Source organism: Carcharodon carcharias, chromosome 3, assembly GCF_017639515.1.
Source record: "Carcharodon carcharias isolate sCarCar2 chromosome 3, sCarCar2.pri, whole genome shotgun sequence".
NCBI lineage: Eukaryota > Metazoa > Chordata > Chondrichthyes > Lamniformes > Lamnidae > Carcharodon > Carcharodon carcharias.
In genome coordinates this window covers 118065675-118137763 of record NC_054469.1, presented here as the reverse complement: position 1 = coordinate 118137763, position 72089 = coordinate 118065675, and positions in this window count along the sequence as shown.

Genomic DNA, 72089 nt, shown 5'->3' with positions numbered 1-72089 from the left:
CTCTCCCCACCATATGTATAACCTCCTCCTGGGTTGTTGTCTTTCCACCAGCATTCCCCCTTAACGGTGGCTGGGCTGTCACACCCTCCAATCAGGGAGCCACTCTAAAAACCAAAGCAGCTCACTGACAAAGGCTAATAAAGGTCCAAGTCTAAGTCAAAAACTCTGTCCCTAATTCCTGAATTCGGAAAATTACCTTGACTAAATTTATCTGTTGACATTCCCTTAGCTTCCGATGAAAGACCGGTTTAGCAGGTCCCAAAAGAAGAGCTTGTGCCAGTCTGCAAATCTGATTATATCCATTTTAAAAATTAAGAGGAAAGAAATTAATCTTCCTTCTTTACCATTGATCTTATGGTAAGCCACCCTTTTAATATTTTACTTACGAATGTCAGATGAATGTTTTGTCTTTGCAGTGATGGGTGGAATTATCCCCAGTCTGCACTAAGTGCAGTAGTGGGTGGGTAAAATGATGTTTTACCCGTCAGCCGCAATGGCAGCTTCTCACGCCGTATCGTCCCAAACCCGCCGCGTTAATTATGTATTCCCAGGAAACATGCCATTTCCATTGCGGGTGGGCTATCATTCACCCGCCAGCCCATCACCTCGTCACTTCATCATGCTGGGCGCCATATTTAAAGTGCAGCCAAGTGCAAAGCTCTCAGTGCTTCCAGCCCAGGACTGCTGCACAGAAGACATGGCCTCGAAAGACAAGAAGACTTCAACTCCCAGGTTCAATGATGTGTCCCTCAAGCACCTTTTGGATACAGTGGATGCTGTCCTCTGCTCATGCTCTGGCCGCAGGAGGGGCAGCAACATCATCAAGCTGGCTTGGGATGTGCTGGCAGCAGTGGTCAGTGCCAAAGCCCTGCAAAAGAGGACAGCCACCCAGTGTCGAAAGAAGATGAATTATCTCATCTGTTCCCCCAGAATAAGTCACTCTGCTCATCACTCTCAACTCACACACTCTTAAACCCATCACATATCCATAGGGCCCTCACTCGCTGCCAGTTCAAGGGACATCACCATTCTATCTCTCATACACACCGTCATTGTCCTCATCCCATCTGTGGTACCACTCACCACACACACATTCCAGGCATACTTATCATCTGACCTGGCAGGCATCCTGCTTACCCTCTCTCCATCTTTATTTATGCAGGACAAGCTGGCGCACAACATGAGGCAGAGGTCGCAGAATGGTAGACAAATGCCTGAAATCAAAGTCCTCACAGACTTTGAAAACAGACCCATCCAGCTGGCTGGTGAGGATCTGGACTGGTCCTGTGCTGACGGTGAGGTCGGCGATGCTCTACCAAGTGAGGGTCCAGCAGTGCAACATCCATCAGACAACCATGCTGAGAGTGATGTGTCCTGTTTCACAGGCCACTGCCATGCACTAATTATCTCCCCTTGCTTTCACAGGCACATCTAGGAAACAGCCAAGACAGTCCACAACCCAGGGCTTCCAATCAAGCTCCAAGGAAAGCTCAGAAGAGGAATCCATTGAAACCACCCCTGAAGTCCCATCACAGCGCTCACCCACACCCTCCTCCAGCGCAGAGATGAACACCTTGCCGGGACCTAACTTTAGAGTGACCTCGGGATCACAATCTGGTGAGCACATCACACTTTATGATCCACAGCAGGTGGCAGCAGGGACTTCCCAGGTGTCCAATATTGGAGGCCAGAAAATTGCTGAGTCCGAGTCAGATGATGAGCCTCTGGACTTGGTCATGTCGCTGTTGCTGGAGCTGCAAAGGCAAGCTAAAGAACATCAGGAAGGGATGTCCGCTGCACTCCTCAGATGGCATGAAGGAGGAGTCCATCTGCCATCAGGCTAATGTGATAGCGTCGGTATGCCAACACACTGGTCAACACGGTAGGATGGTGGCTGCCATGGAGACCTTGGTCCAGGACGTCGGCCCTGTGCTGCTGCATGGGCTGAACTCCATCGCCAACACCATAGTTGGCCTCAAACAGTGAGTACGCAAGAAAGGTGTGGGGTAGACTGATCTCACTCCAGCCACCTTTACTCCTCAAGGGGTCAGCCAAGGGCCCTCGGGTACCCATAGGGATAGAGGATCAGCAGGTCACACTCCGGACCCATCCATCCAGGTGACTGTTCCTGTGACCTCAGCAGCTCCAGCTCCACAGGCTGGGGAGGGTGCCACTGCCACACAGCAGGATCCTGAAAACAGGCTGGAGCCCTCCAGGTCTCTGCCCTCCAGAGGATGCTGGCCAAGGTCATCACAGACAGGGCATAGCAGTCAGCAGGCTGCCTCCACCTCTGCTGTGGATGTTTGGGGAGCACCAAGTCAGGGTTAGGAAGGTTGGTTAGGAAGGTTAAGAAGATGTAGTTGCACAGCCTGGGCACGGGTGTTAATCGCTTGTACATAATATTCATTATTGTCAATAAACTCCCAAGAACATCTCCATGCCTATTGCTCCTTGTTCTGATGAGCAGTGTTCGTGTCACTCAGATGTGAAACCTTCCTGCATAAGATAAAGGCAGGTGTCTCAGTCCAGGGCCTCTTCCCTGTGCTCTGTGCGGCCTTCAGACCAAAGTGATGGTCCAGCATCACACTCACTGGACACATTACTGATGCAAGTACCTCAATGGTGCTTGTCATTGCTGCCAGAATGTCATGGGCAGGTGTCAAAGAGTTCCATCATTCTCTCTGTGTGAGCTCAACAACTTGAAGGTGGGTCTGGCCTCCGATCTTCAACAGCTGTGAACAGCGATGCTGTGCACCTGAAGAGGTCAGGTGCTGAAGGTGGACAAAGGATCAGATGCTTTTAAAGTTCGCGGCTGCATCTCTATGATATGACACTGATCACAGAGCACAAGTGAGCTGCCCTCGGCCAGACAGGAGTCGAGTGTTCTCAGAGGCTATGTGAAGATCTACAGAGTGTCCTCACTGCATGTTGTCATTATCCTCCTGCAATCGAGTGAATATTATGGCCTCCACTGCGCCTCCATGACAGGAGCATTATCACAGAGGGTCTGTGCACTGCCATAAGCCAGAGTGGAGTCAAACATTCACAAATGCAATGTGAGGATCTATGGGGTCTCCTCACTGCAAGTCATCATCATCTTCAAATTCTAGCAGCTATGGTGGCCACCCGAGCACACCTGCCTCATCCAGCTAGTGCGAAGGCCACATCCCCATCATCTTCACCTTCGAGGACCTTCTCATCCTCATCACCTCATCAGAAGGGACCTCTGCATCTCCTCCTCAGCCAGTTCATTTCCCTGTTGCAGCGCCAGGTTGTAAAGGTCGTAGCAGGCGCCAACGATGTGTGACACCCTCTGCAGGCTGTATTGCAGGGCTTCACCAGACTGTCCAGGCACCAGAGCCTCATTTTCAGCATGCTGATGGTTTGTTCCAGCAAGGTGTGTGTTGCAGCATGAACCTCGTTATACTTTTGCTCTGTTGCAGTCTGAGGCCACCACACAAGTATAATCAGCCACGCCCTCTGCGGATAGCCTTTGTCCCCATCTGCAGCTTCTGTGGACCCTGGAAGATGTCAGGGATCTGTCACAAATTGAGAATGTAGGAGTCGTGGACATTCCCTGGAAACCGTGTGCAGACCTGTAGGATGCATTTGTGGTGGTGACACACCAGCTGCACATTCAGCGAATTGAGGCCCTTGTGTTTGACTTGGTTGATCTCTTGTTGTGACAGAGATCTGAGCACCACGTGAGTGCAGTCAATGGCACCTTGCACCTGTCGGATACCTGAGAACTGGGCAAATACAATCGCTCTTGCATCCCGGCTCTCTTGGTCCTTGGGAAATGCAGAAGGTTTTGCTCCCTCGCAAATATGGTATCTGTGACCTCATGGGTGCATTTGTGAGTGAAGGCTTGTGATATCCTACAGAGGTCACCTGTGGAGCCCTGAAAGGAGCCGCTGGCGTAAAAATTGAGCACAGTGGTTACTTTCACAACCACTGGCAGTGGATGCCCTCCATGTCCCCGTGGCAGCAAATCCTGCAGTAGCTGGCAGATGTTCCTGACCAGTTCCCTAGACATGTGCAGTCCTTGGCAATGCTGGTTGTTGGCCATCTGCAGGAATGAAAGGCAGCATCTATAGACCCTGGGTCTAGCCAGGTGCCAGCCAGCGCCAACTCGCTGTGGCTCTTCAGCAGTGCATGTGGGAACCCTAGTCACCCCTTCTTCCTGAGAGCGCTGCTCCTCCCTTTGTGCAGCCAGGCACCTCCATCACTTTCTTCTCTATTGTCTCTGCTCTCTGTAAGCCACAATTCATACAGTTAGTTCACCAGGCTCCATGGTCTTGATGTGCTCCTCCTGCAGGGTGAAAGAGAGAGATGGTGAGCTAGCATGGGTGTACTAAGAACCTCTCTTGGTTAAGTCTGAAGGCCCCTTAATGCATCCTGGAGAGTGCTGGCCAACACTTGGATGGCCAGAGATTAGTGCGCTGTCTGAAACCCCACTCACCCCCTTCCCACTCCATCTGACCAATTGGTGTCAGCTTTGCCCATTGCACTGCATGCTGTGCTCTCAACTCAGGCACTGGCATTCTCCTAACCCACACTGCAAGGCAGCACTGTTAGCTTGGACCATGGGATGCTGATATTGCAAGGGGCTGTGAACGCCTCCACCAGCGACTGCCCCACAGCCAGCTTTAGCAAGGAGATTGTACAATGTGCCCAGTCGTCCAACTCTTCAGCAATCCAAAAAAATGCTCATTAGTTTGCAGGCTTGGGCAGGCGATCCAGCTGGTGGCAGGGGGTGGGATGATTCCAGCAGGCTGGCCTTATAATGGTATGCTGATGTATCACAATGAGATTCCCAACGTCTGATGGCGGGAAACGTGGCCCGCCATCAATGGGCTAGGCGGACATTCACAAGTTGGTTTCACAACATCGTGAAACCGATTTCTGGCCTTCTTGCCATATTCGTTCACACTGCTGAGTATGCCCGATGCCAGTAGGCACGGAAAATTCCACGCGAAATTTGACCATAGATAAGACAAATAACAATATTAGGAGAGATGAAACTGGCCTATACCAACAGCGTGAAATAGGCTCCTCGCAAATGGGCAGCTAATTTTTCACCATGTCAGATCTTCTTTCTACTGAAGTTCACAGAATGATAGCTCAAAGTCTTTTTGGAGGCTCATTTCCTAGTCTCACTGTCGCTTTTACTAGGTTTGAAATTAAAAATCTTGGCAATATTTTCCAAATGAATGGAAAATAAAAACTGACATGGTGAAAAATTGATTGCTAGATCACTTTGTACTGCTGGCATAGTCCAATTTCATCCTCCCAGTGTTAATTCTTGCATCATGACAGTAGTTGACCTTTTTGATATCATATTCCTCTTTTGTCTATAGAATAGGACCTGTTTGCAATTCGCTTGAGAACTGATTCCTGGAATTACCCAAGCTTTCTGAATGATGGTGGCCTTTTTATGCATGCATATGAAGTACTTCACTTTGAGCCAATATAATTCAAAGAGCAGGTTCATAATGGATCAAGGGATTGATTAGATCACACAGTGGGTTTATCAGCCATCTTAGAGCATATCGAATCGGAGTGGAAGCAAATGATCCTCAATCCCGACCTAAGGCGATCTTAGGGACTGCCTAAGAAGAATGGATCAAGAAGAGCGTGACTCATCTCAGCATGTATTGCTATCTAAGTGAAGATCTGATCCTATCATCATCAATAGGACAAAATGACTGATGTTAGATGTAAGTACCAATTGCTATAATTAGCTTGTTAGATTCTTTACAAAAACAGAATTACCTGGAAAAACTCAGCAGGTCTGGCAGCATCGGCGGAGAAGAAAAGAGTTGACGTTTCGAGTCCTCATGACTCTTCGACAGAACTAGGTGAATCCAAGGAAGGGGTGAAATATAAGCTGGTTTAAGGTGGGGGGGAGGGTGGTAGGTGGGTTGGGTGGGGGGAGAGAAGTGGAAGGGGTGGTATGGTTGTAGGGACAAACAAGCAGTGATAGGAGCAGATCATCAAAAGATATCACAGACAACAGAACAAAAGAACACATAGGTGTCGAAGTTGGTGATATTATCTAAACGAATGTGCTAATTAAGAATGGATGGTAGGGCACTCAAGGAATAGCTCTAGTGGGGGTGGGGGGAGCATAAAAGATTTTAAAATATTTAAAAATAATGGAAATAGGTGGGAAAAAGAAAAATCTATATAATTTATTGGAAAAAACAAAAGGAAGGGGGAAGAAACAGAAAGGGGGTGAGGATGGAGGAGGGAAGTCAAGACCTAAAGTTGTTGAATTCAATATTCAGTCTGGAAGGCTGTAAAGTGCCTAGTCGGAAGATGATAATTCTGGTAATTCCAGGTAATTCTGTTTTTGTTTTGGATTTCCAGCATCCGCAGTTTTTTGTTTTTATTTTTGTTTTTATCTTTGTTAGATTCTTTGCTTGTCATCACTGAAAAGCAGCTGTTTCTCTGGGAGGAGATCAAATAAATAAGGAAGAGTTTGTGGGAGTGTGTTAAGGCCAAGTGAGAAGAGGTAGAATGGCTTTGTCTTTTCCCACTCCTTGTTTAACCACAACAGATTTATCAGCACACAATCTGAATGAAAATAACTTTTAAAACGCTGCAGTATACATTCATGCATACCTGGCATGCATATACATACATACGTTCTCTCTCTCTCCCCTCACCCCCCACCCACCCAGCCCTCCCCACCTCCCCCTCCCCCCTCCACCTCCTTCCCCGAATATAATTAACCATTATCTGCCCATACAGTGATATGTATTTCATACATCTGAAAAACCTCAAGGTTTTCACCTTTGTCACATTCAAAAAATGTCCCCAATGTCAAGTCTGTTACATTTGCACCTCGTTGGATCCACCATCAAATTCATAAAACAGGAACAACTCTCAATTTTAACATACTTTAACAATTACTGAAAAAGAAAATTGATATTTCCCTGCTGCTTCTATGTGTAGTAATTTCTTGGTAACCTTGATAACTTGGCTCATCTGCCTAAAAAAGGAGCCAGAGATTTACAAGCAGTCAAAGAAGTGGATTGCTGCCTCAAAGCAGCTTCCGCTACAGATAAACTTGCTTAAGCAACAACAATTAACCTTTAATTGACCCCACCGTGTGCCTATTTACAACACTTGCCCACAGGGAGTAGATGAACAGGTAGAAGATGAATCTTCTGTCCTGGTGGAGTTTGATTTTGAGCTATGCTTGTATAAGGACAATCAAATGTTATTGCTGTTCTACATTTGGGAGAATAGCAAATTCTTTCTCATATGCTATAACATTCCTCACATTATTGAACAATGACTTATAATAAGTATTGTCATGCGTAGTCCAAGGTATTTCAGAAAAAAAAGTCAACGGAACATTTTAATTTTACATCTCATGTCCCGGTCTGGATTTTAGCTTGTAGGTACATTCCATGTTGGGGATTGGGGGGTCCAGGGGCTGCCGTTTCAGGTCCAAGAAACCCAGAAGAATGCGTTGCTTTGATTTTTGTTTCTCTGTCGATTTTCCACTGCAGGCCCCCGATTGGCAGTTTGGAGGTCTGTTGGACAGGAAGCTGCTTCAAGAGGCCACAGTCAAGATGAGCATTAGGTCTAATGGGGGATGGAAGAGATCTTGTTTGGCGGGGGCGGGGTGATGTGGGTGATGAGGATTGCAGTTGCACAGGGGTCCCTACCGCAAGGTTTGATTGCAGGTTTGACCCAATACGGTCAGAGGGCACCAAGCTTATCGCCGGGGTGGGGGCTTCAGTTTTCTATAGTGATTGAGGGGTGTGTTGAAGGATAAGTAAGTCTGATAGTGGGAGGGGAGAGCATGTGGTTGAATGGGTCTATTGCTAGGGCCAGTCGATGGGGTGGGGGGGGGGGGTGGGGGAGAGAGCGGGGTGTGATAGCAAGCAGATCATGTAGCCTGTTGGGTATTGAGAAAACAGTCCTGCTCTTCCTAGTCCACAAGCAGTGCTGTAAAGGCACCTACCTCATGGATTCAGCCCTTTTCACCTCCTTTCGCTTGTTGGATTTGCCAAGGCCTGGGAAACCTGGTCAACAAGAATTAAATATAGAATAACAACTAAAATGAAGTGATGCAGCCTCATGTTGAAAAGTCCAGGTCCTCCTCCAAGCATATTGGTTACTGACCACTCATCCTACCTCTGTTAAAACTGGAAGTGGGGGGGTTTTGTTTTATTCATTCATGGGATGTGGGCTTTGCTGGCTGGATCAGCATTTATTGCCCATCCCTAATTGCCCTTGAGAATGTGGTGGTGAACTGCCTCCTTGAACTGCTGCAGTCCATGTGATGTAGGTACACCCACAGTGCTGTTAGGGAGGGAGTTCCAGGATTTTGACCCAGAGACAGTGAAGGAACAATGATATATTTCCAAGTCAGGATGGTGAGTGGCTTGGAGGGCAATTTCCAGGTGGTGGTGATCCCAGGGTGAGTTAGTTCCTGTTTCAAGTCTTTTTGATTTTTAACCTCTGACCAAAACCCCCACCCATTTTGGGAGTTGAGGTTCAACCGATGTCTAAGAACTCATAATTTTTTCAAACCCGGCTGAGAGCTAGAGTCGTGAGAATTGAGACATCTTCAGTTTTCACCCTAAATGGCTGTTGGGTATGAATTACACTTCTCCAAACGCACGTCTCCAAAAAAAATACCTGAAATGAGGCAATAGTTGCACTGAACCAAGGTACCTTCTCTCATTCTCTGTACCGAATTCTTGATCCAAACATAACAGTGGTGGGGTGTTGTCGTTGAGAGCAACACTTGCAGTGAGAGGGCATCAGGAAATCTGAGGTTCCACAGCAGCTAACTTTCCATCTGTCAATTTTACTGGCTGCCTTTCTACAATTTCCCAAACACAGACACTGGATAGTAGAATTGCTCTTAACATTTAAATACAAAATAATTCCCAACCATCTATCTTCAGTGCTCAACTCACTAAATTTGTAAAATCGTTATCAAATTTCACCGAAAGGTAGTGACTCATTTTGGAACTCCAGATGTAGTTCATATTGAGTTTTTTCTGCTCATTCTTTTGAGAATGAAGAGCAAAATGAATATAATTAAAGAATAGTAATTCAGTCATTTAGAAAACAGTTATTTTTTACTGGAGTTGAAAAAAATCCAAATTGAATATGATCTATTTGTTATATTGTTTACAGAAATAATTTTCTATATTATATGTAACAATATAGATTAAATTTCTGTTTAATGGGACCAAACCACAAGCTTGTACATATTTTTGGAACAAATGTAGGTGCTAATTGAAGGCAATGGAAATGAAACTTGGGAGCTGTAAAATGGGCTGCCAGTTTGCTATCATTTATTTCACACTGTTGTCCAAAATCATTAATTACCCCAGTGATCCTTTGGATTAAAATTTCTCTGATATTCGTGTCCAGCAGATTTTCTAAAAACCTTATTCTTAAATCATGAACAGGAGAATTTTATAAGAATGTTTTCTCCCCTTTGTTACAAATTTTACTGTAGTGTTTAATCAATTAGTTATGCTTGCAGCAAAACAATAGCTTTCATGTACAGGTAATTCTTTTCACTTGAGTAGTTTCCTGGATATCTAGCGGCCAAATTCAGGTACTGATTTTTTTCTTCCACATTTAGGGCAGAATTTTCCCAGAATTGCACTAAGTGCGGTAGTGGGCAGGTAAAATGGAGTCTTACCCGCCGAAGAAAAAGGCAGGTTTTGACGCTGTATCGCCCCGAACCTGCCTCATTATTTATTCACTGCTGCGAAACAAGCCATTTCCATGTCAAGGGGGCTCTCATTTGCCCACCAGCCATCACCCTGCTGTTGTATCATGCTGGCCACCATCTTTAAAAGGCAGTATCAGCAAAGCACTCATTGCCACCAGCTCACCGCTGCTGCCCAGGGCACAAAGCCAGCCAAGGGAAAATACTGCAGACCCCCGCTTCAACAACAGGTCCCTCAAGCGACTGCTGGAAGCCGTGGAGGCCCGCCGGGATGTGGTGTATCCCCCCCGCTCTGGCCACAGGATGGGCAGCAAAGTCACCAACCTGGCTTGGGAGGTGGTGGTAGCGGTGGTCAGCGCAAAGGCCCTGCAGAGGAGGACAGCCACCCAATGCCGCAAAAGGGTGAATGTTCACCTCCCGTTCCACCAGAGTAAGTCACTGTTTTCATCACTCCCAACTCACACACTCACAAACTCATCACAGATCCACAGTGCCCTCACTCACTGCCAGTGCAATAGACATCATCATTCACTCTTTCACACACAACGCCATTGTCCTCATCCTGTCCATGGGACCGCTCACCATCCACACAGGCCAGACATACTTATCATCTGGCTCGGCAGGCATCCTGATACACTCTCCCCATCTCTATGCATGCAGGACAAACTGGCTCACAAAAGGAGGGAAAGGTCACAGACAGATGGAGGGATGTCAGAGATCAAAGTTCTAACAGAATTCAAAAACAGCCATCCAGCTGGACAGCAATGATTGGGAATTGGTGGGCCCTGCCCTACTTTCAGGGTCCTGCAGTCTGGCAGTGGCACCCTCCTCGGCCTATGAAGCTGGAGCTGCGGTTGTCACAGGAAGAGGGGATTTGGATGGGCTGCCAGGGGGGACTTAGGGGATGATTGCGACCAGCCTTCATGCCGTCATGAAAAAGGTCGCGTCATATTTCCTGCGTACGCCATAGATAATGCCTGCTGCCAGCAGGCTCGGAAAACTCCGCCCTTATGGTCAGTCACTAGATGCACACTTAGACTATTTTCAACCTACCAGGTGAGACTAAGGCAGCGTATTATTACTTATTTTAAATGTTAAATTAATACAGGCTATTAGCAGTTTCTAAATCAATCTAACCATGTTGAAAATAAAAGTATACACGGGGTTTAAGGACAGTGATTTACAATGGTCCAATAGCCTTTCAAACATTTTGGAAATGCAATGGAAAATATAAATTGGGAAGATATTCCCTATTATCTGTGCTTTTTAATATACACTTTAATTCCATGATTTGAAGACAATTAAGTAATTTATTCATGATGGATGGTACAATGACATGTGTAACAAGACAATGATACCATCCGTGGATTAATTTTGCTTCAGTGTTCATTAAAATAAATTAAAAATAAAGAGACTGCCTTGTAACATTTCAGACTGCCCAAATTCAACAGCGGGTTGTGACACAAACTTGACATAATCATCTGCTACAGTGAAGATATCAGAAGGGACTCACTTCTGGTCCGTTTGAGGAAATGAAGCAATTTCCCCTTTTTATAAATATTTGTGTTATCACTCTTTAAAATTAGAAGTGATTGAAAAAGCAATATCAAAAACTAACCAAACTGTACCTTGACATTCCGTTCATTCAGGCTGCTGCCTGCAAGTGAAAACTCAGCTTACCTGCTAATGATTAACGTCAATTTATTTCTCCTGAATATCAGAAAATGTTGCCTTTTTAATAATGATTAACTGATCCATCCAGGGAAATATGACAACCAATGCTACAGGTATTGAGATGTACATGGTCAACATTAGACAAAAATCAGCCTGGTGACAAAGAATTGGGGGGCAGCCTCTACCCGTATCAACTAGGATCTTTAATGTAAGGAAGGATAGGGCTAGAGATAAGAACACCTACATCTTTTGGGCTTCCATTGGAATTGGGTATATGGTTGACACAGGTGAAATCAATCACACTTGCCACCCAGGGGATGATATGGGGACCATATGGGGTTGACCAGTGCTGAGATGTGCCATACTGTGGATTTTGGGGATCCATTGTTCTCTTAATGTTTCTGGTATTGTTGCTAGGGGGAGGTTTCATGGTGCACTATGTTGCGTCCCTACCTTTAAGCCAGAACCTCTGGGTTTGTGTCACACTCCAGTACTTAGTGGCCTTGGAAAGTGAGTTCATAATGTGGCCAAAAATATTGATTGTCAACCTGCAAATCCTTCCAACACCTTCCAAATCCACCTAGGGCGGGTGGTAAGAGTGGGAGAGATCCTTGGTCAGTTATGCTTGATGCAGTGTAACGTCCCTCAAGCTATAGCCTCTGGCTTCAGGCTAGTGACCTGTTCCAGGAAAAACAAGCTATGGAAAACAAACATGTGCTTTGTCTGCCTCATGCATCTCAAGATGTGGGAAGTCGTCTAAGTCTAAAAATGACTTAAGATCACAATTTTTTTTAGAGGTCATCTCTTCTTCAATCTTCAGCAATGATGGCATCCAAGATGAATTCATTTTACCTAAATGGATCATTAATGAACGTAATCTAGGATCTTCATCCTCAGCTGCTTGTATTGATTATTTAGATTCTAGCCATCTGAAGTTTGTTTCTAATTGAATCAGTTCCTTCATGCCATCATTAATCTGTTGCCTTCAAGCAGTCCTCTACAAAAACTGAAAATTGCCAAAGTGTATCTTTATAATTCAGGAAGCCTAGATAATGAAATTAGTTGTTATTCATCTACCAGGGCTCAAACTAAACATCAATTTTAAAATTTCAAGAAGTGTACATAGTCTATTTGCTGGACTGATGTTTGATTATCACCTATTTTTGGATGGCCATGTTTTCTGACATGCACCTACAGCAGCAATTATCCTGTGATTATGTTATGTAAATGTAGGGTTCAGCATCGGTAATCACAACTTCCTAACCATCACTGCCCATTCCAGTGCAGTTGAACAGTACTTCTTGCCAAGTAATCACAGAGCCAACTCAGTGGTGACCTTGTAAAAGTCAGCAGCACCAAAATTTCAGATACAAATACTCAGACCAGCATATCACAAAAAAAGAAATGATTGCATACAAACTGGTATAGAAAATAACCAGATCAATCGAAAGTATAAAAAGGATGGACTATGGGAGAAGATTTGAGGAGCTTAAGGTTAAGAAGGGGTGAAAAATGCATACACTGTTACATAGGTAACTTTTCAAAATTGCACCCCCAGGAGCCTCAATCATTGGAAGCTGGAATTCAGACAAAGCTCAATCCCTGGAGTACAATTTGATAAAATTATCCCTTAAAGGGTTTAGATAAATAGCTTGCATTATTATATTATAATTAAATGTTCAAAGCACTTTAAAGTAAACCAGGATCATAACACTTATGAGTAAAACCAGAAGATATAAATGGAAATCAGCTAAAATAAATATAGAATAGATATCAGAAAAAAAGTTTCAACTGAAAGTGTGATAAACATCCGGAATAATTTACCAAACAGGATGATAGAGGCAAAGGTTTTAGGACTATTCAAAATGTAAATACTTGCCAAGCAGGAACAGTTAATGTGATAGAGGGATGTGCTTTTGTGGGACAAATGGCCTTTTCTCAGCTTTACCCTTTCTTGCATTCTTATGAATTTATCCCATCATGTTGCTAGGAGAAAGTTTATATACCAAGTGTGAATAAATAACCGGGAGATTGGTTAGTGGCCAAAAATACAATCTGGAACCTGCAGGCATTATGCACATTCATTGGCAATGTTTTGTTGTTCAGGAGCAGGGTGAGATTATATAGCAAACAGCATTGGTTTACAAGAGAAATCCTTTTTCTGTCCACCAGCTACATTGCTTACATTAAAACATCTGTTGAAAAGTACACAAATCTGCTAAGTTGCAGCTGGGTTACTGTTAAATGCAGAAGTAGAGAATGATCAGTTATGTAGCAGATGGTCTAGACGGAGGTTAGGAAGTGGCATAGTTAATTCCACCAGATTGAGAGCTTTATTTGTGTGGCAGTAAGTATAGTCTGAAGTGAATAATGAAGTCCGGGTAATAATTGTGTAAGTCCCAACATTATTAAATTGATTCAGCTGGGGGATTTTAATATGTGGGAAGCAGTTGATGTTTTCTAAGTGGCACTCTTCTTTGCATGAACTGTGTTCATTAACTGTTATTACATTATTTCCTGTAACCCCCACACACCAGCTGAGTAACAAGTGACTCTAATGGAAAGAGTTTAAATTAGTTTTTGATGTACTCTTTTTATTTGTTTTTGAATTAAAATAATACAATTTTTAAAAATGCCAATTATTATTTACTTTAATGATATGGATTAATATGCTGAAGCAATAACTATTATAACAAAATGGGAATGTGTTCACTTAATAAGGCAGTGGTTAATTATGCAGCTTTAGACCCTGAATTAGAATTAATCAGAGCTTCCTTGTAACTCTTCTCTTCTGCAGAACACCAAGTCCAGATGGTTTGACTGCAGTTTCCAGGGATTTAAAAACAATGCATATAATCAAAGGTGTCAGATCATCCATTGCTTTCTGTTCAGTCAAAATCTTGTATTCATAGAGAGGCTTTAGTGTTAGTTTATAAATGCTATTCCATTTTTATTTCACATTTTTATTTGGTATTGGAATTTGAAGGCTGTAAATAAATAAAGACAAGGCAAAGTGCAACAATTTGTAGTGCTGACTGGTAATTTGGCTGTTGACTAATGTTGGCATCAGGCACCAATATTCTAGAAAATATATTAGAAATGTCACTCATCGATCTGCATTGTTAATCTAGTGAATAACAAAGAGTTTCTAAGACAAAGTTTGAATTGAAGAGATCATGGGCCACATTTTTTTTATTCTTTCATGGGTCATGGACAAGTCTAATCTATATTACCCATCCCTAATTGCTTTTTTTTATATTTTTGGTTATCAGGATTGTTTTGTCTGGTGAACGCTAGCTACACCCTTGATATTAACATATTAGTTGGTGCTTGAAACAATACAGGCAGACAGACTGATTAACTGAACAACACTGGTGGTTTATTGGAACTAAGAACAGAGCACTAACACCATGTGTGCTTCTTCAATCACCTCCAGTTCTCGACTGACAGTCATGCAAGAAGTCTGTGCTGTATAGCGATTGGCCACTGCAGCCACATGTTTAACCAACTACGTTCTCTTAAAGGTATATAGCACTCCACCTTACCACATCCTTCCTCCTTTACTTGAAAGTACAATTGACAAGCCTTACGACATCCCAATTATTTTTATGAATAACATTTTACAAGTCAAGTCTCTCAGGAGGCTTCCTCGGACGTGTCGAGCATCATAGCTCAACAGCCTCGGCTGGTTTTTCTGAGACTCCCTTCTCAGGAGACAACTGCCCACCAGGCTCTCCGGTGGAAGTGGGCAAGTTTGTGTCTTCAACTTTCTCAGGACCGACAGCCCCATCAGTACTTCCAAATCGTATGACATTTCTTCCAGGTGCAGTACAGACTCAAACGCAAATGATGACGGCATTCCTTCTTGTGGGACTGTCTCTCTTCTCTGGAGATGATCCACGTGTCATTTAATTATTTGGCCATTTACCGGCACATTATAGGAGAGAGGTCCTGTCATGGCACTCACTTCACCTAATGGCCAATTGGGCCCATCTCCGAAGTTCTTCACGAAAGCTATGTCTCCCACCATGAAATTTCTTTCATGATTATGGCCATCATGTCTCACCCTTTGGGCCTTTTGGCTTCTTTCCATCTCCCCACTAAATTTGGCCTGATAAGAACTAAATGGGTTCAGAGATGTCTCTTCATTAGTAATTCAGCGGGCGCAATACGGGTGGTCGTTTGTGGCATCGCTTGGTATACGAAAAGGAACTGTGACAATCTGGTGTTGATAGAATCCCCATCCAGCTTCTTTATCCCAGATTTAAAAGTTTGGACCACCCGCTCAGCCAAACCATTAGAGACGGGGTGATAAGGCGGGGTTTTGATATGAGTTATTCCATTGAGGGTTGTAAAGCTGTGGAACTGCCTGCTGGTAAATGCAGTCCCATTGTCTGATACAAGCACCTCTGGTAACCTAAGCACTGCAAAACTCTGTCGCAAACAGTCTATGGTGGCAGCAGACGTGGGTGATTGAATTTCATAGACATCTATCTACTTGGAGTGGGCGACTATTAGTAAAAGGAACATCATGCCCAAGAAGGGCCGCATGCAGTCGATGTGGAAGTGCACCCATGGCCGCCCTGGCCATTCCCAGTGGTACAATGGTGCTAAGGGGAGTATCTGCTGGCATGGAAGACAACTTTTGACTAGGGTTTCAACGTCTGCCTCAATCCCTGGCCACCATAAGTAGCTGCGCGCGAGCATCATCATTCTACTGATGCCAGGCTGAGCGCTATGTAATTCAGCCAGCAATGGCCTGCGTCCTCTAGGGGTTGCTCCCCAGAACAATATGCCAGTCCTAGCGGGTGAGCTCATATCTGTGTTAGAAATAGGGCTTCATGTCATCAGACTGTGGCTCGCCTAACCATCCATCTAAGACCTGCTCCCAGACATGAGAATAAAGTTGATCTCGGCTTGTCCACTCACAAATTTGTTTGATCTGGAAAGGGAGGAATCCAAAAAATTTAGTACTAAGACAAGGTCCTGAGGAATTGAAACCTTCACATTGTTATCTGGCAGGGGGAAATGGCCCAGCCCATCAGCGTATGCGATCTGGCTTCCTGATCGATGAAAAAAAGTGTTATTTGTAAGCAGCTGGTATTAGTGCCCACTTCTGGATGTGAGCTGATGCGATGGAAGGGGTTGCGGGGGGGTGGGGAGGGGGGGGGGTGGTGGTGGTGGGTGGCATATTGCCATATTCACTCCAAAAAATCCCAGAAGTGGCTTGTGGTCATGTATAATGTGAAAATGGTGACTGTGGAAATATTGATGGAATTTCCAAGCACCAAACGTAACAGACCTCCCTTCTTCCTTAACCGGGATTTTCCACCCACGGTGGTTGACAGGGCCCTCAGCCGTGTTCAGCCCATCACCCATGCATCCGCCCTCACACCTTCCTCTCCCTCCCAGAACCATGATAGGATCCCCCTTGTCCTCATTTATCTTCCCACCAGCCTCCGTGTTCAAAGGATTATCCTCCGCCATTTCTGCCAACTCCAGCATGATGCCACCACCAAACACATCTTCCTTTCAGCCCCTCTGTCTGTATTCCAAAGGGATCATTCCCTCCAGGACACCCTGGTCCACTCCTCCATTATCCACTACACCTCAACCCCCACCTATGGCACCTCCCCATGCCCACGCAAAAGATGCAACACCTGCCCCTTCACTTCCTCTCTCCTCACTGTCCAAGGGCCCAAACACTCCTTTCAAGTGAAGCAGCATTTCACTTGCATTTCCCCCAACTTAGTCTACTGCATTCGTTGCTCCCAATGCGGTCTCCTCTACATTGGAGAGACCAAACGTAAACTGGGCGACCGCTTTGCGGAACACCTTCGGTCTGTCCACATGCATGACCCAGACCTCCCTGTTGCTTGCCATTTTAACACTTCACCCTGTTCTCATACCACATGTCCGTCCTTGGTCTGCTGCAATGTTCCAATGAAGCTCAACGCAAACTGGAGGAACAGCACCTCATGTTCTGATTAGGCACTTTACAGCCTTCCGGACTTAACATTTAGTTCAACAACTTTAGATCATGAACTCTCTCTTCCATCTCCACCCCCATTCCGATCCCCCTTTTTCCAATAATTGATAATTTAAAAAACATTTTTTTTTACTATATATGTTTCTTTTCCCACCTCTTTCTATTATTTTTAAATTTATTTCCATCGATTGTTTTATCTCCACCTTTTAGCCTATTTCAATCCCTTCCCCCCAATCCACTAGGGCTATCTGTCACTTCCTGCTTTCAACCCTTAATGTCACCATTAGCACATTCCTTAGCTAATATTGCCACCATCAACACCCCTTTGTCTTTTTGGCTATGGCATCTTTGGAAATCTCTTCTTTGCCTATTGCTGATCCTCTATCCAGCTGTACCTGTTCCACCTGCCTCAGCCAGCTTATATTTCACCTCATTTCTATTTTTCCTTAGTTCTGATGAAGAGTCATACAGGCTTGAAACATTAACTGTATTCCTCCCTGCTGAAGCTGTCAGACCTGCTGAGTTTTTCCAGCTTTGTTTGTGCTTATAGCAGACAAGCTCTCCTTCTCAATTTGAGAATATCGTCGCTCTGCAGCACTGAGCGTGTGAGATGTATAACCAATGGGTCATTCGGAACCATCCGCCATCTGATGTGAAAGTACAGCCCCTACACCATAATGGGATGTGTCGTAAGTTAAAATCAATTCTCTCTTTGGGTCAAAGTGGACCAGTAGGGCTGATGATCTTAATAATTGCTTTACCTTCAGAAACGCATCCTAGTGTGGAACTTGCCAAACCCATTTGTGGTTTTTCTTAAACAATGCATATGACGGAGCTAGTACGGTTGATAGATTTGAGAGAAATCGTCCATAATAGTTTATCATGCCTAAGATTTAGATGATTAAGATTTAGTTCTGTAGTGTTTCTTGGTGCAGGTGCCTCGCACCTTGACCTTTTCTTCCATGGGATGCAGACCCTGCGCGTCGACTTTATGGCCCAAGTAAACTACCTGTTTGGCTTAGAAAAGACATTTTTCTTGCTTCAAGCGCACCCCCACTTGTGGGAAGCGTTTCAGCACCTCCTCCAAATTAGCTAAGTGTTCTTCGTCAGTTTATCCAGTGACTAAGACATCATCCAGCTAAACAACGACATGGGGCAGTACCTGAAGCAGATTTTCCATGGTACACTGGAAAATAGCACAGGCCAGTGAGACCCCAAAGGGTAGTCAAGCATATTGATACAATTCTCGATGTGTATTGATGATCACAAATTCCCTAAAGCCTTCTTCCAACTCTACCTGCTGGTAGGCATGGCTCATGTTGAACTCCAAATATGCGCTGCCCCCTGCCAATTTTGAATATAATACACCAATTTTTGGTATCGAGAGTCTATCAAGCTTGGCCACTCTGTTTACAGTTAAGTTATAGTCACCGCATACGCAAACACTTTGGTCTGGCTTCAGTATGGGTACTATGGGTGCCACCGGTTGTAAGATACCTAGCTTTTTCAACCTGTTTATCTCAATCTCAACATTGTTCCGTATAGCATAAGGAACTGCACTGGCTCTGATAAATCTGGAGGTTGCACTAGGGTCTACGTGGATTTTGGCTTGTAGCCCACGAATCCTTCCTAGCTCGTCACTGAAAACGGAAGCGTACTTTTGCAACAATTACTGTAAGTTTCTCGTTCTGATTTGGAAAATCTCAACCCATTGTAATTTAATCTTTTGGAGCCAGTTGCGACCAATTAAATTGGGGCCCGCCCCAGCTACTAGTATATGGGGTAAATTTGCATACTGATCCCCATACTGCATCAGGACTTGATATATCCCTTTCACTCTTATCCCTTCATCCCTATCTGTTTTTAATTTAGTGTCCAATTCTGCCAAACTTAAAGGATGGACTCCTTTATTCAAGTGTTTGAACGTATGTTCTCCTATGACAGACATTGATGCCCCAGTATTGATCTCCATCTTGATGGTTTGTTCATTGACTCTAATGACTACCTGGAATGGCTCAGGTCTACACACTCTCAGGCTATATAATGAATAGATGCCAGATTCTGCTTCCTCTGGCTCTTCAATGGGACAGATTTTGTGATTTCTACCTTTGTTATTAAAATGCTGTCTCAGCCTATCTTAACAGTGCCGCATTATGTGACCATTGCAGTGGCAGAAAATGCATTCGATATTCCTGAACTGTCGATCACCTGCAGGCTGCCTGGATGCATTTCTCTCATTAATGTTGTGGGTTTTCACTGTAGTATTGTTGTTCTTCAATGGTCTGTATATAGTGGGTGTTCCCCACCTTTCTGCAGAGTCCAACGCTTTCGCGCCTTTTGTTATCGGCCCTTCCCACCTTACGAGATGGACGGTGCCATTTTGTGTATCTTTTATTGCCTCCGAGTCTCTAATAGCGGTCTCCACGGCTGTTCCCATTTCTAATGCCTAACTGAAGTTTAGATTAGTTTCAGCTAGCAATCGCTTTTGAATAGCATCATCCCCGATTCCACACATCAATCGCTCTCTCAACATGTCATTAACTGAAGTTCCAAATTACAATATTTCGTTAATTCCTTTAAAGTAGCTACAAAGCCAGTGATTGTCTCTCCTGGAAGCCGATTCTTCAAATTGAATTTAAAACACTGCATGGTGACTGAGGGCTTTGGCTTCAGGTCATTTTTTACAATGTTTACTAACTTGTCGAAATTCTTCGTGTTGGGGGTATTAGGTGACGTGAGGCTCATACAGTCATAGAATCATAGAGGTGTACAGCACCGAAAAAGGCCCTTTGGCCCATCAAGTCTGCGCTAGTCAAACAAGTACCTAACTATTCTAATCCCATTTTCCAGCACCAGACCCATAGCCTTGTATGCCATGGCATCGCAAGTGCGCATCCAAATGGTTTTAAATGTTATGAGGGTTTCTGCCTGTACCATCCTTTCAGGCAGTGAGTTCCAGATTCGCACCACCCTCTGGGTGAAACAATTCTTCCTCACATCCCCTCTAAACCTCATGTCCCTTACTTTAAATCTATGTCCCCTGGTTACTGATCCCTCCACTAAGGGGAAAAGTTCCTCCTTGTCTACCCTACCTATGCCCCTCATAATTTTATACACCTCAATCATGTACCCCCTCAATCTCCTCTGCTCCAGGGAAAATAACACCACTCTAGCCAATCTCTCCTCATAACTATAACTCTCCAGCCCAGGCAACATCCTGGTAAATCTCCCCTGCACTCTCTCTAGTGTAATCACATCCTTCCTATAATGCGGATTCCACAACTGCACGCAATACTCAAGCTGTGGCCTAACCAAAGTTTTATACAGTTCCAGCATTACCTCCCTGCTCTTATAGTCTATGCCTTGGCTAATAAAGGCAAGTATCCCCTATGCCTTCTTAACCACCTTATCTACATGTCTCGCTACCTTAAGGGACCGGTGGACACACACACCAAGGTCCCTCTAATCCTTGGCACTTCTCAGGGTCCTACCATTCATCGTGTATTCCCGCGCCTTGTTTGACCTGCCCAAGTGCATCACCTCGCACTTATCTGGATTAAATTCCATTTGCCACTGATCAGCCCACCTGACCAGCCTGTCTATATCCTCTGTAATCTAAGGCTATCCTCCTCACTATTTACCACCCCGCCAATTTTCATGTCATCTGCGAACTTACTGATCAACCCTCCTACATTCAAGTCTAAATCATTTATTTATACCACAAACAGCAGGGGACCCAAGACCGATCCGTGTGGAATTCCACTGGACACAGGCATCAAGTCATAAAAACACCCCTCGACCATCACCCTCTGCTTCCTGCCACTCAGCCAATTCTGGATTCAATTTGCCAAAATGCCTTGGATCATTATCAATCGCCCATGTGGGGCCTTATCAAAAGCCTTGCTGAAGTCCAAGTAGACCACATCAAATGCATTGCCCTCATCTACATAATTGGTCACCTCTTCAAAAAATTCAATCAAATTAGTCAGACATGACTTCCCCTTAACAAAACCATGCTGACTGTCCTTGATTAATCCCTGCCTCTCCAAGTGTAGATTAATTCTGTCCATCAGAATTGCTTCTAATAGTTTCCCCACCACTGAGGTTAGACTGACTGGCCTGTAGTTTTCTGGTTTATCCCTTCCTCCCTTCTTCAATAACGGTACCACATTGGCTGTCCTCCAGTCTCCTGGCACCTCTCCTGTGGTCAGAGAGGTATTGAAAATTATTGCCAGCACCCCTGCTATCTCTTCCCTTGCCTCACTCAACAGCCTGGGATACATTTCATCCGGGCCTGGAGATTTATCTGCTTTTAAGCCTGCCAGACCACTTAGAACCTCCTCCCTTTCTATGCTAATTTCTTTAATTATTTCACAGCCCTTCTAAATGATTTCCATACCAACATTGTCCCTCTCACTTGTGAACACCGACACAAAGTATTCATTTAGAACCCTACCTATATCTTCCAGCTCCACACACAATTTACCAGTATGGTCCTTAATGGGTCCTCCTCCACATTCTATACTCATCTAGGGCTTCCAATGTTTTGAGCCCTTGGTATCTGTCATAAGCTTCCCTTTTTCTCTATATCCAATCCTGTAAATCCCTCGACATCCAGGGTTCCCTGGATTTGTTGGACGCACCCTTTACCTTTACTGGAAAATGTTGGCTGCCAAAAGCCCATACATTTCGCTCCCGCATGTGGACAAAAGAATCGCCCTCTTCTTGTCCTCCCCCACAATGTCATTAGCAGTAAAGAATAAAGCTAGACATTCGACGTGTTGAGACCAGTCATCAGAAATGGGGTCAAATGGTTCAAGATTCCCAAATCATGACATGCTCGATGACTAAGGAGACTGAACTTTCAAACAGCTTTCAAGGTTGTGGCGAAGTAATGTAGTTGGTTTACCGCAGCCTTTTTGATTGCCGTCAATTGACCCGGTTTATCCTCGTCACCAGTTTTATGTTTTTGGTTATCAGGTTTATTTTGACCGGCTGACTGCGCCCTCAATATTAACACATTAGTTGGTGCTCGAAACAATACAGGCAGAGAGACCAATTAATTCAACAAACACTGGTGGTTTTTTGGAACTAAGAACAGGGCACTAACACCATGTGTGCTTCTTTGATCACCTCCAGCTCCAGACTTAGAGTTACCCAAGAAGCCTGCACTGTGTAGTGACTGCTCAATAAAGTCACATGCTGTGTGACTTGGGGGGAGCTTGCATTCACATTCACATGCATCTGCTGCTCTTCTTCTAGGTGGTTGAGGTCATGGGTGCTTTCAAAGGAGAGTTATATGAGTTGCTGCTGTGCATCTTAAAGCATTGCTGCCACTGTGCATCGCTGGTGGAGAGAGTGAATTTTGAATTTTGAATGGGTGCCAATCAAGCGGGCTGCTTTATCCTAGATGGTGTTGAGCTTCTTGAGTGTTTTTGGAGCTGCTTTCATCCAGGCAATTGGGGAGTATTTCATCACACTCCTGACTTGTGTCTTACAGATGGTGGACAGTCTGGGGGAGTCAGGAGGTGAACTACTCACCGCAGGATTGCCAGTCTCTGACTGTATTTATATGGCTAGCTGAATTCAGTTTCTGGTCAATGGTAACCCCCAAGACATAGAAGGTAGAGGATTCAACAATGGTTAGGGGTAGGGTTAGGGGTAAGGGGAGCTGGCCACTTCTCAGTGGACAATTGTTACAGATTCAATTTATAGCTGCAACTCCATTGAAAAATCTTTCCTAATGTTACCATAAATGAGGGCAGTTAACGCTGACGTCCTAGGAGACAGACCTCAGAGTCTGCACATAGGCCAGGGTTTTTCCCTCATCGGGCAGTCTTGACGGGGGTGGGCAGGAGCAGTTGGGAAGCCGGCTGCCGCCCGTGATTGGAGCCAGACCATGATTTCACAATTAAGGTCCATCCAGCGTGAAACACGTGCTTTGGCAGTCAGCACTGCCTGTGTGTGTGAGGGGGAGGACGAGTGCGAACTTCGCGCATGGATTTGGGTACACATTGGAAAATCTCCAAGGCTTAGAGCGGCCTCAGGGAGATCAACAATATTGAACATTAAAAATAAAGAATTTTAAGGTGTTAAAAAACATGTCCCCTCATGTGTCAGTCACATGAGCAGGGACATGTTAGAAATTAGGATGAATTTTTAAAATTTTTTTTAAATGATGGATCAAAACCTCATCCCACCGTGGATGAGGTTTCACAAAAAAAGCAAAGGCCGTTTGGCCTTTTCTCCTGCCCGCCAACTGTAGGCTTGGATAGGCAGCTGGAAATTTAACTCAATTACATTTTTAATGGACTTTATAAGCCTTTTATTGGTGGTGGGGGCACTGCCAACTCCAGCGCTCACCTGCTGACAGAAATATCATGCGAGTGCGCGATGATGTCAGGACACTTGCCCAACACCATCACATGTCATTTTATGCTCAAGCGGGTCGGGTGCGCACCCGCCCACTCAGCGAAAAATCCTGCCCATAGATCTGATGCCCCTTGAACATCCTTCTTTTCAATTGAGTACCCATGAGATTTGGATCTTACAACTCCAAACCATAGAAACACAGAATTACACAATGGTTAAAGCACAGATGGAGGCAATTTGGCCTGTTGTATCTGTGCTGGGTCTCTACAAGAGTCACTCAGCCAGTCCCACAGGCCTGTCGCCCTGCAAATTTTCTCCCTTCAGATGCTTATCCAATTCCCTTTGAAAGCCATGATTTTATCTGCCTCCACCACCCTTTCAGGCAGTGCATTCTAAATTTGAACTTTTCACTGTCAAAGAAAGGTTGTTACTCATGTCACCGTTGTTTTTTTTGCCAATTACTTTAAACCTGTGCCTCTGGTTCTTGACCTTTCCACCAATGGTAATAGCTTTTCCCTAACTACCATGTATTGTCCTCTCTTGGTGTTGAACACTTTTATCAAATCTTCTCTCAACCTTTTCTTCTCTAAGGAGAAAAGCCCAGCTTCTCCAATACATCCACATAATGGGTCTCCTTGACAGGAATCTCAGTTTCTTGACTTTTCTGAATACTAGAATTGGACACTTAAGCAACTACAATTTGAGAAGCCATTCAATTTAAATTGAAGTGCAGAAGTGAGTTAAATTGTAGCAATCCTCTGCTTGATACATTGTTCATCTTAATAGTGTTAGAAGGCACAGTAGTATTGGATAACCCTTGTCTCCAAGAAGCCAGCTGGCATCTTTCAGTTGGGGTTATTATTGTCAAAAAGAGTGAAAGACAATCTTGGTCTACAAATGTTAAAAGGTAAAGGTGTTGTGATTGGGTTGGAATGTTGCAATCGGATATGCTTGTGGCTTATGGGTCACAGCAAGTATGTTTCATCACTGAAATCAGGCATAAAATGGTGGGTGCATATTAGAGAGACAAAGTTGCACCCAGCCCCTTAATAAGTTAAAGTCTCCGGGGGCTTAAAGGTGGTCAGAATGATACAGGGTAATGCGATTAGTTACTCTGAGATCTCAGATGATGAGGTGACCCTGGTACAAGCAAGGAGGCTGGATATAAACTGGCCAATGTGGCCCATCTGTGTGCCATTAGATCTGAAAGTGATTTTGACTTCCTGAAGGATGAAAATGCATAACTTTGCAGGGATCAGCAGGATGGGAAAACTATCGTGCTGCAACCTGCCCCCTTCTCCACCAAGGAGAAGTCTTGGCAGTTGAACTTTGATTGGCCTCACAACATGACTATCAGTATTATGAAGATTATAAGGCATTAAAAATTAAAAACAAATCTCTGACCTCCCAACTGGAGGATGCAAGAGGAGTCTTCAGAGAACCATGTGAAAAACGTACTCTGGTGGGCATCGATCAAACCCACTGAGAGTTAAAAATTTCAGAGTTACAGGATAACTGAGGAGGCAGTTCACTATGGTTGCAACCACCAGCCATGTTAAAATACAAGACCCCTAATCTCTCAATTTCTGCCAGGCGGCTGCTACCTCTCCACTTTCGACATTTCAGATGGAGTATTTAATGTTAAAGATATAGGGGAGGTGGTGGCATAGTGGTATTGTAACTGGACTAATAATCTAAAGGTCCAGGGACATAGAGTACAAGAGCAGGGAGGTTATGCTGAATTTATATAGGCTCTCGTTAGACCTCAGTTGAAATATTGTGTATAGTTCTGGGTACCACATTATAGGAAGGATGTGAACACATTGGAGAGAGTGCAGAAGAGGTTTACAAGAATGGTGTCAGGGATGAGAAACTTCAGCTATGAGGATGGATTGGAGAAGTTGGGACTATTCTCCTTGGAGAGGAGAAGGCTATGAGGGGATTTGATAGAGATGTTCAAAATCATGAGGGGGCTGGACAGAGTAGATAGGGAGGAGCTGTTCCCACTTGTAAAAGGATCAAGAATGAGAGCGCACAGCTTTAAAGTGATTTACAAACAAAGTAAGTGTGATGTGAGAAAATTTTTTTCACACAACGAATGGTTTGGATTTGGAATGCACTGCCTGGAAGTGTGGTGGAGGCAGGTTCAATCAAGGCTTTCAGGAGGGTATGAGATGATTATTTGAATAGAAACAATGTGCAAGGGTACAGGGAAAAGGCAGTGCAATGGCATTAGGTCATAATGCTCATTTGGATAGCTGGTGCAGACATGTTGGGCTGAATGGCCTCCTTCTATGCTGTTAACATTCTGTGATTCTGTGGTTCTGTGCTTTTTTGTGACAGTAGCAGCCATATTATGTTATGTTAAATAAAAACAAAATACTGCAGATGCTGGAAATCTGAACCAAAAATAAAAAATGCTAGAAAAACTCAGCAGGTCTAACAGCATCTGTGGAGATGTTATGTTATGTTTCTTGTTTGCAACTCTGGTAAAGATATAAATCAAGATTTTGTTTCAGTGCCCTGAGTACCTTATGATAGACAGCAGGGGCAGTAAACTTTATTACAGAGGTTGTGAGACGACATTGGTGTCATGGGATTTCCTCCTAGAAATGTGTGTGAAGAAGGCAGCACCCTTGCCATGAGAGTGAAGCCATGCCCTGGCAGCCTAGCTCAAGGTGTGTTGAATCAATGCCTTCCTGGGACTCCTGCCTCCCTGAATGTTCTTTAAGTCTGCCTCCGCTTCTTCACCCTGTGCCTGCCCGGGCTCCTCATCAGATCCATCAGCAGAGTCATCTTCTGAGGCCTGTGGAACTGCCTTGCTATCCTCATCCTCCAGTGGGCCCCCCCCTTGCCGGTGCCAGATTATGCAGAGAGCAGCAGACAATGATGATAAGTGACACGCGCTCTCGGGGTTATTGCAGTGCACCCGCTGGTCGGTCCAGACAGCAAGACCTCATCTTCAGCAGCCCAATGGTCCGCTTGGCCTACGCCCTTATGGAGGCATGCCTCCTATTGTACCTCTCTTCTGTCTTTTTCCTTGAGTGCCAGAGTAGCATCGTAAGCCACCAGTTCAAAGGATATCCTTTGTCACCCAGCAGCCAACCATCCAGTCAAGCTGCAGCCACAAGCAGCTTTGGCACCTGAGAGCATTGCAGGATGTATGCATTATGGTTGCTGCCAGGGTACCTTACACAGACTTGTAGAATCTTGGTCTGGTGGTCACATACTATCTGCACATTCATGGAGTGGTAACTCTTTCTGTTCACAAAGGCACCCAGCTGATCTGTTCACACCTTGTTGGCCACAAGAGTGCAGTCTATGGCACCCTGGATGTGGGGGAACCAAGCAATAGCTGTGAAGCTTCTGGCTTGCTCAGCCTGGCTGACTTGGTCTATTCGATAATGAATGATTGTGAGGACCTGTCTGAGCACAGTGTCAACGATGAGCCTGACGCAACTGTGGACAGCTGATTGGGACACTCCACACGGATCCCCCATTGACCTCTGGAAAGATCCAGATGCAAAGAAATCGAGGGCGACTGTGACCTTTAAAACCACTGGCATTGGATGCCCACCCACACAGTTGGAGGCAATCTCCAGACCAATCATCTGGCATATTGATGTCACGGTGTCACTAGAGTGGCAGAGCCTCCTGCAGCACCGGACCTCAGATATTTTGAGGTAGCTATATCGCTGCCTGTAAGCCCTGGCAGCAGGATAGTGGCATCTTCTGTGCCTCTTCTGCCTTGCTCTCCCTGCTGGCCCTGCACCCCCTGTGTCTGCACCTCTCCTCCCACAAGTCTCTCCCTGCTACACTGCCTGTGGACACCTGTCCTCCTCTCCCTTCTGCCCCTCTTTTCATCCTCAGAGGAGGAGGTCCCTCCAGTGGAGTACACAATCCCCATCTCTTGAAATTCAGATGGCACTGCCTTATGCACTGAAGGCAGAAATGCTGCAAGAGAGTTGACAAAAAAAGAGCCCTTAAAAGAAAGCCAGCAAAGCAAGTATTTCAGAAGAAACCACAGGAAAAGGTCTGAAATCTCGGTGAACATGCAGCAGCAAACTCTCACCTGAACTCTTAACAATGCACACAGGCAATGCTCTGCTCCCCTTCTATCCAACATTGGATGAGAAAAGTGAAAAAAATGAGTTGGCCGCATGCCCACCCACGTTGCCTGTATGACGAGCGCAAATTTTCACAACCAACGTAAAATTGCCTTCAACTGCATTTTTAATTGCCTTAAGTGGCTGCTTAATTGTCAGCGGGTGAACTTCCGAGTCCCACGTATACCCGCCAACCATAATATCAAGTGAGTGCACTATGACATCAGGATGCATGCCTGACGTCTTCTCCTGAGATTTTGCGCCCTTACATTGTAGCGCGCCTACTACTACCATGTAAAATTCTGGCCCTGGAACTCCCTCCCTAACAGCACTGTGGGTGTATCTACACCACATGTACTGCAGCCCTTCAAGAAGGCAGCTCACAACCATCTTCCTAAGGGCAATTAGGGTTGAAATGCAGGATAAGACAGCGGCACCCAAATCTAATGAATGAATAAAAAAAAAGATGCTTGTGTAAATTTATTGAGACCAAAATTTACTTGTACAAATGCCAAAGTATTTATTTTATAAAAGCTTAACACTGCCTTGAAGGTAGATTTGCTACGGTGTCTGGTAGAAATTCAGTTTGAACTTTTCAGAACACTGCTTTAATTGGCCATTGTCTAAAAAAGACTTATTGCTTTACAAATTTAAATTAGAATGTGTCATCTTATTACAAATCATTTGATCTTGCCTGACAAGTATTGTTCTTAAAGGTACATTACACACTAAATAAAGCCATAATTACTGCAACTATGTAAAACATCCTCCAGCACCAGTTACAGAACAGTTGGATTTTAGACTGCTCTCAAATTATCAGTTTTTCCATGGGCAACAATCCTTATCCCATTCCTTAGAGAACTAGGTGTTTATGAACCATGGCCAGAATATTGCTGTCAGTATTTGGGGATGGGCCCAACACGGCAAAGCGCAAAATGATGCGAGATGATGAGATGATGTCAGGTGTGCGTCACGACATCATCGTGCATCATTTAGACCTTTCATTTGATGGCTGCGTGCCTGCCAAACTGTCAACGGCCTATTAAGGCCATTAAAAAGGTAATTAAGCTTATTAACACTGCTGTCCATCCAGCCTTAAGGTTGGCGGGCAAGCGAAGAGCCCAAGCGGCCTTAGCATTTTCCAGGAAACCGCATCCACGAGCGGGATGAAGTTTCCTGAAGGTTTCAAAAAATTAATAAATACATTTGGTGAACTTGACAAACATGTCCCAGCTCATGTAGCATTTCACATGAGGGAACATGTTTAAATACTTTTTAATTTTATTTATAACAAAACATTTTTAGCAACTTAATCTCCCTGATGCAGCTCCGTGCTCTTTTGCGCGCATATGAGAAAGAGTGCAGGCCCAACTCTCTCTCCCCCCCCCCCATCTGTACAGGTATCGCTGAGCACTACGGAACCTGCATTACATTGGGCAGGCAGTAATTGGCTCCCGCCCAGCCCCCCCGACATAGGTAAGATGCAGCCCCATGTTATACCATGAATCCAAGATTGGAAGGGAGTAATTTTACTTAACTCACAAGGCAGGAAATCAAGGGGAATGGTTGGAATGTCAGTTTTACACCCTGCCCAATGTTACTCTTTACTGATTTAATTCGAATGTAAAATCAGGCAGGGTGTAAAAATCAATATTATATCCTATTTCAATTTCCTGATGGCCGGCTGGGTCAGGTTAAAGTTGATTAATTGAGATTTTGGTAATTAGAATGGGCTATTCAATGCTTTTGTTCACTTGCACAATCTCACCAGAACTGAATGGAGGTGACTGTGCCTTCCTCCTGCTACTGTTGTTAATAGAACTGACACAGAGCAATTTACCTGCTTTGTCTCTGAGCGCGTAACAACTCTGGTGAGTGAAGCAATGTGCCTCTTTGCCCAGTGTGAGATTAAGGCATCAAATTCCCTTCTGACATAAATTACCTCCTGGTGATTCTCATCAAAATCATTCAGTTTCTGTTTAAGCTCCAGGAATGATGACCTGTCTACTTGGATGTTTTTTTTTGTGTTACAAAAAGCCTTTATCTCAGCAGCTTCAAAGATTCACGATGGTTCCTCTCAATACTTTGATTTTTTCCTACAGAGGCTTTTGAACAGCTAGCGCATTGCTTTTCTAAGTTCTAAACAAATCACATTTCATCTTTACAAATGACATCAATCCAAGTATCCAAACGAGATACATTGAAGCATCAGTAGTGGCATGGTGCTATCACATCTCCTATGTAGATGTCCTATATTCTATTCTCAAGCAGAACAGAAGGAGTTAGCATGCATATGTGTGTGTGTTCTAGTCTGTGGGATTAGAACTCTATAATGAGTCAGTAGTTCTAGAGTATGGTCAGAGACTGAAACCTTGTATTACATTCAAAATTGCATCCATGTTCTCTTAACTAAGTGAGTTAGCTTGGAACCAACCAGAGGGGTAGGGAGTGATCACCTACATTGTAGCTCTGATTTGAACAATACATACTCGGGGTTGGCAGTGTGAGTAGTGAGAAAGAAACCCCTGCAGAGAGCTCAGCATGAGGTCCGGCCATTTTAATTTGTGCGCATCATTTGAACATTGCAATGCCAAGAAGCAGGCAGGAATGTCACAGCCTGTGAGCGGGAACAGGAAATCAGTTTGGAGGCCCACGTCACTGAGGGTCCATGGGAAAGGTCCCAGGCATAATGCTTGAATGGGCTCTGCTGCAAGTGATGGGAAAGAATCCTCACAAAAATGTAAAAAAAAATACTTAACCTGCCCTCTTTCAGCCACTCTACATCCCTGAAGGTTTCACTGGCGGGTTTGACACTGTGTAGGTGAAAATTTGTGCCATGTCACTTATTACATTGTCAGCCTGCTTCTTCAGCATCTATGCCTGGAATGTCCCTGGTTAATATGGTGACAGGCGGGAATGGATTGCAGTACAAACCCTCAACTGACATTTTAACCACCTGTTCATTTTGGACAAGCTGGGTATTCAAAAATTAGGGTTTGAATATTCACCCATGATTAGATGCAGTTTATTGGATGATTACATCTACCTAACTCTATATGCTCCTGTGCACAATTGTGGTGCATTTCTGCAGTGGGGATTATGAATGTATTGTTTGCCTGTGAGCATTTGCAACGATTCAGGCAGATGCATAGCTGCTTCATAAGAACAATGACGATGCCTTTAAGAAATTCAACTGTTCCCTCATTACCTGACACAAAAAAAGCGCCAGGTTGGCTTCCCAGGGGCCAAAGAATGGAACGCTCTGTAGCCTGGCTCATGACGATGCTATGAGGTATAGGTTTCTGTGAGAAACACACCACAGATACATTAAAGCAGAGATCCAGGCCCATAGATCGACTGAGCAAGAGTTTACTGAAATTAAACCTGTCCAAGGTTTCCCGCATCAGAGAATGCTGTGTGCCTCACAATATCTCAGTACAATAAGGTAGCTCTCACTGCTGACAATGTGCAGCAGCAAGTAAATGAGATACAATGAACAGGAGAGAATGAAGGTGCAGACACAAAATTATTTTCTTGAGGATTCCAACCATTATTTCAACTTTTACCTTCTGTTTACCCACCATAATATGATATGATTATAGAGAGGTGAATGTTTAAGTGTAGAAGTGAACAAAACCATCACTTTCAAGATATTCTCCACTCGCAGTTCCTCTCCTGAAGTCACTGGTTTGTGCTCATTTGCAGTTTATACATTTATTTTACAACACTATTACAGTAATGACACTGGCTATGAAGATGGTATGAAAATGAAACAAAAAGAATAGGAGTCAGAGGTCACAAATGGAGTGAAGCAAAAACATTTGTTGGGGCAGGGGGTGATTTACTGGCCCAGGTCTTCCAGTCAATGGCAAAATGCAGAGCAAGCATTGAAGACCGAACTTGTGAGGCACTGATATAGCGAAGCCGCATCTTTTTCATGTCATGGGGAAGGTCTCAGCATTCTCTGCTATTGGGAATAGAAGGTCTGGGCCATTGTTTCAACACGGATGCACTAGTAAATGTCAATTTACTGGACATGTTGGAGCACTAAGAGAAACAGTGATAAAGGCCAAGGAAGTTTAAAGCCATAAGAGACAGAGCACCAGCATCAACTATTATCCAAGTAAGCTTGTCTACCTTAAGTGGCAGAGCTACCCCAAACAGAAGGAATGAGTGAAGAGGCCAGCAATAGTGGAAATGGCACTAAACTTTTTTGTTCACAGGCTCCTTACATCCAGAATCAAGAAGCTTGGCAAGGATCAGATTTTTGGGATTCACCGATAATTTATTCAGGAGACAGGTAACTTGTGCTTAATTCAACACTCAGTCCAGCAGCTGACAGAGATTCACAAAAAATGGGACACGGTCAAATGATAGGATATCATTGACTACACCCGTTTACTCTTCCACTATCTGTGTAACATTCTATACTATTGATAAACATAAAAGGATGCAAGTCTTTGAATGTTTAAAATGCCTCTGTCCATCACAAACCCAGCCTGATTTTTTCTGGTTTTAGGACATGCCCAAAACATTCCAGCATTGGAGATTCCCAAAAGATCTGGTGAGGATGCATATGTGATTCAACTATCCACGGGCAGGTTGCAGAATCTGATAGTCCTACTTCCATATTAGAAATAACCTGTACTGTTCTGAGTATTGGGGCCTTCTGAGTTTCAGAAGCTGATCCCATCTAGAGGCAGATAGTGGTAAGTGGTGTCAGTGACTTGAGAGACCCCTCCTCAATCTTTATCTGACTTTGCCGGAGGCCAGTTCACTACAGCATCCACTCATTTATATAAGCACTAGCCATGCATTGACATGCAGTCTCTAGAATGTTTTTGTGAAGCTGCTAATGCTGCCTATTATTGTTACCTGGATTTTGGACCACATAATCTCAAAAACATCAGTGAAAATTTTCCTGAGAGGTGCTCCAACCGTGTTTGCCACCTGCGTGCCTCAGGTCTCATTGCAGAAACCACTGAGGGCTGCATGTTTTTTAATAGTAGTCTGCCCAGCAGACATCTCAAGCTGCACATCATCACTCAAGTGAGCATAGTTTGCATCACACTCTGCAAGGAGGCAAGTAGTTCATGCACCGATTCATACCCCTGAATTATTCCGCACTTTATATTTGCCCTTTTAAGCGTTAAACCAAAAATGGACTCAACAGGAGCATGAGGTTGGTAACTTTCTTTCAACTCCTATCTTTGCCCTTCACATGTCATTGAGAAGTGACTCATCCTGTACTTTCTTTGAACTATGTCTCCGGGCTACTGTCTGCTTCATCCCATAAGGGCACTTGGTGCTGTAGTGAGACTTGTTACTACAAGATCTGACTTCCTGCACTGTTTATCCGTAAGCAAAAGGAAAGGGCACTTATAAGCACAGACAACACATGGGGGATTTTTATGGTGCAGCACAGTCATTGCTTCACATCTGCTGAAATACATTAAATGGACATGGTGTGAAACTCTAATTATGCAAACCAGCAGTGCATTATTTCTCCTGATGTGCACCTTACCTGCTCGTTGTTTTGCTGTCCAGCTGTCCCCATTATTGCCTTTTCAAAAGGAGGATATTTGACCTGCCGAATCATGTTGCCTTCCTATATATATATGTTGTAAACCACATTTTTCTGTAAAATGAGATATATGCATTACATGCATGGATGCTTTGTATTGTTATGCTACAGTGGTTTTAGTGCCTTATGCATCAGTTACATAAAAATATTTGACAGCAGAGAGTGTATTATAAGTATCCATTGTATGTGAACAATTATAGTTGGTCTTCAGTCCTTCTGAGTTTCATCTTTCGAGCTGATCTTATTTGAATCCTTCTGTGCTCAGCCATGTTCATGACTATCTTTGTGCTGTACTTGCCTTAAGCTATTGACTGTCAACTGCAAATCATCACTGAATCTGGGCTCTCTAGGAATATTTCTTTTTACATAGTGCTATTGATCTCTGCAACAGATTATCAAAATGTATGATTATTATGGGATCATTGTGGTTGTTTAGCAGAGAACTGGATGAGTTAATGAAGGTGGAGGGCATCTCATAGCATTGAAATATGTGAGGGGTAACTGAGATTACTGATCAGTTACTGCAGTCTCCTAGAACTTAGATTGATTGCCTTTGAGGACTGGAGAGGAATTTCTCACAGGTATTCGCATTTCTTTATCTCTTTTTTTAGCTGCTCTCAGGACATTGCGTGACCTGGGTGTAGCTCATGTCTGGATAGACTAATTTAGAGCTGGACACATCTAATTATGGACCCAAATTTATTTACTTCCATGTTTTATAAATGTTTCCTCATGGTCAGTCCCACTCAAAATTATAAGTTCATATGTGACTGCAAATAGCAAAAATCCCTTTGTGCATTTGTGCATTTGTGTTTTACTTCTATAAACCTGTTTATATGTTTTTCTCTATCAAAAGGAAATGTGAGGTTATTCACTTTGGTAGGAAGAATAGAAAATCAGAATTTTTTTTAAATGGTAAGAAATTTGAATTGTTCATTTTCAGAGAGGCTTGGGTGTACATGTGCAAGAAACAATGAAAGTTAGCAAGTGATTAGGAAGGCCAAGTGCATGCCAGCTGTTTTTGGAAGGGGATTGGAGCACAAGATTAAGGAAGTATTGCCACAACTGTAGAGATCTCTGGTGGGACCACACCTGAAATACTGTACAGTTTTGGTCTCCTTACCTAGGGAAGGATATGCTTATGGTGGAGACGGTTCAGCGAAGGTTCACTTGGTTGACTCGTGGGAAGAGAAACTTGTCCAATGATGAGAGGTTGGGTAGATTGGGCACATACTTTCTGAGGTTTAGAAGAATGAGAGGCGATCTCATTGAAACTTAAAAGAATCTGAGGGGGATTGACAAGATAGATTCTGGTAGATCATTTGGCCTGGCTGGAGAGCCTAAAACTGAGGAGCATGGTCTCAGGATCAGTGGTTAATCATTTAAAACTAAGATGATGAGCGATTTCTTCACTCAGAGAAACGCGAATCTTTGGAATTCTCTATTCCAGAGGGCTATGGCTGTTTAGCCGTTAAGTGTAGTCAAGGCTGAGATCCATAGATTTTTGGATGCTAAGGGAATCAAAGAGATAAGGGGGTTGGGTGGGAAAGTGGAATGAAGATGAAAGATAAAAAATGATTTTATTAAGTGGCAGAGTGGGCTCAAGGGGCTGTACGGCCTACTCTTGCTCCTATATCTTATGTTCTTGTGATCTATTTTTACAGATGGGAGAGAGATGATGGAATAATGTCCCCCTTTACTCCTCAATGCTCGGTCATCCAGATGTGTATTTTATAGGAAGTATCTTTAAAACCCTTTTATAGCATTTGGACTTTTAGTAATAGACACAAAGTATGCTTTTGGGTAAGTTTAAATCAGAAGAAAATATAACATTTACTCACATAACACCCCAAAATATAAATGCAACAATACAATACTCATTCCTTTACATACACAGACACATAAACCCAAGTATAGATGGATTCTAGAGATGCAGCATGCATTTAGGTCATTAACAGAAATACAAGAAGTAAATCACATGTTTAAATGTAATCCTTTAAGATATGTACATTGAAAGCCTGGATGGATTCTTTCTCTTGGTTCTTTGGATGAATGGAAGTTGGAAGCCTTTGAGTTTCCAGACAAAATCATGGCTGAGCTTTTGTAGAATACAGTGAAGACAAGTCAGCCGCTCTCTCTTATTGCTTGGGGAGACTGGTTGTTCCAGCAGGGCTCTATTCTTATAGCCAGAGGAATGATTCCTCTTATTCTATTAGTTTCTAAACTGCTTTGCCTCTGGCTGTTCTTGGAGTAATATGATTTCTTACCTGAAGCCAGTTTCAATCATTAGACCACGTGATCAATAATTGTCCACACAAAGAATTCAAAGTTATAGGCCATTGCTACACAATGTCGTTGGGTGGGGGGAGGTGGTGCTGAGTGGTGGCTGTTCACACCTGCTTATGATACACTGGTTTGTCTGTACCACTCTTTATTAAGTGCCGAGCTTACAGGCACTGAGTCTGGAGGATATTGATTTTGAAGTTTCTGTGCCCTGTCAATAGGCAGTATAAATTCATAAGCGGTCTTGCATTTTGAATGTCTTTTCAAGAGACAGCATTCCACCCATGGTCATTTAAAGTTTAAGAACTTTCCAGAGACATGACTTAATTCTTTGTCTGTGCAGAAATCACAAAGGGTGATTTCTCAGCAGCCATCTTTGCACCACATAGCCCACTTTTTAATGTAAATTTCAAAAAGTCCAAATTGAATAAAGTCCGGATCTTGAAAGTTAAGATTATGATATATTTACCGGGCAAGATATCTATTTTTCTCTGTGTGCATCTAGTTTGTGTTTATGAAAACACCGGAAAAGGGAGGGTTTGGCTCTGTTTATCCAAGTGGAAACTAACTGGAAAGGAAATTAAATTATAGAGCAGCATTTTCCCTTTTTCAACACCAGTGGCTATTTGAATGTGCTTGAGTTCTTGGGCAGCCAAAGCATCAGCCTGATTCAAACACTGCAAATAGAGAGAGAAGACTTAACAATAATCTCTTCTCCTGTCAACTCGGTGCCCAGCTCAGAGATTAGGATCCCACCCTCATTGTGTTCCTTTAAGATTTTAACTTCAAGATATTTGGATGTTTTATCATTCAGCTGAGTCTCTGGCAGTGTCCAACTCCTGACAAAATATGCCCTTTAACCTTCTGCCAGGGCGTCATTCCTGTTGGCTTTTGGTGGGGCACAGATTAGTAGTTTTAACATGAGCCTGGGAGTTAAAATGGCCCAGACCTCATACCGGCAAGTCTCTGAGGGCTTTCTCTCACCCCGTCACTCCACCCAAACCTGCCCAGGGTTTTAGATCTTTATAGTTGGGAGCATGGGTAGAAATAACCACACAAAGTCAAATTGGATTCTGGGTTTTAAATATGGAGGAGTTAGATGATTTAGAATATTTTTAGTAAGCTCCTTTTACTTCCAATGATCACTGTAAATGGGCTTTGTGCTTTCTTATGATCCAGGTCTCTGTCCATGCGGAGGATCTTTGTCCTAAAAAATTCACACAAACCTTAGTTTGTGAATGGAACCAGCACTTACTGCTCAACCTTCTGGCAGATGGAAATACCAATGCACGAGTCTTGAATGAATTTCTGGTTCCAAATTGAATCACTAAATTTATTTATAATCATTTAACAAGGAACAACAATGATTAGTTACTAACTGCCAGATTGTTAAGCATGTACTCTGCTCCTTCAGCTGTAAAGTACATAAGTAATTTTCGAACTTTGTGCTCCCAGTGCAGATTCGCCCGCTTAATTGGGAATCCAGGTGATGTATGATTTTTGAATCATTGAAATTGAGGGCCTGAAAATCATGCACAGAGAGTGTTTGACCTCAGCAGGCAAGGTTGACTAATTGACGTCTTTTGCACCAGAAATTTCTCTCTCACTTCATTTCTGGGACCACAGCAGTTCCTGAAGATGTTGGAAGCCAAATTTGATAGTTAGTTTGCTGGGAATCCTATAGGAGATAATTCTGACCTAGATAGAAGGGTGGCTGAACATGGGACAAACTGGCAGCCAGGCCTTCCAACAGGTGGTGCACAGGTGAGGGCAGCAGGAACAAACTGCAAGGGAACAGGTGAGCCTGTATGTTCTAAACCCCATTGTGGAGATTTTCTTTTTTATTCATTTACAGCATGTGGGCTTTGCTGGTTGGGCCAGCATTTATTGCCCATCCCTAAATGCCCTTCAGAAGGTGGTGGTGAGCTGCCTTCTTGAACCGCTGCAGTCCATGTGGTGTAGGTACACCCACAGTGCTTTTAGAGAGGGAGATCCAGGATTTTGACCCAGTGACAGTGAAGGAACAGCAATATATTTCCAAGCCAGGATGGTGAGTGACTTGGAGGAGAACTTCCAGGTGATGGTATTCCCATCTATCTGCTGCCCTTGTCCTTCTAGATGGATATGGTCATGTTTTAGAAGGTGCTGTGGTGCCTTAGTGAGTTGCTGCAGTGCTCCTTGGGGTGGAATTGTCCCACATGTGCACTAATTGCGGGAGCAGGCAGGGAAAACAATGTTTTACCCATCGGCCGCAATGGTGGCTTCTCCCGCCGTATCATCCCAAACCCTCCACCCTAATTATACATTCCCTGGAAACACGCCATTTAAATGGCTGGCGGGCTCTCATTTGCCTGCCATGGCATTTAAAGTGCAGCTGCGCGCACACCTCTGAGCGCTTCCAGCCCAGGACTGCTGCACAGAAGACAGGATGGCCCCAAAAGGCAAAAAGAGTGCAGCCCCCTGGTTAAGTGACACATCCCTTGAGCACCTTTTGAACACTGTGGAGGCATGCCATGATGTCTCTACCCTTGCTCTGACCGTAGGATGGACAGTGGCATTACCAATCCAGCTTGGGAGTAAGTCACACATCCATAAGCCCTCACTCGATGACAGTTCAAGGGTCATTGCCATTCATTCTCTCACACTCATCTTCATTTCCTTCATCCCATCCTGCCAGGCATACCTATCATCTGGCCTGGTGGGCATCCTGCTTAGACTCTCTCCATCTCTATCCGTGCAGGACAAGCTGACACACAACAAGAGGGAGAGGCTGCTTACCAGTGGAGGAGTGCCTGAAATCAAGGTCCTTATGGACTTTGAAAACAGCCATCCAGCTGGCTGGCAAGGATCTAGACCGGTCCTGGCCTGGCGGTGAGGTCGGTGCTGCTCTACCAAGTGAGGATTCAGTAGTGCAACATCCATCAGATAACCATGCTGTGACTGATGTGTCTTGTTCCGCAGCCCCCTGCCGTGCATTAATTACTTCTTGTTGCTTTCACAGGCACATCTGGGAAACAACCAACAGAGACCATGACCCAGGGCTTCCAATCAAATCCCAAAGAAATCTCTGAAGAGGAATCTGAAAGCACTTTCTCTGAAGTCCAGTCACAGTGCTCACCCATACCCTCCAACAGCTCAAAGTCACACACCTCAGTGGGGCCCAGCTTCAGAGTGGCCTTGGGATCACAATCTTGTGAGCACATTGTACTGTCTGATCCACAGCAGGTGGTGGCAGGGATTTCCCAGGTCTCCGGCACTCGGAGAACTGCTGGAGGCCAGAAATTTGCTGAGTCTGAGTCAGATGACAAGCCTCTGAACTTAGTCATGTCACAGTTGCTGGAGCTGCTAAGACAGACTTGAGAATATCAGAAAGGGATGTCCGCTGCACTCCTCAGATTGCAAGGCACAATGATGGAGTCCATCTGCCTCCAGGCTGGGGTGATAGCGCTGTCATGCCAACACACTGAGGTCAACACTGATAGGATGGCAGCCACCATGGAGACCTTGGTCCAGGATGTCACACCTGCACTACTGCAAGGGCCTCATCCCCATCCTTGCCTTCAAGGACCTCTTAGCCCTCCCCCTATTGATGCCCTCCTCATCAGAGGAGAAGTGCAGCTCCTCCATCTCCTCCTCAGCCAGCTCCTCTCTCCTTGGCAGCACTAGGTTGTAAAAGGTGCAGCAGGTGATGATGCATGACACCATCTGTGGACTATATTGCAGGTCTCCAGGCACCAGAACCTCATTTTCAACATCCTGATGGTTTGCTCCATCAAGGTGCAGTTTGCTGCATGAGCCTCAGTGTATCTTCGCTCTGCTGAAGTCTGAGGTCGCCACGCAGGGGGTCATCAGCCACGTCCTCTGTGGGTAGCCCTTATCCCTGAGGAGCAGCCTCTGTGGACCCTGGAAGATGTCAATGGTCTGTGACCAACTGAGAATGTAGGAATCGTGCACACTTCCTGGAAACCATGCACAGACCTGCAGGATACGTTTGTGGTGGTCACACACCAGCTGCACATTCAAATAATGTAAGCCCTTGCGGTTGACATAGTTGACCCCTTGTTGCCACAGAGGCTTGAGCACTATGTGACTACAGTCAATGGCATCCTGCACCTGTGGGAAACCTGAGATCTGGGAAAATCCAATCGCTCTTGCATCCTGGTTGTCCTGGTCCTGGCGAAATGCACAAAGTTGTGTGCCCTCACAAAGATGTCATCATTGACCTCATGGGTGCATTTGTGGGTGGAGGCTTGTGAGATCCCGCAGAGGTCACCTGTGGAACCCTGAAAGGAGCCACTGGCATAGAAATTGAGCACCGTGGTCACTTTCACGGAAGTTGACAGTGGATGCCCTCCATGTCCCCATGGCTTCAAATCCTGCAGCATATGTGACCAGCCAGTTTCCTACACAGGCTCAGTCTTTGGCAACATAGGTTGTTGGTCATCTGCTGGAATGAAAGGCAGTGTCTATAGACCCTGTGTCTAGCTAGGTGCTGACCAATGATGGCTCTTCCTGAGGGTGATGCTCCTCCCCATGTGCAGCCAGATGCCTCAGTCACTGTCTTCTCCATAGCATTTGTTCTCTGTATGCCGCAATATATTTAGCTAGTTCAGCAGGCTCCATACTCCTAATATACACCTCCTGCAGGATGAAAGAGAGATACGCTTAGGTGTTCTAAGAACCTCTCTTGGTTTATTCTGAAGGCCCCTTAACGTATCCTGGAGAGTGCTGGCCACCACTTGGATAGGCAGAGATTAATGTGCTGCATGGCTGCCTGTAACCCCACCCACCTCCGCCCTACTCCACTTGACTAATTGGCGTCAGCTTCGCCCACTGGCCTGCATGCTGTGCTCTCAGCTCAGGCATAGGCGTTCTCCTAACCTGTGTTGTAAGGCTGTGCTATTAGCTTGAACCATGGGGGAGACTGGTCCAAACCTGAATGAAGACATTGTAAGGGGCTGTGAGCACCTCCACCGGTGACTGCTTCATGGCCAGCTTCAGCAAGGTGATTGTACAGTCATCCAACTGTTCTGCCGTCCACTAAAATGCTCATTAGTTTGCGGTCTGTGCCTGAGGGGTGAGAAGTTCTGGAGCAATTGGTGGCATTTTCATGCCTCTGTGTTGCTTGAATGGACAGATAAGCTAGAGGCCTGACTCCATGCCTGTCAATGCAGCAGCGTCTGAACTGTCTCTGCTGCAGAGGAATGGTCACTTTATACAAGCGGCTGAATTTTACACTGATCGGGCAGGCATGTGCCTGATTGCGTATGAAATCACACAAGATGATGTTGGATGAGCGTCCCGTGTTCGCACGATATTTCGCTCAGCGGGTGCACGCAACAATTGGAAGTGAGCCCGCCAATAATTAAGAGGGCAATCAAGCCCAAACGGCGTATTTGCCTGTCATTTTACCTGGCGTGTCCAACGTTACAGTTGATGGATGGGCAAATTGGCAGGGCAGCCTTTACATTTTTCAGCAAATCTCATCCAAAGGCGGGCTGAGTATTCCATTATTAAATAAAATAAAAATAGAAACCTGTGGACACCATTTTTATAAGCTATATGTTGAAGTGCCTGATTATGATGCTTGGACGTTTCTTTCCTGATTTTAAAAACTTTATTTCCTGGGTTTCGGCTCTGCAGCTCCCTGAGGCAGCTCTCTACCTTCAGGGAGCTTTCTTTCAGCGCTCGCCCGCGTCCGGGCTAACATCATCGTCCACCCTCCTCCCAACCCCACCCCGGCAGCGCTGAGATTTTCAGTGTGTGCTTCACGCTGGCTCGCCGTTAATTGGCCATCCAGCGTGAAATCGCGGCCGGGGGTCGATCACGGTCAGCGGTCCATTTCCCGACCACTCCCAGGCCCGCTGATTGCGTCCTCCCACCAAGCTGAAAATTCAGGCCAAGGGTTCCTTAATGTGTGGCCACTTCCCTCGCCTCCACCCCACATGTGCTTGTGCACTACCTTCAACTGCAGGGCAGTCTTGCCCCGCCACCCCCAAAGTTGCCTCAACCGCAGGGCAGCTCTTGCCCCTATCCCAAGTCACTCAACCTTGAAGTCCAACAGGCAACCCGCACGAGTGCTGTGGAACAGTACTGGGCACTCACCGCCGAGGTCCCCTCAAAGCGCAGGGCACCAAATGCAAGCCCTATATATGCTATTGTGAAAGATGTTGGCGTGTTTTCCCACCGACGTGGGTGAAGGATTGAGCAGCGAAGCTGATTCCGGTGGGTTGGCCATATAATGATATGCAGATGTATTTCAATGAGATTCCTGACATCTGATAGCGGGAAACGCGGTCCACCATGGACGGGCTGAGTGGATGATTGCAAAGTGGTTTCACAATGTCGTGAAACCGATTTTTTGGCCTTCTCAACACGTTGTCCGCTCACGCCACCGAACATGCCCAACACCACTGGGCACAGAAAATTCTGCCCCTTGTACTTGGTATACACGGCTGTGTCAGTAGTGAATGGAGTGAATGTTTAAGGTGATGGATAGGGAGCCAATCAAGCGGGCTGGTTTATTCTGGATGGTATTGAGTTTCTTGAGTGTTGTTTGAGCTGCAGTCATCCAGGCAAGGGGAGGGTGTTCCCTCACACTCCTGACTTGTATTTTGTAGATGGTGGACAGGCTTTGAGGAGTCAAGGAGTGAGTTACTCACTACAGAATTTTTAGCCTCTGACCTGATCTTGTAGTCACAGTATTTATATGTCTGGTCCATCTCAGTTATTGGCAATGGTAACCCCCAGGATGTTGGTAGTGGAGGATTCAACAATGGTAATGCCATTGAATGTTAAGGGGAGATGATTGGATTCTCTCTTGTTGGAGATTGTCATTGCCTGGCACTTGTGTAGCACAAATGTTACTTGCCACTTAGCAGCCTAAGCTTGAATGTTGTCCACGGGCAAAATTTTTAGTTTGGCAGGCAGGCGTGCATCTGACCCTCTCGAGTATAAAATGACATACGTTGGCGTCTGGTGAGCGCCCCACATCAACGCACAGTTGCACGATATTTCATCTGGCAGTCATGTGCTGGAGTAGGCAGCATGCCCGCCGATAATTGAAAGCCCTGTTAAGGCCATTATCAATGTTATTAAATTTAATTTTTCACAGCCTGTCCAACCTTATGGTTGGCGGGCAGGCGAAGAAGCAGAGCGGCCTTTGCTCATTTTAGGAAACCTCGTCCTCAAGCAGGATTAGGTTTCCTGAAGCAAATAAAAATAAAATAATATAATTAAAATGTAATTATTAACATATCCCAGCTCATGTGTCAGAGTCACATTAAGGGACATGTTGTAATACATTATTTATTTCTTTATTTATTTTTTGAAAATGCTTCATTAAGCTGAGGCAGCTCTATGCCTCAGGGAGATTCTGAAGCACTCACTCACCCTGCTCACCCTCCTCGCCCCCTGCACAGGCAGTACCAAACGCTGCCGCTCATGTTCCACGCTGTGCGGTCCTTAATTGGCCCGCCAGCATGAAATTGCCTTTCCGGCCCCAATTGCGAGCGGCAGTCGGATTCCCGGCCTCAGCTGCCCACCCCCGCCAATCCCACCCGACAAGGACAAGATTCTTCCCCAGGTCTTGCTGCATGTGGGCAGGGACTGTTCCAGTATCTGAGGGGTTGTGAATGGTGCTAAACATTTGATGCTGTACATTGTGCAATCATTAGTGAATATCCACACTTCTGGATTTATAATGGAGGGAAGATCATTGATGGAGCAGTTGAAGATGGTTGGGCCTAAGGAACTTCCCTGAGGAACTCCACAGTGATGTCCTGGGCCTAATCTGTCAACCTTCAACAGCCACAACCATCTTCCTTTGTGCTCCAGCCAGTGGAGAGTTTCCCCCTGATTCTCATTAACTCCAGTTTTGCTAGGGCTCCTTGATGCCACACTCTGTCAAATGCTGCCTTGATGTCAAGGGCAGCCATTCTCACCTCACCTCAGGAGTTCAGCTCCTTTGTCCATGTTTGGGCCAAGGCTGTAATGAGAGCAGGAGCTGAGTAGTTCAAACTGAGCATCAGTGAGCAGGTTGTTTCTTAACAACCGCTTGATAGCACTATCGATGACGCTTTCCATCATTTTACTTATGATCGAGAGTAGACTGATGGGGAGGTAATTGGCTGGGTTGGATTTGTCCTGCTTTTTGTATACAGGACATACCTGGGCAATTTTCCACATTGTTGTAGTTATATTGGGACATTTGGCTAGGGATACGGCTAGTTCTGTAGCACAAGTCTTCAGTACTATTGTCAGGATGTGGTCAGAGCCCATAGCTTTTGCAGTATCCCATACCTTTAGCCATTCCTTGATCTCACATGGAGTGTATCGAATTGGCTGAAGACTGGCATCTGTGATGCTGGGGACCTTCGGAGGAGGCCAAAAGGGATCATCCATTCGGCATTTCTGGCTGAAAATCATTGCAAGCACTTCAGCCTTGTCTTTTGCACTGATGTGCTGGGGCCCTCCATCATTGATGTTGGAGATGTTGAGCCTGCTCCTCCAATGATTTGTTTAATTGCCCACCACCATTCATAAGTCCATTGACTTCCGCAGGGCCGAAAAATCCCACCGGTGGGAGGGCTGGAAAATTCCAGCCAGAGTTACAGTCACCTCATAGTCACTGGCAATCTGTGCCCTGCTCTGAGGCTGCAGTTGTGGCTGTAGCAGATGGCGAATTTAAATGAGCACCATCTTAGAGAAGCAGAGATGTCTGATACACTGAGCTGGGTTTTACATGGTGCCGTGTTCCCCACTCTGAGAAGTTGGATGAAAGTCTGCCCATGAGAGAGTTGGCTGCCCCGCCGCCATTTTATGTTCAGAGGGGCGTAATTTTGGCTCAGGGTGAGACTTCTGCCCCCATCTCCAGAGGGAGTCCCACCTTAGAGATCAGCTGGCCATTTGGACCACAGCTCTGCCATCCCAGCAATACCAGGTTTGAGCATTGGTCATTGATGGGACTACAGGCAGTTCCCGAAGAAGAGGAGGTTATGGAAGCTGGGCTGAAAGTAAGTCCAGAATTTTGGCGGGCCTTGGCTGACAGACCCCAGTGAGGGCAAAGAAGGCGGTGACGGGCCCGGAGGGTTAAAGCGGGTCATGGCCTTGAGGTGGGGTTCCCCAAAGGGCACAGGAGACTTCTAGAGGAAGTCGTCCCCCACCTTGCCCAACACCAGCTCAAGCAGTAAAAGCTGCCAGGACACCTGCTCAGCCTGGCCCTCCCCTTCTGCAAGTAAAATAATCACTGGGGCATTGAGGCACTTAAACGCCATTAATTGGTCACTTAAGGGCCTCAATAGGCCCAAGGTTGACGGGTGTCCATAGCATGGGAGACAGATCAGGGGGGTGGCGAGTGGGAAGACAGTGGGCAGGCCCTGCCCTGCATTTTATGAGTAACCCCACCTTCAAACACACTGGTTGGAGAGCTGTAAAATCCAGCCCACTGACCCCTCGCCGAGGCTGAGGGAGGAGAATTGCTCCTTGAACATCCTAAGTGGAGGTGGCCTCCTGCTGGGAAACCTTCATCCCTTCCTCCTCCTGCTCCTTTCAACAACATGTCCTGTTCTGTGTGTCTTCTGCTCATTCTCTCAGCCGTGCTGTATTGCAAGGGGAGTGCCGACTGGTGCAACAATGTCCGAGAGCAACCTGTTTGTGCAGAAACTTTGAAGTTGGCAAAAAGTATTTCATCACTTGCTTGTACTTCCTACAGACTTTTGAAACTAGAAATGGCCCATGGGAAGCAACAAAATCCTGTTGATTTGTAGTAATAGTCAAAACAAACCAGCAACCCTAATCTCCAAGTAGTTCTTGACCCCTTTAAATAATACAAGTGAGGGGAGCCTCCTGTCTCTAAATGCATGTTCTGTGTGCGTGTTTAAGAGACAGAGTTAGCTGAAACGTTGAGCTCCAAAATAACAGGCCCAGTGTCAACCTGCATGGCATCATATTGTTCCTGCTGTGCATACAGCTGTCAGTCACTCAATGCCTGCATGCTAATGACTTCACCAAGATGGGGCCTGATGCTGTTTGTGTTGCAAGTGAGTGCACACAATGCAGACACCATTTTGCAGCCCTAAAGTATCATGATAATAGTTGATTGTGGTAGTGGATGCCAGCATTACTATATGGTACTCTGTATTAGATAGGGGAGTCACTTGACCTGGGGGTTTGAAGGTCAGATAGCACATGTTGAAGCCTGCTTTGAAAGAATTCAATTACTTCAGAGTTACGTGTTTATGTTAGGAACATGTGTTATCAATAAAGTCAGCTCAACTACAATGTTGATGGCCTGTGTGTATCATTAAAACAAGAAACAAGACTTGGTGTCAGAAGCAAACTAAACGCAACAATGAAGGTTCTGAAACCACCGACAGAGCTCAGTTTGGAGGGAAATCTCACTGAAAACTGGAGGAGGTTCTGGCAGTGATTCAAGCTGTACCTCACAGCGACGGGCAGTGATGATAAAAAGACCATCAGGTACAGTCTTCCATCCTTCTTTACACAGCAGGGGAAGCAGCCCTAGAAGTCTATAACACATTCATGTTTGAAAGTGATGAGCAACAAAATGACTTGAAAGAAATAATGGAAAAATTTGAAGCCTACTGCAGCTCTCAGGAAAAAGCATGCATGAAAAGTATTTTTTTTACGTGCAGGCAAGGCAGTGACAACATTAGTCAGTATGTAACTGAGCTAAGAAAACAAACTAAATTGTGTGAATTTGGAGGGCTTGAAGAATCACTCATCTGAGAAAGAATAATTTGCGGGATCGCAAATGACTCTCTGAGAGAACAACTTTTAAAAGAAGTTGATCTCACGCTGGATAAAGCAATAAATATCAGCAGAGTGGCAGAGACAATGAAATTCCAGATTAAACAGATGACAGAAGATGATAAGCATGGGCAAGCAGTTAGATGCAGTTAAACAGAAATGGCCTCAGGAAAGAACAAATAGACAGCCTGACGTAAAAAGAATAAGACTGCTATTAAAACATTTAAATGCACCCGATGCAGACACAGAGCATTTACTACGTAGTTATCCAACTTATGGAAAGCAGTGTAAGAACTATGATAATCTAAATCACTTTGCTAAGATGTATAAATCGAAGAAAGTGCACGATTGACACAGACACTGAAACTAAACTTCTCATTGGTGCAGCAATAACAAATTCTAAAGAAGACAAATGGAAGGTCAATTTAAAAATTGCCGACATGATGATGAATTTCAAGCTTGACACAGGTGCACAAACAAATGCCATTCCCATAAGCCTGTATCGTAAGATAAGCAAAGAAAAACAGCTAACTAAAATAAAAGTGAAGCTGCCTACTTATACAGGTGAAAAAATTGCTGCAGAAGGCCAATGCACTCTTAAAGTGAACTACAAAATACAGGCTCAAGCACTTCCATTCATAGTGTTGAAAACTGATGCAAAAACCCATTCTTGGAATCAAAGCTTGTGAAAATCTTAAGCTAAGAATAATAAGTGCCGCCACTGATGGCAACTTGAGTGAGTATAAAGATGTGTTCCAGGGGATTGGCTGCCTAAAAGGAGAACACACCATCAAGATTAACGAAATTGTGACACCCAAAATACACCCACCCAGGAAAATGCCAGAAATGCTGAGAGACTGACTGAGAGCAGAGTTGGGCAGAATGGAGAAACTTCACATCATCAAGAAAATTAAAGAGCCGACAAAGTGGGTTAATACAGTTGTAATTGTAGAAAAACCAGGTGAGAATTTGCGAGTCTGTCTCAATCCCAGAGACATAAACCACGCAGTGCAAAAAGCATTACCAGCTGCCTACAGTAGAAGAGATCACTGTAAGCTAGCTGATGCTAAATACTATTCAGTCTTGGATGCGAGTCGAGGCTCCTGGCAGGTCAAACTGGATAAACGCAGCTCCTATCTCTGTACCTTCAACACACCATACAGGTGATACAGTTTTTTACACTTACCTTCTGGTATTAATTCAGCTCCAGGGGTGTTCCACAGAACAGCGAAGCAGCTGTTTGAAGGGTTAGCGGGCGTGGAAGTCTATATCAATGATGTGTTGGTCTGGGGAGCCTCACATGAAGAACACGACCACAGACTGAGGCAGGTGCTGGCCAGAGCTAGAGAAAGGAATCTCAAGTTGAAGAAAGAAAAGTGCGAAGTAATTCTTCATGAAATCAAGTACTTGGGTCATGTGCTAACAAGTGAGGGACTGAAGCCGGACCAGAGTAAAATCGAAGCAGTCATGAACAAGCCACACCCAGAATGTAAGAAAAACTTGGAGAGGGTTTTGGCAATGGTGACGTATCTTTGAAAATTCATTCCGAACATGTTAGCCCTCTCAGACAACTTCGACAAAATGATGTGGCATGGCGCTGGGAACAAAGTCATCAGGAAGCTTTGGCCAGTCTGAAGGCCCAGGCACCAGCATTAAAGTATTATGATGTCAGTCAGCCGGTCAAGATCTCAGTGGACACTTCAAAGTTTGGCCTGGGAGCTGTCCTCTTGCAAAATGAGGCATACACTGTAAAGGCAATGACTGAAACACAGCAGCGGTATGCCCAAATAGAGAGAGAAATGTGTTTGGCCTAGAACACTTCCACCTGTTTGTCCATGGCAAAGACGTGGAGGTAGAGCCTGACTGTAAGCCTTTGGAAGCTATACTTAAAAAGCCCCTGAACTGTGCACCACTAAGAATCCAAACCAGGCAAGGAAATGTACATTGCAGACAGTCTGCCATTGCACACCTGCTTTCATGGCGGAAGAGGATAAAGAAACGGAAACTCAGGTCCACACACTGACAAAGAACTTACTTGTGGCTGTAACCAAACTGAATGAGATCAGGGAAGTGACCAAGAACAACGCCACTCTGAGAAAACTGCAGCAGATTGTGCAAACTGGCTGGCCCACACATCGGAGTGGAACTCCTTCTGCTGTACAAGAGTACTGGAACTTTTATGAGGAACTTCCTGTTGCAGAAAGAATACTTTTCAAGGGAGAAAAGATCATAATTCCTGCAACACTGAGGAAAGAAATGCTGCAGAGCTTACATGAAAGCCACCTCGGCTCAGAAAAATGCAGGAGAAGAGCTCGAGATATAATGTAATGGCTTGGAATGGGAGCACAAACTGGTGAAGTGGTGAATGCGTGTGCAGTGTGTGAAAAGTACATCAAAAAGAACCACTTCAATCACACACTGTTCTAGAGAGGCCCTGGCAGAAAATTGGAGTGAACTTGCTCAGATTTGACAACAGTGAGTGCCTACTAGCAGTAGATTATTACTCAAAGTATTTTCAGTCTGTGCTCCTGAGAAATTACAGTAAGAGCATCACTGTAATAAATCATTTAAAATCAATTTTTGCTCTCCACGGTATACCTGAAGTGCTCATCTCAGATAACGGTCTACAATTCTCAGGCTCTGAGTTTCGCAAATTTGCGCAGGATTGGGAGTTTTGCCACAATAGTCAAGTCCCAAATATCCATAATCCAACAGAATGGTGGGATATACCGTGCAGACCATAAAACACTTGTTGAAGAATGCAAAGGCGGACGGAACAGACCCCTAACTGGCTCTGCTGGATTTCAGGAATACTCCATTTGAGGGCGTTGGATCATCTCCAGCATGGCACCTGTTGGAGAGAAGACTTAAGAACTGAGCTTCCAACTGTGCCTCAACTGTTATTTCCATAGCCAGAACCTGCTCAAACTGAAACAGCAGAGGCACTTTGATCGAGGTGCCTGACCTTTGTCTGACCTGAACAGGGGAGAGACGGTGAGGATTCAGCATGAAGGGGTCTGGAATCCTGCTATTGTCACAGGAGAACCAAAGTCTTACATGGTGCAGACTCCAAATGGACATCAGTACAGGAGAAACCAGAAATTCTTACGGGAAACAAATGAAACGCAACCCTGCTCTGGACCAGAAAGTATAACTGAAGATCAAAAACCAGAATGCACCAGTGAAGCAACAGATAACCAGAAAAAGCCTGGGAGTCCTGAAAACTCTCCAAGGGGTGATAGTGACACAGAGCTGGAGAAAGCCCCTTGTCCTTCAAAATCACCTCTGTCACCATTCAGAACATCCAGTGGAAGAATTGTGAAAAAAACAGAGATACAGAGGTGAGTAAAAGACAAAACAGACTGATCAAAACAGAGTGAGAAAGAGTAGATAAGAGACTTTGAGTTGTATAAAAGTTTGTTTTCTTTAAAAAAGGGAAATGTCATGATAATAGTTGATTGTGGTAGTGGACTCCAATATTAGGTACTATATGGTAGGCTGTACTAGATAGCGGGTCACCTGACCTGGGAGTTGAATGCCAGATGTCACATGTAGAAACCTGTCTTGTTATAGTTCAGTTACTGCAGATATGTGTTTTTGGTAGCTCAGCTACAATGTTGACAACATGTGTGCATTATTGAAACAAAAAACAAGATGCGAAGGGTGCTCGTGACACCCAAAAATGACCACTACAGATCCTAGTTTCTCTGCATTACCTTCTTGCTTTTTTTTTACTCCTCAAACCTGATCTTTACATATTCTGTTTCTCTTTGATTTAACCAGAGATCAGAGTGAATTCAATACGAAATACAGACTTAGCTTTTGGACAGAACAAAAACAGAATTAACTGGAAAAGCTCAGCAGGTGTGGCAGCATCAGCGGAGAAGAAGAGTTGACGTTTTGAGTCCTCATGACCCTTCCACAGAACTGAGTGAATCTAAGGAGAGGGGTGAAATATAAGCTGGTTTAAGGTGGGGGGAGAGAAGTGGGGGGGGTGTGGTGTGGTTGTAGGGACAAGCAAGCAGTAATAGGAGCAGATAATCAAAAGATGTCACAGACAAAAGAACAAAAGAACACAGAGGTGTTGAAAGTGGTGATACTATCTAAACGAATGCGCTAACTAAGAATGTATGGTAGGGCACTCAAGGTACAGCTCTAGTGGGGGTGGGGTGGAAAGGCTAGCAGGGCATAAAAGATTTAAAAATAATGGAAATAGGTGGGAAAAGAAAAATCTATATAAATATTTGAAAAAACAAAAGTAGGGGGAAGAAACAGAAAAGGGGTGGGGATGGAGGAGGGAGTTCAAGATCTAAAGTTGTTGAATTCAATATTCAGTCCGGAAGATGAGGTGCTGTTCCTCCAGTTTGTGTTGGGCTTCACTGGAACAATGCAGCAAGCCAAGGACAGACATGTGGGCAAGAGACCAGGGTGGAGTGTTAAAATGGCAAGCAACAGGGAGGTTTGGGTCATTCTTGCAGACGGACTGCAGGTGTTCTGCAAAGCGGTCGCCCAGTTTACGTTTGGTCTCTCCAATGTAGAGGAGACCGCATTGGGAGCAATGAATGCAGTAGACTAAGTTGGAGGAAATGCAAGTGAAATGCTGCTTCACTTGAAAGGAGTGTTTGGTCCTTTGGACGGTGAGGAGAGAGGAAGTGAAGGGGTAGGTGTTGTATCTTTTGCGTGGGCATGGGGAGGTGCCATAGATGGGGGTTGAGGAGTATGGGGTGATGGGGGAGTGGACCAGGGTGTCCTGGAGGGAACAATCCCTACGGAATGTCGCCGGGGGGGGGTGAAGGGATGATGTGTTTGGTGGTGGCATCATGCTGGAGTTGGCGGAAATGACGGAGGATGATTCTTTGAATGCGGAGGCTGGTGGGGTGATAAGTGAGGACAAGGGTGACCCTATCATGTTTCTGGGAGGAAGGAGAAGGCGTGAGGGCGGATGCGTGGGAGATGGGCCGGACATGGTTGCCATTTTAACACTCCACCCTGCTTGGCTTGCTGCATTGTTCCAGTGAAGTCCAACGCAAACTGGAGGAACTGCACCTCATCTTCTGACTAGGCAATTTACAGCCTTCCAGACTGAATATTGAATTCAACAACTTTAGATCTTGAACTCCCTCCTCCATCCCCACCCCCTTTCTGTTTCTTCCCCCTTCCTTTTGTTTTTTCCAATAATTTATATAGATTTTTCTTTTCCCACCTAGTTCCATTATTTTTAAATCTATTATGCCCTGCTAGCCTTTCCACCCCACCCCCACTAGAGCTGTACCTTGAGTGCCCTACCATCCATTCTTAATTAGCGCATTGGTTTAGATAATATCACCACCTTCAACACCTCTGTGTTCTTTTGTCTGTGACATCTTTTGATTATCTGCTCCTATCACTGCTTGCTTGTCCCTACAACCACACCACCACCCCCCCACTTCTCTCCCCCCACCCAACACCCCCCCCAACCTTAAACCAGCTTATATTTCACCCCTCTCCTTAGATTCACTCAGTTCTGTTGAAGGGTCATGAGGACTTGAAACGTCAACTCTTCTTCTCCGCCGATGCTGCCAGACCTGCTGAGTTTTCCAGGTAATTCTGTTTTTGTTTTGGATTTCCAGCATCTGCAGTTTTTTGTTTTTATGGCTTTTAGACAGTCATCTTTGCTCATCTACCTTTCTGATAACACCTATTCCGATGTGAGTTTGCATGGGAAGGGTGTGATTCACACTTTGGGAAGCTCATTCTCTGACTCACTTGGTGCATCAAGCCAGCTTGAGGACAAACAACAAAGAATATTGAAGCGGTTCAGATGATCTAGCACCCATAAGATAAAGCCCTGCCTTAGCTTTTAAGGGGCAATTTTGTGACCCTGTACTGCTGCTATTTAGGTCAGTAAATCATGAGCACTGCATGTCTGAATCTCCAGTATTCTTGGCCAGAGGCGAATGTTCCCTCTCACCAACAAAGGTGCATTAAATTACCCCATTTGTTTATATAAAACTCAGGCACGTATATGAGTTTTATATATGTTATATTCAGCACAATTTGAACAATAGGCCTGTTACAATGTTATAAATTCCACGGGCCTGAACTTCCGCAGAGTAGCAATCAGAGTCAGATTGCCACTCCACTCCTACTTTTTTACCTTGAAATCTTTCAAATCTTTCTCACCCAACCTTCCAACTCAGGCCGGGCAAGAACTGTGCAGGGCAGCGTGTACCCTGGGCCTCCTGTCAAGGGCTTCAGAATCAGACGCAAGGAGGTAATGCCCCCTTTTTTACGGCACTGGCTGCTGTAACTCAGGTAGGTTTAGAGATGCAGCCACTTTCAAGCCATAGATGTAGGTTTATCAGGTAAGTGGTTAGTATTTGGTGGGGTAGTAGGCACTGAGTGGAGTGGGATTGGGTTCGAGCACTGGGGTGTTGGGCACTGGGGGGGAGGTCTGGGCAGCTGGGGAGCTGGGGGCGGTCGGGCACTTGGAGTGGGGGTCAGGCACCCACGGGGGGCCAGCAGTCAGGGGTGCCGCCAGGCAAGGAAGGGGAGGTGGTCGGACAGTAATGAAGATTTTCAAAATTCTGTAAGGTCCTGGAAGAGAATTGAGGAAGGCTGATTTCCCAGTTGGTGAATCAGTGATGACAGGCTCCAACAATTTTCACCGGGAGAGCAAGGAGGGAATTTAGAAGATTTTTTTCAGAAAAGGTTGTAGGAGGATGTCATTCTTTTCCGTGGTTGTTGACACACAGGCAGGAGGAGGAATTTTTGTGGTCGAAACAAGGAACTTTTCCTTCAGCAAAAAGTCAGAAAATGAGCCCAAATAACAGAATTGAAAAGAAGATTGGAGAAATATGTTCAACAATAATAATACGGGATGAATTGGAGGCACTGGGACAGATGTACCTGTTTTGAATTTAGCTACAAATAATTGCCCAGTCAAAGCACACAGAGGGAAACCAGTTGGTACCTGTAACCTGAAGCCTATGACTCGTCTGCAGAAAATCACCATGGAGATTATGTGCTGCCAGTCTATAAAGACGATTTAAATGGGGCTTGCAGATGGTTAATCTACATTTTCAGACTAGTAATGCAAAATTTCATGTATTCATAAAGTACATTCCGCATCTTCAGAACATCACAAAACCATTTGGACAATATTAATCACTTCTGAAGTGCAGTCACTGTTGTGTTGTAGACAAAGGCATCTGTTAACTTGCAACAAACGGCAATGAAATAAATGTCTAATTTATCAGTTTTGGATTACATAGGATATAAGGCACAGAAACAGGCCATTTGGCCCAACCAGTCCATGTCAGCGTTTATGCTCCACCTGAGCCTTCTCCCATCTTTTCTCATTTAATTCAGCCATCAAAACCATCTATTCCCTTCTCCCTCAAATGCTTGTCCAGCTTCCCCTTAAGTGCATCAATGCTACAGCAAATCTCGTGGGGCTTACACCACGGGACTTTGCTGTAGTATATTGGGAAAAGTTGATGTGTAACGGGACCTGGATGTCCTTGTACACCAATCACTGAAAGCAAGCATGAAGGTACAACAAGCAGTTAAGAAGGCAATTGGCACGTTAGCCTTCATTGCAAGAGGATTTGAATAGAGGAGCAAGGATGTCTTTCTGCAGTTGGACAGGGCTTTGGCAAGACCGCAACTGGAGTATTCTGTGCAGTTTTGGTCTCCTTACCTAAAAACGGATATACTTTCTACAGAGGGAGTGCAGTGAAGGTTTACCAGACTGATTTCTGGGGTGGCAGGATCGTCAAATGAGGAGAGATTGGGTCGACTAGGCCTGTATTCACTGGAGTTTAGAAGAATGAGAGGGGATCTCATTGAAACGTATAAAATTCTGACAGGGTTAGACAGACTGGATGCAGGGATGATATTTCCTCTGGTTGAGAGGTCTAGAACAAAGAATCACAATCTCAGGATACTGGGTAGACCATTTAGGATTGAGGTGAGGAGAAAGTTCTTCACTCAGGGGGGTGGACCTGTGAAATCCTCTACCACAGAGGGCTATGAAGGCCAAGTCACTGAATATATTTAAGAAGGAAACAGATTTTTAGGGACTAAAGGAGTCGAGGGATATTGGGAGAGAGCGGGAATATGGTGTTGAAATAGAGGACAGCCATGATCATATTGAATGGTGGAGCAGGCTCGAAGGGCTGAATGGCCTATTCATCCTCCTATTTTCTATGTTTCTGTGTTTTATGGGATGGAATATTTGGTGAACCAGCAAAAAGCCCATTGACTTTCGGCAGGAATTTCACTAGACCGGAAAATCGTGGTCTATGTTCTTTTAAATATCTTAAAGCCAAGTTTACGAGAGAGATTGTTTAACAAAGCAATAAAACACGAGCAATTTAAAATTTGTCACACTTACAGTACTGTACTTTACTTGAGAAGGGAGGTGGAGGGAGTGGGTGAACTGGCTGAGGTAGATGTTAATGTGGTCACCTGTGGCCAGGTCTTCGAATCCCTTCCCTCCAACTTCTTTTGCCAGCTCAACAATCTTGGTCATTTCAACATCCACATTTGGAAATTCTGTGAAATCATTCTCAGCCTCAGGCCAAGTGTTTTCCAGCAGGCATTTATGGTTCATTCTCTAACCTCATCCCATGAGTCCTTAATTACCCCAATCGCTGTGAGGATGCTGAATTCCTTCCAGTAATCACTGACTATTGTCAAAGGGCTTGTTTCCATAAGGTTGTGAATGTGGCTGAATCTTCTAAGGGTGTAGTAAGCTTTGAAGGATGCAATGACCCCTGGTCCATTGGCTGGATAAGTGAGATCGTACTTGGGGGTGAAAACAAAATGTCAGTGTCCAGATGGCCCTCTGAAAGACAGTGTAGACATCCAGGTACATTATCAGGATAAGTAAGACCCTTAAAGGACAAGTTATTTTCCCTCAGATAAGTCCTGACCTCATGCAGAAAGCAATTCTCAAACCAGTCTTCAACCACTACTGCTGTAACCCGGGCATTGCTGTTACCCTTCCAAAAGACTGGCAGATGAGATTTATTTTCCCCTTTAAGGGCTCAAGTGTTTTCTGACCTATAAATCAGCATTGATTTACATTTAAAACCAGCCACACTGGCACATAGTAAGAGTGTTAGCATGTCCTTTGCAGCTTTAAAACCAGGAGCTGTCCTTTCTTCTATGGGTATGTAAGTCCAATTTGACATTTCCTTCCAGGACAAGCCAGTTCCATCTGCATTAAAGATTTGCTCTGCCTGGTAGCCTCTCTCCTCAATGCATTCCTGCAACACCTTGGGAAACTCTCCTGCAGCTGCATAGTCAGCTGATGCAGCCTCCCCCACCAACTTCACATTGCGTAGCCCAAAACGTTTTTTAAAGCGATCAAACTATCCTGCACTGGCTGAGAATCTTTTGGAAGGCAAAGGAGAGGCATCATCTGTGCCCCCTTTATTATCACTATTATCATCAGTAGTGCCAGCACTACCCTCTTTACTACTTTTTATATGTTGGTACAATTCAAGCACCTCATTTCTAATGATTGGACCATTACACTGCCGCTTATTTTATCTCCAGACTGCCTAATATACCTAATTATAGATTCATTGACATTGTATTCCCTGGCCAGCATTGTAGCACTTGCACCATTTTTCAGTCTATCTAATGTTGTCACTTTTTGGGCAAGTGTTATCATTTTTCTAGGACGTTTACTGCTTGGTTCTGACTCACTAATTTTTAAATACAGCACTGTACTGTATGGGCTTAAAGATCACCCACTTACTGCACTGTGAGCAGGAAGTAAATCTCAGCAAGGAACAACCATGTGCAAAAAGTGACAGACATGTATGTGCCATGCGCACTTCCTACTGTAGGAAATACAGATACCTTCCTTTTTAATTTATCTTCATTTAGGCTGTTTTTCTTTTCTTTCATCCAGTGTTTTCTAATGTTGGCTTTTACAGTAGTTTTTATGTTTAAAAGCACAGATAAGCAAACATTTGGGCCTGCAATGGGCAGTCTTGTGTACAAAGACTTTTGTGTGGGTAAACAAATGCATGAAGAGGAAAGTTAAGGTGGAACTTTACTGTATTCACTTCAACCAGTCCTTGTGGTAGTGCATTCTGTATTCTTACTAATCTTTGTGTAAAGGAGGGTCTTCTGAATTCTCAGTTGGATTTCTTGGTGACTATCTTACGTTGATGCCTGTAGTTCTGCTATTCCTCACACGAGGGAACGTTCTTTCTTCATTGACTCTATGAAGACATTTGATAACTTTAAAGACCTCTATTAGGTCACCCCTCAGACATTTTTCATTATGAAAGAGGCCCAGCCTGTCAATCCTTTACTGATATGTATCCCCATGCATTTCCACTATTGTCCTTCTGTGCACCCTCTCCAATACTTCTTACCTTTTTACAATATGGTGACCAGAACTGCATGCAGTACTCCAACTCTAACCAAGGTTTGATACAATATATCATCACTTCCCTACCTTTCAATTCCATTGCTCTAGAAATAAAGCCAAATGCTTGGTTTGCTTTCTTTCTTATGGCCTTGCTAAGCTGTGTGCTGCTTTTAGTGATGGCATTTGTACTCCAAGTTCCCTTTGTTTGTCTATCCCACATCAGCTTGCACTTTTCAAGTCATAAGCAACCTCCCTATTTTGCCTAGCAAAATATATTAAGTCACATATATCTATATTCAATTACATTTGCCAATTAATTTCCCATTTTCAGTTTATAAATGGCCTCCAGTAATTTGTTGTCGTCCTCCGCAGTATTGACCATCTTCCCAATGTGGTTTCATCCATATTGGCCAGGGCAATTGTGCAAATGGAGTCCAGCTGAATAACTGAGTGAAGACTTGGAGTTTGGTGAGGTGGGAGTTTTAAATGTGAATTTTGTTTTTAAATTTTGCTGTTAAAATCTAATCTAGTCTGTAATTAGCAGTAGCTGGAAAGTACTGTGTAAGCAGGCTAAGTTCTTTCTTTCTTGCGGTTTAGACAGGGTAAACTCACTCTATGCTGTAGGAGCTTAGCTAACTGGTTGAATCTGGTTGTAGCCCCAGTTCGGTTTACTATAAATTCAGGATTCTTTAGTGCAGCCTTGGCAAATGGAGCGCAGCCAACTAACTGAGTGAAGACTTGGGGCAGAATACTAAGCTCAGCGGGCGGGCGTGCACCTGACCCGGCTGAGTGTAAAATAATGCACGATGACGTCGGGCAAGTGACCCAACATCATTGCGCAGTCCCATGGATGAGGGAGGTGATGGTGTAGTGGTATTGCCGTTGGACTAGTAGACCAGAAGACCCAGGTTAATGCATGGGCTTGAGTCCCGCCACGGCTGATGGTGGAATTTGAATTCAATAAAAATCTATAAGTGTGAGGTGATGCACTTGGGCAGGACAAACAAGGCACCAGAATACATGATGAATGGTAGGACCCAGGGAAGTAGCGAGGATCAGAGGGACCTTGGTGTACATGTCCACTGGTCCCTTAAGGTAGCGGGACAGGTAGATGAGGTTAAGAAGGCATATGGGATACTTGCTGTTATTAGCCAATGCGTAAATGATAAGAGCAGGGAGATCACGCTGGAACTGTATAAAATGCTGGTTAAGTCACAGCTAGAGTATTGCGTGCAGTTCTGGAATCCACATTATAGAAAAGATGTGATTGCACTAGAGAGAGCACAGAGGAGGTTTACGAGGATGTTGCCTGGACTGGAGAGTTTTAGTTATGAGGAGAGATTGGATAGACTGGGGTTATTTTCTCTGGAGCAGAGGAGATCGATGGGGGACATGACTGAGGTGTTTAAAATTATGAGGGGCATATGTGGGGTATACAGGAAGGAACTTTTCCCCTTGGTAGGGGGATCAATAACCAGGAGGCATAGATTTAAGGTAAGGGGCAGGAGGTTTAGAGGGGATGTGAAGAAGAGGGTAATGGGAATCTGGAACTAATTTCCTGAAAGGCTGGTAGAGGCAGAAACCATCATAGCATTTAAGAAGTATTTAGATGTTCACTTACGATGCCATGGTATACAAGGCTATTGGCCTAGTGCTGGAAAATGGGATTAGAATAGTTAGGTATTTGTTTGACCGACACAGATGCGATGGGCTGTAGACCTCTATGACAATGACTCTATGACTCTATGACTTATCGTTCAGCAGGTGTGTGCCAAATTCAGCAGCATGCCCACCAACAATCAAAAGGCCAGTTAAGGCCATTAAAAAGGTGATTAAATTCAAATTTGCATTGCCCATCCAACCTAACGTCTGTCAAGCAGGCAAAAAGGCCAAGCAGCCTTTGCACTTTTTAGGAAACCTCATCCGCGGGCGGGATGGGGTTTCCTAAAGCAAATAAAATTCAAATAAAAATTTGACACTTGAATTAAAAACATGTCCCTGCTCATGTGACAGAATCACATCAGGGGACATGTTTTACGACAGTTTTATTTTCTTTATTTTTTTTTAAACAGCACTTCATCCCCCTGAGGCAGCTCTGTGCCTCAGGGAGATTATGAAGAGCTCACTCGCACCCACGTGCAAAGTTCATGCTCGGCCCACTCACCCTCCTCCCCCTGCCTATAACAGGTAGCGCTGAGCGCTGCTGTTCACATTCCATGCTTAAGTGGCCCACCAGCCTGAAAAAGTGGTATGGTGCCAATCATGGGCAGCAGTCAGCTTTCCGACCACTCCCGCCCGCCCCCCACCGAGCCCGCATGACAAGGACAACATTCTGCCCTTGGACGTTGGTGAGAAGGGACTTGGGAGAAGCAGATATTTGTTTCCTCTTTCAATATTTCTCACACTATAGAAATTGGTTCTTGCTCTACTATAAGGAAAGGAACTAACTGTTTGGTGAGTATCTGGTAAGTTCACGCTCGGCCCGCAATTCTATTCTATTCTATCCCTAAGCTTTTAATACATATTTTGGTGGTACAGTTAATAAAACATATAAAAAAGCAACATAAATAAGTTATTAATATAATTAAATAATTATTTAAAACACATTAAGGATGGCAGGACAGGTGATGTGTCAAGGCTGCAGCATTTGGGTGTTCCTGGATAACGTTGTGATCCAGGGCAAACATGCCTTCGGTAAGTGTTTGTGGCTTGAGGAACTTCGGCTCTGAGTCATTGAGCTGGAGGCTGAGCTGCAGACTCCACGACACATCAGGGAGGGGAAAGTTACCTGGATGCTTTATACCAGGAGGCAGTCAAACCACTTATGATAGGGTCTCCTGATTTGGTCAGTGGCCAGGGGCAGGAGGGTGTGCCTGTGAGTGAGGCAGGTAAGGGGTCGCAGAGGGCAGGAGTGCAGGAGTGTGAGCCTCTGCAATGGTGTAATAGTCAGGGGAGAAAAAAGGAATGTAGTGGTAGTAGGGGACAGTATTGTAAGGTGGATTGATACTGTTCTCTGTAGCAAAGAGCGAGTGTCCAGACGGCTTTGTTGCCTACTTGGTGACAAGGTTCGGGACATCTGCTCAGGACTGGAGAGGAACCTGGAGGGGGAAGATCCAGAGATTGTGGTCCATGTAGGTACCAATGACATAGACAGAGGAAGGGGGCTCTGCATAGTCAGTATGATGAGCTAGGCACAAAATTAAGAAGCAGAACCTCAAAGACACTAATGTCTGGATTATTACCTGAGCCTCATGCAAAGTGGCACAGGACAAATAAGATTAGAGAAATGAATGCGTGGCTTAAAGACTGGTGTGGGCGAAATGGATTCCGGTTTGTTGGGCAGTGGCACCAGTATTGGGGAAATTTGGATCCGTATTGTTGGGACAGTCTATATCTGAACCATGCTGAGGGTGGTGTCCTCGTGAGCCACCTAACTAGGGAAGACGAGAGGGCTTTAAACTGAATAGTTAGGGCAAGGGATCAAATTTGGGAAGATATGGTAAACCAAAGAGTAGAGACAAAGCAAGAAAGATAGACATTAACATGGAAATGATAAACAGACTGTGGCAGGACAGGACAGAGAGTACTAAGGGACTCAGCATAAATCAGCAGATAAGGCTAAATGCTACAAAATAATAAAAGGACAAAATTAAAGGCTCTGTATCAAAATCCATGTAGCATTCAAAACAAAACAGATGAACTGATAATGCGAATAGAAATAAATAAATCCAATCTGATAGACATTACAGAGTCATGGTTACAGGATGACATAGATTGAGACCAGAATATTGAAGGGTATGTGACATTTAGAAAGGACAGGAAGTTAGGAAAAGATGGAGGGGTGGCTCTGTTATCAATGATGGTATTAGCACATTAGAGAGGGATGCCCTAAGTTCAGGAAACCAGAATGTAGAAGCAGTTTGGGTTGAGATGAGGAATGATAAAGGCAAGAAGTCCCTTGTGGGAGTGGTGTACAGGCCCCCTAATTGTAACTACACAGTAGGACAGAATATAAAAAATGAGATAATGGGAGCTTGGTACAACAATAATCAGGGGGGATTTTAAGCTACATATAGACTGGAAAAATCAGATGGGCAAAGGCAGTGTAGATGAGGAGTTCATAGAATGTTTTGGGGATAGTTTCTTGGAGCAGCACATTCTGGAGCCAACCAGAGAGCAGGCCATTCTAGACCTGGTATTGAGCAGCAAGATAGGATTAATTGATAACCTCCTGGTGAAGGCACCCCTAGGTAGCAGCGATCATAATATGACTGAATTTTACATTCATTTTGGGGGAGAAACGAGTCCTTCAAGACTAGCATTTTAAACTTAAATAAGAGCAATTCCGCGGACTTGAAAGCAGAGCTAGAGAAAGTGAACTGGCAAATAATGTTAAGGGACATGCCAATAGAAGTTCAGTGGCAGATATTTAAAGGAATATTTCAGAATACACAGAATAGATACATTCCAATGCGAAAGAAAAATCCCAAGGGGAGGGCTCATCATCCGTGGTTAACTAAAAATTTAAAGACAGCATCAAACTTAAAGAAAAAGCAAATAATTACGCAAAGACAGGTGGCAGGTCAGAAGATTGGAAAGAATAAAAAGAACAGCAAAGAACGATGAAAAGATTAATAAAGAGGGAAAAATTAGATTATGTGAGAAAGCTAGCTAGTAACATAAAGATGGATAGAAAGAGTTTCAATAGATATTTAAGTAAGAAAAGAGTTAACAAAGTGAGTATTGGCCCTACATAGAGTGTGTTTGAAGAATTGATAATGGAAAGTAGGGGGATGGCAAATGAATTAAACAGGTATTTTGCTTCGGTCTTCACTATAGAGGACACAAGTAACATCCCAGAAATAGCTGTAAATCAGGAAATGAAGGGGATGGAGGAACTCAGGAAATTTACACTCACCAGGAAAGTGGTATTGAGCAAATTGTTGGGGCTGCAGGCTGACAAATCCCCAGATCCGAATAGACTTCACCCTAAGGTCTTGAATGAAGTGGCTAGTGAGACAGTTGATGCATTGGTTTTAATTTTCCAAAATTCCCCAGATTTGGGGAATGTTCCATTAGATTGGAAAATAGCAATAAACTCCTTTATCCAAAAAGGGAAGAGAGACGGAAAGCAGGGAACTATAAGCCAGTGAGCCTAACATCTGTCATAGGGAAAATGTTAGAAGCTATTATTAAAGATGTTATAGCAGGGTACTTAGAAAAGTTCAAGGCAATCAGGCAGAGTCAACATGGTTTTGAAAAAGGTGTTTAACCGATTTATTGGAGTTCTTTAAAGGAATCGCATGTGCTGTTGATAATGGGGAACCGGTGGATGTACTGTACTTAGGTTCCAGAAGGTATTTGATAAAGTGCCACATCAAAGTTTATTGCAGAAAATGAAAGCTCATGGGGCTGGATTTTCTCCTTGTCAGGTGGGGGTGGCAGGCAGGCCTGGGAGCTGCCACAAAATGGTCTGCTGCCTGCGATTGGCAGTTAATGGCCAGCCAGCATGAAACACCCACTGAAAGCATCAGAGCTGCCGGGGTAGGGATGGGAGGAGAGCGAGCGCTGAAGTTTGCGCATGCGTGGGGGCGCACTCACTGAAAGCTCAGTGAAGGTACTGAGCTGTCTTAGGGAGCTGAAGATTTTTAAAATGAAAAATGAAGATTTCACAAATAATATAAACATGTCCCACATGTGACTCAGTCACATGAAGAGGGACGTGTTAAAAATGGGTTTAACAAAACATTAGTTTTTTTATTCATTGTTGGAAACCTCATCCTGCCCATGGATGAGGTTTCGCAAAAATGCAAAAGCTGCCTGGTCTATTTGCCCACTCGATGGGCAGTGAACATTTCTACTTAATTAGCTGCTTAAGGGCCTTAGTGGGTCTTTAAACTGTCAACAAGTGCGCTGCTTACTCTTGCACACGCCTGCCGACCAAAATATCGCGCGAGTGGGTGATGACATCGGGGCGCTCGCCCAACATCATCACGCATTATTTCACACTCGGGTTTATCGGGCATGTGCCCACACGCCAAGCTGAAAATCCTGGCCATGGTGTAGGGGGCAACATATTGGCATGGATACAAGATTATCTAGCTAGCAAGAAGTAGAGAGTTGGCATAAATGCATCTTTTTCTGGTTGACAGGATGTGATGAGTGGTGTGTCACAGGGATCAGTGCTAGGCCCTTAACTTTTTACAATTTATATAAATGACTTGGATGAAGGGACTGAAGGGATGGTTACTAAATTTGCTGACAACACAAAGATAGGTAGGAAAATAAATTGTGATGCGGTTGTAAGAAGGCTGCAAAGTGAAATAGACAGGTTAAATGAGTGGGCAAAGATCTAGCAAATGGATTATAATGTGGGCAAATGTGAAATTGTTCATTTTGACAAGAAGAATAAAACAGAAGCTTATTATCTAAATGATGAAAGATTGCAGAGCTCTGAGATTCAGAGGGACCTGGGTGTCCTAGTGCATGAATCACAAACGGTTAGTGTGCAGGTGCAGCAGCTAATTAAGAAAGCTAATAGAATATTATCATTATTGTGAGGGAATTAATTACAAAAGTAGAGAGGGTTCAGTTGTACAGGGCACGAGTGAGACCACATCTGGAGAATTGTGTACAGTACTGGTTTCCTTATTTAAAGAAAGATGTGAATGCATTAGAAATAGTTCAGGGTAAGTTTACTAGATTAATACCAGGAATGGGTGTGTTGTCTTATAAGGAAAAGTTGGATTGGTTAGGCTTGTATCCAATGACATTGAGGGAAAATTCAGTCTTGTAGACAATGATACAGAATTTCCTGTAGAAGCATTGCAGATGGAGGCCGGGTGTTCCATGGGCAGAGCTCCTTGTCTGTGAGGCTGTGAGTCAGATAATAAAGAACAGACTGTGCTCTTCAGTTCAGCAGGCAATATTATCTGTTCAACAAGCCAGAGGCCTATGCTACATTATCCCCAACTCTCCACCAGGTCTTCAACAAAGGGTGTGTATTCATTGTCTGGAATCCGGCTGGCTCTCAAAGACTGCTAAACATCCCAATCATTATGAGTTGAGTAATGTTCTTAGCAGACCCTCAGTCTCCTGCAGGCAAGCTTGGGTTATTAAATGCAAATGGCCTTTGTATAGCTCTCTTTGAAGTTGGGCTGTGCAGATCCCAGGTGATCATTAGTTTCTCCTCAGAGATAATGAGGTATGAGTTTTTCCGACACTGCAAAGGGGCTTCTTTTGTTCTCAGGTCACAGACAGACATAGGTTCAACTATTTTAAGGATCTTCTTCAGCCAAGGTCCAGTCTTAATTTTTGAAATAGATCACACTGCATGAGGACACCATTCTTTCAATGTCTTTGCAGATGTATATCCAGTACACAGCTGATTTTGCTCTGAACTTACACTTCTCCATTTCCATGTGGCCTTCATGTACCTTCTGGAGAAGATCTCCCTGCATCGTTTTGAGTAAAATTATTTTAGAGTTGGCTAGCAGAAAACCATCTTCTAGTGAGGTGTCATCTCTGATAGGCCAGTAATAGTGTATTGCTGAACGTATCAGGCCATCCCTGGATAACATGTTGAGATAGCATCTGCAATTTTTTGCCTTTTCTTTTCTCATATCTAATCTGACTCAGTTTCAGTGGTGTTACGTTCACAGTATACTGGACTTTATACCTGGATCTTTTGTCTCATGTTTTTTCCATGGTAACACATCTGCTAGCATTATTCCTCTTCCTAGCTTGTATTCCAGAGTGGAATCTTAAGTCTGAAGCCTCAAGACTAACCATTCCGTCTTGTTGCTGTCCCACACAGATTTTTCTTGTAAATCTGATCCAGTGGACAATGATCACTCTCCGCTATGAACATTCTCACATAGAAGTATGTATGGTATTTCTCATATCCATATAAGATTACCAAAAGCTCCCTTTCTATGTTGGCGTATCTTGTCTCAGAGGATGTTAGAGCTCTGGGTGCAGATGTGGATGCCCTCTTGTGCCAGGTCTCCTCCCAGTCCTTTTGTAGAAGCATCTACTTGCAGAGTGCCAGGTTTCTTTCTGTCATAGTGTGACAAACTTGTCTGTCCTTGCATTCTGCTTCTTTGAGTTTGTTGAAACTCCTCTCAAGTGACTCTTACCACTGGTACTCAGCACCTTCTTTCAATAGCTCTCTTAAAGTTTGTGTGTGTTTTGAAATGTGAGGCGTGAAAGAGCTCGTGTACTGGTTCAAACCAAGGAAGCTTCTTAACTCTCTCATCCCTTGGAGCTCCCATCTCAGAAATGGCTGTGACTTTTTCAAGACTCCACTTGACTCTGAGAGGTGTGAATCTGAGGGACTGGCATTCTGTCACCTTCACAATGCATTTGTATGTCATAAATGATCAGCTGTCTTTTTTTACTAACAGGCAGCTTGATGTTCATTCTTGATCATGCACAACTTAGAATTATCAGAAAGCTAAGCATGATTTTCTTTAAAAAATTAAAAAAATAAAGTTCAGGATTGAGATCATCAGGTTTTAAGTTACAGCCCAAAAGGAGCATGAGAGAAGCAGATTTGTTGCTGACATACAGCAGGTTGTGGATCTAATTTGATCCCAATGTTCCTGACACTCTCCATAGTAGCCATGATCTTTTTCACCTACACCTTATATCTGCATATCATCAACTATGGTGAGTGCTCCTTTATATCCTTGGTATGTTTCATTTAGTTTCTGATGAACACATAATGGCTCACTTTAATGTCAAACAATAGACGCAGGAATTTGTATCGGCTAAAGGGTGTGTTGAATGTTGTCAACAGCAAAGATTCCTCATCCACCTTCATGTTCCAGTAAATGTTTTGAAAATGTTTTCCCTGCCGGTATTGATGTGACCTCTCCCAATCTTGGAATAGGATAGTGATCCCTCTTTATGGCTTGATTAAGATCTTAGGGATCCAGGAAAATTGATAGCTGTCTATTTGGCTTCTCTTTCACAATGATGGAATTTACCCAATCTATAGGCACTATGACCTTGACGATCACTTTTGTTTCTTTCATCTCTTTGATCTCTTTTGGAAGTTTTCCTTTCAGTTCTATCGGTACTTTAAGTGGGGGATGAATCATTGGTGTCTTCTCTGGACCAATAGTGATGTGATACTCAAAATCTTCAAAACATCCAACCATTTCATCAAAACACTGGATACATTTGGACCTGATCTTCCTTGATTCTGAGCATAGGGTGCTTTTCAATGGGTGTACTACCTTCAACCCTCAGTGATGCCTCCCCCATTCAAGGTTTACTGTGATCAGCTGCAGCTCTTCACAATTGTTCAACCCCAGGGTAACAGGACCATTTGTTTCAATGATATAGAACATACACTTAATGTATTTTCCTTTGTGCCCCACTGATTTGGGTCATTCTCAGCTTTCGATTCTCATTTCCACCATATATACCATTAGCACGACATTCCACAGCATCTTTCCTTGGTTAACCATTGTCTTTCAAATTTTCAGGAAATCTCTTCCGGTATAGTCTGAGTGGGATGATGTTATTTTTTGTGTTCTAGTATCAATATTCACTTTATTTCTGACCTTCGTCAGGATCTGAATATTTTGTGAATTTCTTTTCTCTGGGAACTGTCACATCCAGACATTTCAATTGCAACGTTTCCATGTCTATGGTATCCTCAAACTCATCATGTTTTGGTTTCTCTTTTTTCTCATTTGTCCTGTTGTTCTGTCTCTGATAGCCCATTTGCCATCATCTTTCTCTATTCTGTGTATTTTTTCCCAGCAGTTGGGGTTTCCACATGCTCTGCAGTTTGATCCTAATGCTGCCTTACTTTAACAACAACTTGGACTTAAAAAACACCTTTAACATAGGGTAGAATTTTCTGTGCCCATTGGCATCAGGCATCATGGCGGGCATGAGCTAACATTATGGCAAGAAAGCCAAAAATCAGCTTCATGACGTCATGAAACCAGTTTCCGATTGTCCGCTCCACCCGTCAATGGCGGGTCACCTTCCCATCACCAGACGTCAGCAAATTCATTCTAATACATCTGCATCTCAGTATAGGCCCTGCTCACTGGAATCATCCCCCTACACTGGATCATCCGAGCACACCGGCGTAATTGCACGACGACATGCTTCACAACTGAAAATCAGCTGTGTGCACTTGGCAAGCTGCACTTCACTCAGGACTTTGAGGATTGTTTGCCTACATTGCTTCAGGCAGTACACGTGGTCATCAGCGCCAGGCTTCGCAGGCAGCACCACATCAGCTTTAGGGGGGCTCATGGAAAAGTCTCTACTAACGAGACCAGCCGTTAGGCAGCGGTAGCTTTTCAATGGCTGCAAGGCTAGGGGGCTTGCTTGAGGAAGGGGGAGAAGTGGCCCCAGACAAGGGAAAAGGCTGGAGGGCATTGCTGGGGAAGTGGGGTATAACACTGTGTGTGTGGGACACATGTTGATCTGTGCAAGTGGCCTCAAGAGGGTGAGGGCTGAGGAGGCAGTCTACAGAGGAGATGAAGCCAGACAGAGATGTGAGGTTGTGTGTGAGAGAGTGAGTGATGATGTCTCTTGAGCTGGCAGTGAGTGAGATGCCAGTGAACGTGTGATGGGCTTGAGTGTGTGAGTTTAGAGTGATAAGATGGTTGCCTTACCCCAGCAGCATGATGAGATCATTTATCCTCTTTATGCACTGCCTAACCCACTTCTTCTGTCCAGCATTGGCAATGAACACCACTTCTCCAACCTCCCAAAGCTAGAGTGGTTAAATTGTTGGGTCTCCTGCGGCCAGAGTGAGGGTAGAGGACATCGCGGTGGGCTCCAACGGTATCCAGAAGATGTACCCAGACGTCACTGAATCAGGGGGCTGCAGTCCTCTTGCCTTTCAGGACCATGTCTTTTGTGCAGCAGTCCTGGGTTGGAAGCACTGAGAGATGTGCACGGCTTCACTTGAGATATTGCGCTGGCATGAGGAAGCGGCGAGGTGACGGTATTGTTGGCAAATCAAAGGTCATCCTCCAATGAAAGGATGTGTTTCCCAGGAACGCATGATTAATGAGGCGGGATTGGGATGATACAGCATGAAAACCCACCACTGCGGCCAGCAAACGTCCTTTTTCCCGCCCGCTACCGCACTTAGTGCAAATTTTGCCCATAGTAAAATGTCGCAAGGTGCTGCACAGGAGCATTATCAAACAGAATTTGACACTGAGCCACACAGGGAGATACTAGGACAAGTAACCAAAAGCTTGATCAAAGAGGTATGTTTGAAGGAGGGAAGAGAAGTGGGAGGTGGAAAGGTTTGAGGGAGGGAATTCCAGAGCATAGGGCCCAGCTAGCTGAAGGGACGGCCACTAATGTTGTAGTGATGAAATTTGAGAATGCAGAAGGACCCAGAAATCGTGGAGCACAGATATCTCGGAGGCTGGAGGAGGTTACAGAAATACAGAGACGTTGGAGGGATTTGAAAACAAGAAGGAAAATGTTAAAATTGATGCATGGCTCGATCGGGAGGCAATGTAAGTTAACAGGCACAGGGGCGATGGGTGACTGGGAGTTGTTACAAGTTAATAATGTCTAGAATAAAGTCCAGCGGGTATCACCTTCATCTGAATCAAGTAAAATATTTAAAACTGCAGAACTGACTCTTGGGATTGTCTGATGTTCAAGAGTCCAATTAGAATTACCTCCATTGAACACTAACTTTTGTTTCCTATTATTTCAATGACAATTCATTACTTCCTCCTTTGTACCAATAGCTTTGTACCAATTGTACCTCAGATCTAAGTCTCTATAAAGATTTTTATCAAATCATCTTTGAACGTGCAATTAAGGCTCTTTAAGGATGAGAAAGAGAATGCAATGGAGAGGCTATAAATACACAAAAGCTTTCAGGTAATTCTTCCGTAAATGTTTTCAGTCTGGAAGGATTTGAAATAATTATAATGAAGGCAAATATGAAACTTGGGGATAGCAATTTCCAAATTTAGAAAGAAAGTAGTAATGAAACACTCATTAAGACACTGAGGCATTAAATACCATATGTAGAGGGATGTGGGGATATGTCTCATAGGACAGAAAGGGCAGAATTTTCTGGCTGACGCGCGGCTGGCGGAGCCCGCACATCAGCGCTTAAAATGTCGCACCAGCGTCCTGACATCAGCGTGTGGCATTGCGATATTTAGGTGGGCGGGTGTGCTATGCAGCACGACGTGCGCTCGCCGTTAATTAAAGGCCTTATTAAGGCCCTTAACTCGGCAATTGATGCTGATTTTGAGGAGCCTGTGCAAACTTCGGCTCAGTGCACGGGCCTAACGGGCAGGCGGGTAAGTGATTTTTTAACAAAATTCATGCACTGGCAGGTTATGTGGGGTCAAAAGGGTTTTTCATGTTTTTTGTGAAGTATTTATTGCAGAAAGTGTTTTAATCTTGCCTATGTGGTTGTTAGTAGTTCAAATCGATTTCCAATAGCTTTCTCTGTACTTTGAAGCTTCAGCTCAGCAGTTTGCAGACGCTAATCTTTATCGGGCCTGCAGCTTTCCGGAGGCCTCCATTTGGTCTGGGTATGGGTTCTGACCTATCCACTGGAGGCAGCTCCTCTGAGGAGGAAGGGAGGGATAGAATAAGGAGGAGGCCAGGAGTGGACAATCAGCCTCCAGAGGAGCCACCTTTGGGAGGCCAGGTGCAGGCACAAGGGGCGCAGGGCCAAGAGGTTGTCCAAGGCAGAAGGGGCTGCAGAAGACGCCACTATCCTTCTGCCAGGGTATACAGGCGGTGAAGCAGCTACCTCAATATGTCTGAGGTGCAGTGCCAAAGGAGGCTCCGTCTCTCAAGGGAGACAGTCAACTATATCTGTCAGGTGATTGGCCCTGAGATCTCCCCTAACTGTGTGGGTGGGCACCCCATGCCAGCGGCTCTGAAGGTCACAGTTGCCCTCCACTTCTATGCATCTGGCTCCTTCCAGGGTACGGTGGGTGATCTTTGCGATGTCTCCCAATCAGCTGTGTACACCTATGTCAAGCAGGTTACAGACGCTCTCCTCAGATGGGCATTGACCTTCATCCACTTTCGCTGCAACCAGGCAAGTCAGGCACAGCGAGCCAGAGGCTTCGCAGCCATTGCTGGTTTCTCCCATGTCCAGGGTGCTATAGACTGTACACACGTGGCCATCAAGGTGCCAGCAGGTGAGCCCAGTGCCCTCGTCAACAGGAAGGGCTTCCACTCAATGAACGTGCAGATAGTGTGTGACCACAGGATGCACATTCTGCAAGTTTGAGCAACATACCCAGGCAGCTCCCACGATGCCTACATCCTCAGACACTCCCAGGTGCCGGGGCTCTTCAGTGCTCCAGCTCAGCTGGATGGTTGGCTGGTGGGTGACAAGGACTATCCCCTCCGAAAGTGGCTCATTATGCCTCTCCGCCACCCAAGCGGAGCGCTACAAGGGCTGTGGTGGAGAGACTCATTGGTCTTCTCAAGATGCACTTCCGTTGCCTGGACTGCTCAGGGGGCGCACTCCAGTACCCCCCATGTCGCGTCTCTGAGATGGTGGTAGCGTGCTGCACTCTGCACGATCTTGCACTGGAAAGAGGGATGCAGTGGACGATGAAGACCTTGACGCAGTGGATGAGGCTGCACATGATGAATCCAGCAGTGGCTCAGAGGATGAGGAAGCACAGGGCGATGATGAGGGGCAGCACGCTGACCCGCTACTACACCAAGAAGGCAGGGACACCTGGGACACTTTAATCCAACGAACCTTCAGCTAGCTCCACACACATGGATCTGCAGGACCAGCATTGCCTGGCACTTCCACACGTGGCACTTAGGTGCTACATCTTCCACCCCATCAGCTGCAACTAAGGGCTTAGTATAGAAACATCAATGTCCACTCAAACACTCAAGAGATGTCTGTGAAAATTACAAATGCAGCACAAAGGAAACTGCCTCAACCAAGGTCAGAAAAGTGGGCTTTATTCAGTCCAACATAAAACACAAACGTCACTCTGACGTACATAACTATTTTTTCCCTAATTTAGGGCCATCACAAAATCACCAGTGACAAACCTGTTGAGTGCCTAACGTGCCTTATGCTGACATTTGCGGGTGCTATATCTTGGTGCTGCTCCATCATTCAGAGTGGCTTGTGAGACAGCCTGCTGACTCTGCTGTCCTGTTGGCCTCGATGACCTTGGTGGCCGTCCTCTGGCCCATGGAGCCTGTGATGGCCCCGCCTGGGAGGGAGTGGCCAGTCCCAGTTGTCGCAGCCTCAACAGATGCAACGGTCACTGGCAGAGAGGTGGAGGAGCTGCTTCCCTCATCTGGAGCACCCTGAGAGGAGCTCGCAGCGATGACAGGCAGCTGCTGCGCCGACTTGAGATCACATTGGACCTCCCTGCTCACCGCAGATGGATGGGCACTGAGCTGGGACACTTGGTGCCTGGAACATCTCCCACATTGTGAATGACCACCTGTGGCCATTAGTGCTATGAGGTGTTGCAGGTCAGAGTGTAAGCCAATTAGAAGATTCTCAATCTGCTGGAAGCCCCTCTCCATGAGAGTCGCGAATCTCTCAATGGAGGAAGCATGAAGCTCTGTCCTGAGGTTCATGCCATCACTGACTGGACTCCTCCACCACTGAGACCAAGTGAAGCACACCCTCATGCAACCCTGCCAGATGCTTCTGCACACCCTGCTGCTTGTCCTGCAGCTGCTGTGTGGCTGACATCTCCAGAGGCACATCATCACTGCCCAACTCAGCATGTGCCTGGTCCCCTGCAGTCCTCCGGCTGCTGGCACCATCGGTACTCTCTGTCTGTGCTATCTCCTTCAGCGATTGTGAAGTGCCCTCTCTACTGTGTCCCGGGACACTAGCCGATGTTGTATTCCCCATCTAAGTGTTTGTTGCTGCGCTGGTGCCTGGCTGGCTGAAATGATGTGCCGCAAGTTGCCAGTGTTGGCCCTCAGGTGTGGAGGGGGGGGTGCTCCGGAGTTGTTGCTGGCAGTCATGCAGTGGTGATACTGAAATTAACAACAAGGGCAGTGTATCGGTTAGCGTACAGTCAGTAACACCATTCATCCCTGTAGGAAGTCATGACGATTCCAGGGACCTTCCTGGGCAGAACCGATAAGGTAGCAGAACAGGTACATAAGGCGTTTAACAAAGTCGAAGGCAGACTTGCCTTTATTAGCTGAGGAATAGAATGTAGAAAAAGGGAGCTCATGTTGCA